Genomic DNA, 69,161 nt, shown 5'->3' with positions numbered 1-69,161 from the left:
GACGAATCTGATGAGCCTAATTAATCCATAATTAGTTTATATGATGCTACAGTAAATATTTACTAATTATGGATTAATTAGGCTCAAAAAATTCATTTCGCAGATTAGCTCTCATTTATAAAATTATTTTTTTTATTAGTCTATGTTTAATACTTTAAATTAGTGTCCAAACATCCGATATGATATAGGGCTAAAAATTTAGTCCATCTAAACAGGGCCTTAGTATTGCAACTCAGATTAACACCCAGTTTCGGATTTGATGGACTGACAGAAGCACTGCACACTTTTATAATATTTTATAATAATAGTTGTAGATATATATTTACATATTACTACTTTGTGAACCCGGTAATTCCACACATTGGAATCGGTCGCACATTCTTCTCCTTCACAGTGTCCATCCACCATACACCATCTTTGAATTTAATCATATCACATGTATCCTGATCGTTACAGATCTCAACTCCTCTTGAGTTAAGTCCTAATCCACGGTCAAGCATGATTGACTTCGAACACCTGCACGCACAAATGAACCACCACAAAAGTACAAAAATATACACAATTCAACACATACACAACTGCCAATTTTCCATCACAATGAAACAAACCACACTTTGGTCCAGAAAATTGCTCCAGAATGATGCCACTTGTTGCTATAAAACTTAGTTGATATTGCAAAATGACGACTCATTCTGATCTTATTATCCGTAAATCAACTCAGACACTAGATAATGACATATAAACACATAATATTTGTTAGTGAGTTCCAATCAAAGCCAAACATCCCCCAGACACTGATTCAAGGAGCTCCTCTCCAAAATCAACGTAGCACACGTAGCCGCTACAAGTATGTGGCATTGTAGTCATCTTCTCCCCATGTGCCCGTGTCACATTGTCGTCACTCATCCCTCCATAATTAAAGGGTTGCAGGGTTACATAATCTGATGCTAATTCTACCGCTACCATCTAAATAAAACTCTAAGTCTACTCATAACCTACTAGGATTGATACGTTTAACACCTATTCTAACATTTGTAATCGGTGCTTTCTGTAGGATGTCAAACTAAATCTGAATCCAAATTTGCGGATAAAGAATGCCCTTATATCATCTCTACCTATTCTACGATTTGTTGAGTGTGTTTTCATGTGAAATTCGTGATAGATTAGAACTTAACCACCTAAGAGCTGGCGGGTGGGAATTTCACAATGCTTTTATACGAACCGATTCAATTCCCACAAATTTTAAATAAAACACCTTTTGTTTCAAAACGTTACTGTCGTCTGCTGAAGGATGGCGCTGACGTACCGTGATGTTCTTTTAGCGGCGTGAGTTAGTGCTCTGTTCCAACAGCAGCTAGCAAAGGTCTCCAGAGTCCAGACATGCATGCTGCGATATGGAGTGCAGCTCGTCGGCAGCAAGATTATTCGTTTCCCTCCCAACACTTCTCCGCGAGGGCTCCACATGTTGGATGGACACACAGGAGTATTAGTCTATAAACAAACTGATCGATCCGTCCTGTTCCCGAACTGGTCACCAGCCGGCCGGCCGGGGTCACCGTCGCGGGGACGCGCGCGCGCCGGCCGGTGCACGCCCCACCGAGATCGGCACGGCGACGACAGGGCGAACCCGCAGGCTAACTGGAGGGGGCCGGTCTACATCGTTGCGTGCAGCTGCAGCCGTGCGTGGCCCTCATGTTTTGTGTCCGGTGAGCAGAACGTGTCCATCTGGATCGGGATCAGTATACGTGGTTGGTTGGCCGGGGGATACGACGGCATCACGCCACCAAGGACGGGGGCACAGGCAGCCCCGCGCGCGCGCCGGGCGGGGGTACGTACTGCTGCGGCAACCCGTGTTGCAGAGAGGGCCCTGCCGGTGATGCGGCGGTGCGCCCGGGGGGGAGCAGGGCAGGGGGCCGTGAGCACGGTGCCCCCACGGAAGCCAACGGTAGGAGCTAGCCAATGGTTGGCACCGTGCTCCGTTTGCTAGCAAGCATTCGTTGCGCTTGCGCCGGACACCTGCATGCACTTGAAACTTTTTGTCCTGGCGGCATCTGGGTCAAGCACGGCCGGTGACTTCTCATCTCAGTGCCGTGCAGTGCAGCATCTCAATCTGCATGCATGAACCTGAGCTACCTCAGCTGGACAGCTGCCCAGGTCGGTACGCAGCGGACGGCAGGTCGCTGGCTTTCCGAGGTGGGGGTCGTCGTCCCTGAGTCTACATTATTTACATTCTGTCGAAAATAATGGTTTTTAGTCTCATTTCATGAATTGTTTCTGTATGCAATTAGCATATACGTCGGTGAGAAAAAATATTGAAAATAGAGCCATGTTAAACTTTGTGTGGTCGGTAGTGCCCCGATTGAATACAGAACGAACGACATGACCCTATTGGACTATAAGATATACCGGTGCGAGACCTGTCGAGCTCCCCCGTCCAATAGGCCCATATCCTGTCGAACTTATTTTTATGATTTTCCATTTAAACTATTGTTTCAAAAATAATCTGAATAGTTTGTACCTAGCTTACGGAGATAGCCACGCAATGAGTGGCTCATCTTCATGGAAGAGAAGTGACAACAACGGATATAAAGTCTTGAAGTTGTTGGGTTTTGCCACCCCACCTGTACAGTACAAACGTTTTTCCATACAATATTTTCCCATAACTTACCGCTGCAAGAATAAAATATACTTTCTTTATTTAAAATAACTTCATCTTCCTAATAGAATTTGAGAGAGGAAGTTAAAACTTATTATGTGAAACAATGCAAGTACCTAGCTGTTAACCCAAATACTACACAAACAAATGAAACAATGAAATCAATATATAGAATGGAAGCAATATAAAAATATAAGATAACAATAGAAATGATAGTGTGGATCAATGTTGACACTAGGACTTCAATGATAGCGTGGATTGGGTGACCAGACCTAAACACTTCAACCGCGTTCGATTGATATCAGTGACATTATGGATATATATCACCTATCTTTCTGGAGGCAATGCCTTCATGTCTCAGATAGACTTTCTAGGTGAAAATCTAATTTCGGATGTTTGGAATAACAACACAACATCACCATCATAAATATCATGATCTTCTTGGAGGAATCGTATTAGAGGTTCCTTATTGGCGCGACATCTCGGTTGATCGGCTTCAATGGTCATCCCGGTGGCAAGATATGATTAGAGAACATTATCTTCTAGTTTGGATTAACATCAATCATCAGCGAGAGTATGTGAGCAAAACTCAATTGGCTAGTGTATCACCGATTACAAAGATCATGTTTCCTGATTTGAGAAATACAAGGACTACATGTGATTGAAGCCACAGGAGAAACAACAACTATGCAATTTCTTATCAACTATAGATGACATTGTAATATGTCTTTATAGGCTATTATCTTAGCTGGCTTTCTTGTTTTAAAACGCTATGATTGTGTAATTCTCAACCGTTCGACTTGCGATCTTTGTAATAATTGATTACAGATTTTTATACAAAGACCAAAATAAACATCTACTATTAAAAAAGTTGTTAAGATTACCGAAGTCACCGCGTAGTCTCTTTGTTATGTGTACGTCGCATACCATGCATGTGGTATAGTGCATAAAAAATAATTAATCACAAATATGAACACCCGTGTTAAATACTAAATCCAAATAGACAGGTTTCACAGTAAGTAACGTAGCGATCCTAGTTATGTTTAGTTCACCTCGTGCCAAGTAGTTTCAGATGGGATAATTTCCGACCGAGTTTTATGTTTTGAGTCTCCATTGCCATCTTGGAGTCTGATCCTTTCACTAAATGGAGACATACGAATGCAGTTCAAAGGTTCTGCAACGATAGCAGGAGCGCTGGCATTCTCGAAAAAATAAAAACAAGCAGAAAATAAAGGTATGTCCACGAATTAAAGGTTGATAGTGCATTCCCAACCCATATCACTAGATGTAGTTTTTATAAACTCCACATTAGTACTAGACACTACTTTTCCAATGCAAACACCACTATTTCATACTTTAATTTAATGCTACTTATCTCACATAATATCTTAAATATTGTGTAGAAACCAAGTCTCATGCAAGACATGGTTTCATTCTCTTTCCTCATTTATTCACTTGCCACATCATCTTTTATCCTAGATGACAACTTATTTAATATTATGGATATCATCCTAGTCATTGGGTTGGGAATTTAATGTTATAGGTGCCAGATATTTACCTTTCTACTTTATTAGTGCTCCACCCAGCGAAAATTCCGCAACAAAATATGAGCGGTAACTTTTCGACCACAGAATGGTACTCTATAACATAAGATGTTTAACTTTTTTTCATATAATGTTTGATTATTTATCTTATTTAAAAAATTATGAAAATATTATTTATTTTGCTTGTGACTTAATTTATTATCAAAAGAATTTAAGCATGACTTATCATTTTTTATAATTGTACTAAATTTTTAATAAGACGAACAGTCAAACATTGCAACAAAAAAGTCAAACATCTTATATTATGAAACTGAGGTAGTATTTGTTTACTGTGTTTATGTCATAAGTATTTATATAAATATTAATCAATCTATCTGAACATATATATATAAAATAAACGTTTTATTATTTTTGAGAATTCTATATACCAAAAGTTATCCTTAAAATTTTAATAATTTAAGGTACAAGGTAAATAGAGATGCTACCTCTCAGTACTTTTTCGAGGATAATAAAAAATACTGATATAAAATATTTTAATGGTTTGTTGGTGATTTAGAAAGGATCAGACATCTATGTAATATAAAATAAAGGTAGTATGTAGTTAATAGATCACTTCCTATTTGCTAAACAGATAATCACTTTTCTGGATGAATCTAGTGCGAGGATTTAAAAACACAGATCAGGACGATTGATTGACTGATTGATGGATAGATGCACAAAGATGCTGTAGATTCTAACAATGATGATCGATCATGGTCATGGGTAGCAAATGTTTACGCACCCAATTAAGAGGTGCAGATTTCGATCATATCATTAAAAAGTGTCACTAGAACATGGTTAAAGTCATCGTTGAATTAATTACACCTGCCGACAAATAGTTCACCACTAACAAGTACTGATCAGGGTACTTTTAAGAATTAGCAAGATCGCGTGTCAATGTATCTACTCCGTATGATCTTTTGTTTGTTTTGTGTAGAACTCGTGTGACTTTGACGCACTACAAATCTACGATTAAAGAGTTAAATTACCTAATTAACCTGAGGCAGGATGATAATATCAAGCTAATTAATAATGCAGGTTGTAAACTTGAGTCGATGATTATGCACCTTTTTACTAATTTCAGATGGAGATTCTCAAATAGAATTAAGTAATTGAGGGTTTTTTATTATTTGTGTTGATGTCTTTTAAGTTTGGGTTTTTCTTTACCATTATATACGTGTGTACTAAGTTTGTTTATGTGTGGACTTTGTAATAATTAGTTATAGTCCATTAAGCAAAGGCTACAATGCTATTGCATTATCTCTAAAAACCTGAAGTATATGTATTGGACTCAACTCTTTTGCAGTACTGACCCAAAATTAGATATCATTTACATATAAGTTTTCTGTTGAATAGTCCCATATTAGTTGTGGAAGGCCAAATGACCTAAGATATAAGTGAGGGAGTCTCTCACCTTAATGGCTAGCTTTTAGGGTGGGAAAGACACATTATGATCCTACAATTGGTAACAGAGTCTGGCTAATTTAACATCTCTGGTCCGATGGACACAGTGTGTAAAGGCCTAATGGACCGTAGATGTCTGTGGGACCCGTATACCTGAGAGACCGTGGGCGTGTTGGGGACCGTGGGTGTGTTGGGGCCCGTATACGGTGAAGGGTTGAGAGACACCAATGTGTGAAGGAGGAGATTGTTAAATAGTCTCATATTGGTTGTGGAAGGATAAATGAACTAAGATATAAGTGGGGGAACCCCTCACCTTAATGGCTAGCTTTTGGGGTGGGAAAGATTCTTATGATCCTACAACTATTATATGAATTGGAGCCAGTAGTTGGCTATAGTGTTAGAACTCGCTCTAGCTCTAATGCGCCTGAGATTCCATGCACGCAAACACAATTTACCAAGAACACATATTGTCGAGCGTTCTGCCTCTCTTCCTACCTGTCCCCCGCTTTAGCGAGCACGAGAGGTCCAAAAAAAATCAACGCGCGCAACGGGCTCCGGATACGCCCTCTGCCTTTTCTTTTTTCCTCGTGCCGGCCGGTTGACACGAGCGGATTCGATCGGTCCACGACACTTGTGCGTCCCTTTCTTACAGGTACTAGAGGAGAGACGGAGGTCTGGCTGAACCCAGACCGATCGCGTGAACCATCACCACCATCACAGGAGCTAGATATAATATATAGCACCAACACCGCCGCATATATAATTGTGTCACCCCGCCTCGATATATCAGGCGGCGTCAGAGCTCCTGCGATGAACAAGATGGCGAAGATAATATGCGGGGCCCGGCAGTTGGCTGGAGGAGTCGCAACTTTTTGCAAGCATGATACAACTGCCGGCCCAGGAAAAGAAATGGGTGGGTGTTTGGAAAAAAAAAACTAAACAATATATTTGCAAAAAAAAATATGAATAAAACTTTTACATATGTATTCTTAGTGATCTAAAAGTTAAGATAAAAAATAAACTACAATGAAAAAGCCCCAGAATCAGCTCCAAGTTTAAGGTTAAAAATAAAATTTTAGCTTATAAGCATAAGCAGAAGCGAAAATGCGGGAGAGTGGAAAATGAATGAATTAATTCGGGCGGGCATGTATATATCTTATTTAATTATCAAATGCAACAGGTTAGGTGGGCTAGCCAGTTGTCTTGCAAACCGCAACCAAGCATTCCAACTGTAACCTATATAATGCAATTTCGTAATTAAGATAGTTTCAAATTATGGGTGCAATATAATCAAATGTGACATGCCTTGCTCAAGGTCTTCATGAATAATCGAGAAATATGCTCCCGAACATATTTCCAACAACTGATCCTATACACAAACATACCCAAAAAATCCTATTTAGGACCAATACTAGTTCCATTAAATATATCTCAATTTTAGAAAAATATTGAAGTTGTAACAAGGTCAATCGGAGTTATGGATAATTATATATGAATCTTCGAGGTGTGTTCCATGAATTTTTGGAGTAAAGGAAATGGTTAATTGGATTTACCATGAAAATTCTCAAGAATATTCCTTCAAGTCATTGATAGGTAGGGCCATCGTGTCAAAGAGAGAGAAGTAAGGTGTGTCTCATGTGAGTCAGGAACATTCCTAGGGATTAAAAATTCCGACTGCTAAGTTGGATATTCGGATGTAACTTTTATCGTTCGTCTCCCTAGGCAAGATGTATATATTTTCCTACATGTTAGGATCGGATATTCCAATGAACAAATATGAAACTAAATTAAAATAAGCAAGTTCAAATAGAGAGTCGAGTTGCACAGAATCTCAGACATTCTGACTATTTACAACAAATCTCAAACATATGCTCGAGTTCGGTACATTTTTCGATATTTTGACTGGGTGTTCGATATTCCGAATAAAACTATCCCTACAGTGAGACATCCTAAGCCTATAACATTATACTATTTTAGATTTGATGTTATTTTTTTCTTCGATTCAAAGTCGGATGTCGTTTGTCGTTCCTTGGAGTAAACTTCAAACAATCACTCAAAAACATTTTAGTCCGGATTATTTGTGTGAGCTACTTTCCGACTCCTGGACACTAGGTTTGAAATGGTGCTCATCTTACATATTGAGTCACATCTCAATATTAGGAAATTAATATTGTAATCTGAATACATTGTATATTGAAATTCGGATTATAAATAAACATATGTATTACGCAGATGGAGTGGCATGAGTAGGGCGGGTATGTGTAATCGGTGTGCATATCTCTGTACAAGAAATCTGCAGCCAGATGCCCAGATGATTCGACTGATGGTGAACGTACGGCCGTTTTTTGTTTCAGGAAAAAAGGAAAGAAACCGGACGAATCTTCTTCTTACGCGCATGGACAAGTACAGGCACGGCGGCACGTCGTTCATGGACCTTTTCAGTGGTAGTCTGGTCGAGGAACATGGCATGTCTGCAATGCGCACAATGAGAGACGCTTCCGGCTCCCTCGAGCCTGGCAGGGCTCGCAGCTGGCCTCCTGGCCCTCAAGAATAGTACTTCGTCGGTTTCAATGACAGCATCGTTTTATACCTTTTCCTACCACGACATTTTCAGAAAACTCTTATCACAAATAGACTAGTAGGAAAAACTTCAACAAACAATAAACTCATTAGCTCGGTGCTATAGTTATTGATGCTGAGATTCAACGTCTTACTGCCAAAGATGATGGCACTGACGCTCTCGACTCCAATAAGTCATTAATATAGAGAAGGTCAGTACTAAAAACATTGACACTAAGAAAATATTTAAAAAATAAAAAAAACTATACGTAAGAAAAGATATTTACAAATAGATTCTCAATGTCAATATGTTGACACTGAGAACCTATTTATAAATATTTTTCTTATGCATAGATTTTTTTCCAGATATTTTTTTATAAATAGGACCTTGGCATCAATATCCTTGACACTGACCTTCTCCATATCTAGGGGCAAGGGTATCGGCGCCAACCGAGACGTTGGACCTTGACGTCAAGATCATTGACGACGAAAAAAATGCTCATAATAAAGTTTTTTTAAGAATATTTATAAAATAAGTTTTCTAAAAAGAATAAAATATAAAAAATCCACTGTGCTTATCTTCTTAACCGAAGCCTCTCCTATCTGAAGAATATAAGAAATTTTAGAGTTTAAGCTTTGTTTCGCGGTATAAGTATTTAACGCTATTTATAGTACCGTTTGTTCGATCGATTACTTTACATTTTAATTTCTTCTCATCTTATTCACATGCTCTCTCACACTATTTATTCTACTTGTCATCTTAACCTTATTTTCGGCTAAATATTCCAAAAGTACACATATTTTGGAAACAATGAAGTATATATGTCAAGACATGATAGACAAACTTTCAAGTGTGAGTTGAATTGTAGGATTGGACCATCCTAAATATTGTAGTATATAGTGCAAAAAATATTACTCATTCCATTCAACAATTAAATATTTTAATTTTATAAAAACCATAAGCATTCATACACCAGTATTTTACTCGTAACTATCATTTGATCCATATTTACCCATTATTTATGCTTTTTCTCTTGCTTAAAAAGTTTAGAAATATCTATATTATTGGACAGGGTGAGGCCTCGTTCGGCTATGACCATAAGTTAACTAAGCCCCCCTTGTTTTTCACGTGCACGCTTCCTGTGTTGCTAAACGATGTATTTTTGGTAAAAAATTTCTATAGAAAAGTTTTCTAAAAATTATATTAATATATTTTATATTTTTTAATAATTAATAATTAATTAATCATGTACTAATCTATTACTATGTTTTTTTTTTGCGCCAGACATAAGGTAACTTATGTCCCTGTGCCGTTGAGTATAGACGAGAGCTAGACAAAACCTAAGAATGTAATAATGAGCGGAGCGCTTGCGACAAGAATATTTGTCTAGTCTGCGGGATGGGAAGGTGATTGTGTCCTACTACTGCCCACTCAATTTTGTTCTACGTAGATAGCCCCTGAAAAGGTTTGTTTTGACCTAGTGCTGGCAGCTCTTGGGCCAAGCACGAACTGATCGCTATAAGTATCATACCATATAAAAGATATAAATACAGACTAGCAGCAAAAAGGATTGAAAGATACATATGTGTTCTCGCTTTAGTCCCACGGTCGTATATGATATCCTAGCTGGATTGAATGAACTCCTCTTGTTAATGTGGCTCCGTGGTGTTGGCTTGTCAACTACAATGATCAAGGTACGTAAATTCACATTTTGTCAATTACTCCCTCCGTAAAATAAAACCAATTCTCCGGTTTTCATGTTCAACGTTTGACTATCCGTCTTATTTAAAAAAAATTCAGAAAATTAAAAAAAAATTAGTCACATGTAGAGTACTATTCATGATTTATCATCTAATAAAAACAAAAATATCAACCGCAAAAAAATTTGAATAAGACGAAGAGTCAAAAATTATAGATAAAAAGTAAAAAATTGGTTTATTTTGGGACGGAGGAAGTATGTTATCAACGTACAGATGGTCATGTCAGACATAAATGTTCTAATAACTCCATAGTCTATATTATTGCTCCTAATTAACAGACATGTGTGTCAAAATATAAGTATTCATAAGATATTTAAGTAGGGGTTATAGCAAGTTTATATAGTCAATAACTAGCTCTATGGGCCACATCATCTAAAAATATTTATACAGATCAATAAAACATATAATAGTGGATATCATCGTAATAAACAAGAGAGATATTTTAGTAATATATTTTCAACCATATGTCCTCGTGACCTATCAAATACATTAGTGATGAATCTTAACTATTTTTTTGGAGCTCATATGCAGCCAGATGATGTTTACTAGCCCAATCATCTTTCTCACTTTTCTCCTCGACTGGATATCAAATCCTACATGGTGTACTTATAGCTATAGCTAGTACACTCATCCTTATTATACTTGCTAAGAAAAAAAAAATCTAGAATTCCTCTGTAAGTGAGGAATGAATTGAGGTCCGAGGGTTGGTACGAATAAAATATGAAGAATTTAGAATTAGATGCAATTCATCAGATAAATACCATAGAAAGTAACGAAATGCTAAAACAAGCTTTTTATATCTTAGAAATACTTGTATTTTAGAACAGGAGTACTACAGTGGATGAGTCCTCCATCACTGCCTTATTGTGTGCATAACGCTGCTCGTTGTCTGATCTGAGAAGAAAAATCAGATGGCTTGCTAAATGCCTTTCTTCTATTACATCGTAGTATTTTTTTCAGTTAAGTATTTGAAACAAAATTTCAAGTGATTATATTCGGAAAAAGAAACATGTGCGTTTTACCCATTAAAATTTGATGTTTTATAAGTAAGAGCAAAATATTTTAATTAGGACTTACTACGTTTCATATTTCCTTTTAAATGTTTCAATAACTAAACCTTTTATTTCACAACATATAGTTTGATGTTTCACCGATAGCTAGCTGGAGCATTTGGACCACTCAATTTTTAGACAGAAATCGAGCACTCCAATTACCCTAGTCTTGTTCTTGTTGTTCCATTTTCCAATGTGCATCCTGGGTCCCTCTTTCTTTTCACTTTTACTTATACCAAATTAAATTTTTAGCCTTAAATTTAAAGTTGATTTTAGGGTTTTTTACCGAAGTTTATTTTTAAGTCTTACTTTATATATCGCTAACAATATGTATATAAAAGTTTTATTTAGAAATTATTTTTCGTTTGTAAATATGTCGTTTAACATTTTTTTAAATCACCCCTCGTCCTTATCTTACCTGCCCTACTGCATGTGTATTGGTGTTTTGTTCCTCTTTGTGAGGTCGGGGAGATGCCAAATCCCAGCTCTCCGACCAACCACTGTCGGCCTGCCTCACTGTCCCTAACAAACTGAACAGCAGGGAAACAAATAGCTCATGGCCTACCCTTTGTCCATCCTGGAGTACATAGCAAATAGCAAAGTACGGCACTGGAGCAAGTGTTTAGACTAAGAAAATTTTTGGGAGAAGTATTACGTCAAATGTTTGATCGGATGTCGAAAGGGGTTTTCGGACACGAATAAAAAAACAAATTTCACGGCTAGCCTAGAAACCGCGAGACGAATCTTTTGAGCCTAATTAATCCATCATTAGCACATGTTGGTTACTGTAGCACTTAAGGCTAATCATAGACTAATTAGATTCAAAAGATTCGTCTCAAGATTTCTTCTGTAACTGTGCAATTAGTTTTTTGGTTCATTTATATTTAATGCTTTATTTAGGTGTCCAAAGATTTGATGTGATGTTTTTGAAAAAAATTTTAGGGACTAAACAAGGCCTAAATTCAGACCATCCGGCTTAAAAACGGTGGTCACGGTGATCATTGTCTTTTGTCTGGTTACCGCTGCAAACAAGTTAAACTCGGTCCTTTTTTCAGAAAAAAAAAAAGTTAAAGTCCTTGTCGTTTGGTTTTTTCTTCAAAAAATTAAACGGCATATTTACCAACAAAATATTATTTATGGATAATTTTTTATATGTGTTCTTAACAATTTAAAAACAAATGCTAAAAAATAAACTATAATAAAAAAACTCCTAAAATCGACTTTAAATTTATAGTTGAAAATTCAAATTTTGGCTTAAATATAAGTAAAAGAAAAAAAATGATGCTATAAATTTTAGTTCGGCTTATAAACTTAACTGGTTCATTGATTAACCTCTTTGATTTGAGCAATTTTATAGCTTTGAAAAAGTACCGGGGTACTACTATATTGTATCTAGATGTACTTTTCCAAGAAGGGTAAAACTGCCTATTCGATTTATGTGTCTCCATAATGTCGATAATTGAGTGGTTATTTCTTCATTTTAACAAGTAGTTCACATTTTTTTATTTTGTAAAACTTCGGTACATATCTAGGTATGTATTAGGTATTTAGAGATGCTAATTTTTTTCTATCTAAAGATATTTTCTCAAGTATAAGAAAATCTCTCTCTTATAAGTTAGAATAGTTTAGATATCTACCCTAGCTAGCTTTGTGTCCAACTGGTGAGATAAATAAAATAAACTAATCAGATCATCAAACATACAGTAGAAAATAGCGCAATATTTCAACCACGACGAATTACAATGGTGCGCGGCCGGCGGCCATAGAAGTCAAAAAGAGGGAGTACAACTAATTACCTAGTATGGCTGTCACGCTATCAGAATTGAGTCTCATGAGTCATGAGATACATGGATACACACACAACACGTTAGCAGCGTACTTCTTCTGCATGATGGTCAAAACCAACAATATACTTTTGACGTCAGTGTGTCACCATTCATGCACCGAGAGGCTCCCCAACCTTTTGCTCCCTCCATAACCTTGTTTTTTATACTTCTCTGATTGAATTAACCAGGAATTGCACACAGCTACCCCTAAGATTACATTGAGGTGATTGTTTAATTTTTTTTCATAAAAAAACTTAATGGCATATTTGCAAATAAAAATTAATTCGTAAATAAAACTTTTACATGTGCATTCTTAGCGATCTAAAAGCTTATGCCGGAGAATGAACTTTGGTGAAAAATATCAAAATCGATTTTAAATTTAAAGTTAAAAATTTAAATTTTGTCATATAAGTATAAACAAAAGAAAAAAAACAAGGGTACATGTTATGCGAGATATAATTTCAATGAACTTCGCTATGAGGTATCCACAAATGGAGTTGCACATTTTTAAGGTAAGATATTTGTATCATCGTACTCCCTTCTGACCAAAATAATTGACCACTTTATATTCATAATATATTCCAAATAACACGAAAATATTTTCATGAATGACCCCTCATCGAATTCTATTCAGATCATTGGGTAGCTCGTTTGTGATATGGTTAATCATGAAAGAAGGATACAATTCATCTGTGAAACCTTATTAGTGTACGCAGACCAATAAGGTAGGGTACAAAGAGGCCGTATAGGAAAGCTTATTATTGCAGGCGGGCTCGCCTCTTAATGGCCCAGCTGCAATAATCCAAATTTTAATATAATACATATTTGCACATAACTTTTTTTACTAAGTCAGATAAAGATAAGCTTTATATGAAAATTATTGGTTTCAATGAGATCTAAAACTTTATATTGACATTTTCTTTCATTTGAGATTTTTCCTAGGCCCAAATATTCTCTATAATATCTCATATATTTTTATATAAAATATCATGTCTACATTTCAAATGACCTCAACTGAAGATATGATCTATATGAAAGTTATAGAGCCTGACCAAATCTACAACTTTGTAATTGATTATATATTCACTTAACATCATTGATGGATATTACAAGTTTAGTATATGTAAAGTCAAAATAATATGATCTTACTTTTAAGCAACCAGTGCTTTATAGTGTAGTGGTGAGGATTGCTATATGCAGATACAATGTCTTGAGTTCAAAAATAAATTTTGAATTTATGCAAAGATGTTGTCTGGAGTAGTGTAAGTTAACACACTGGAGTATTAATTCTCCCATCTGTGACTAGTAATTTAGTTGTATCTCCACCTTACCCCTAATCTCTCTCCCACTAATAACCGTATTTCATTTAATAAGGGGTATCTTAGTTATTTTTATCTTCTTCTCTCTCCTAAAATTGTTATTTATTTTGGGACGGAGTGAGTATTTTGATATGGTTCTCCAGGTTAAAGTTCATCTTATGGTAAATAATTAGAGCAATTTGTTTGTTGTACCTAGCAATAATTAATTGGTTTATATAGGTTGGTAGAAAATTTTGGGCAAAACGAGTCATGGATTTTTGTGTGGAAAAATCTATGGATGTCACACGACAATAAGCACTATGAGCAGATTATAACAACACATAGAAATACAACTAGTCTTCACACCCTTCATTTGCAACTTACAAAAGATATATAAGCAAGAAATTTAAGATCCTTAATAGAAAAAGATTAGAAATCTTAATAGTAAACTCTAAGAGTCGTGATAGGAAAAGTCTAGAAGTCATATTAGGAAGCTAATATCATACTATAAATATATTGCACATCCAAATTCAGACCATATATCTAGGATAAGCATATAGGAAATGCGGGAAGTACTTAGAGTGCAACTATTGGGTGTTTTCAAAAAGGGGTGCAACTACTAGTGGTTAGTTTAGTCGTACTTCTTTCTCTATGCACGTGGAGAAATAGACTCGATCTCGCTCTGACTCCCATATCACTCTATTAGGGACGCCCAGGGGATGACGCTCCAACTTCCCAATCCCCACATTACCAACCCCTTTATTGTTGTTGGTGGTGAAAGTGCATCTAACTCCCTATGTGGTTTTGGGCTAAGTGATCACAAGAGTTTAAGGGATCAATTCATTTGATGAGTGATAAATAAGCATTGGGTTCCTTGAAGTTGCAAAATGAGTACTGATAAGTTTCAAAGTAAAATTAAGTGTTGAAACGAAAACAATTGAGGCAAAGTTTGGAAGGTAGAAAATTATTTTTTTTGAAATTGAAAGGAGTAGGACAACCCATGTCGTAGCAAGACTATCCGAGCAAAGCGCAGACAAGGCAGTTCAGATGAAACATGATTGTCCTACCCATGTGAAGACAAGATAGTATGGGACTAGGCTAGACTATCAGACCCGTGTGGAGACAAGACATATTGGGTGAGGAAGCAAGTGTTCAAGAGTCAAGAAGATCGGCTGCCGTCCATGGCCACCTCGATGTCATCGCAGATCAGTCGCCGTCACTCTCCACAATCACCCCCGACATCTTGGTCTCCCCGACATGGGGGCTCGGCCATATCTGGGCCTCCCCACGCCGACATAATTGACATCGTCGCGCTCGTGTTGTTGTTGTGCCCCTTCGCATCCGAGCACCGTTAGCGTTGTCGCACACCTATCGTTGCGTTGGCGTAATCTCCTTTTGGGTTGCTCCAGTTCCCCTATCCGAAGCTGACTAGGAGAGCGCTGCCACTGCCGTCATTGCAGTTAGTCAACTTTGCCAACGGTTGGTTAGGCGATGGCGAGGCGAGGAGGAAAGGTGGAGCAGTGGAGGGGTTTTGGTCGTCACCCATGTCGCTCTAGGGTGGGAGAGAAACAGGCTCTCTTTCGCTCAGTCCTAACCTGGGTTTTGTATACTGTTATGTCTATGTCGGTTGATTCTTGATGTGTAGTTAGGATGGAGAGTGATTGTGCTAGTGGTGATGGCCATGCAGTGTCCGCGCGACAAGCTTAGCGAGCAACCGATGAACGTTTTCTAGCGAGATGATATATAGACCGTTATAACAAAGTTTGTTAATAAGATGAGTGATATGAATGGGTGTTGTTCTACAAGGTAAAGCAATGTTGAAGCAAGGACATATAGAAGAAGATTTAAAGCTCACTTTTGCTATTAATCAAATGTTTGATTTTTTGTTTTTCTGTCAAACACGCGCGCAATGCATAGGGCCTGGGGGGAGGGCGTGTATAAGTTTTTTGACTTGTATGCAGTCTTCATATTATCATCCAACAACAGTAACCATATTTGATCAATGGAATTAAAATTTTCAAACATTTTATCATTAGACGGACCTCTAAAGCTAGGTCTTTTAACATTAATTTGTTTTTTACTCTTTTAATCAGTTTTCTTTATTGTTTTTCTGTCACGGTTATGAGGTTCTGAGTGTACCTGGCCCCCTGCACCATGATCCCTTTCTAGCTTAGCAAAGGAACCGTGGTGACCTGGTCAAAGGCCCCATAAGCATAACGCATTACGCTACCCCACACACGACTCCTCCAAGTGTCGCGCGCACGTATCATCCCAGGAGCTAAGCCCTCGATCGCGCTCTATATATAGGCCTCGCATCCAAGTATCCAGCAGCACAGCATTCGTCGACGCGCGCTCTGCGATAACCAGAAGCTCGCGCTAGCTAGCGTGCACTCCGGCTGTGGAGAATCACAGAAACCTCGCATACGTAGCCGTCTTCCCGACCATGCCGGCCTTCGCCGAGATCGCCGTCGACCCGCCTCTGGCCGACAGCTACCGCGCGCTGCTTCGCAGCGAAGGCGGCGGCATTGCGCCGGCGGCGCCGTCCGAGATCAGCTCGGCCGTGCTGGAGCGCGTCGACCTGCCCACGATCGACCTGGGGCGGCTGACGAGCGGCGGCGCGAGGGAGAGGAAGGCGTGCGCGGACGCCATGGCGAGGGCGGCCTCGGAGTGGGGCTTCTTCCAGCTGACCAACCACGGCGTGAGCCGGGAGCTGCTGGAGGAGATGAGGAGGGAGCAGGCGAGGCTGTTCCGCCTGCCGTTCGAAACCAAGGAGAAGGCCGGCCTGCTTAACGGCTCCTACCGGTGGGGCAACCCCACCGCAACGTCGCTCCGCCACCTCTCGTGGTCGGAGGCGTTCCACGTCCCGCTCGCCAGCATCTCCGAGGAGGGCTGCGACTTCGGAGAGCTCAACTCCTTAAGGTACGCACCTTGTTAGCTTAATTACTACTACTAGTGTGTTGCTTATACAGCGTGTGCACGTACTGCAGTTCTTAATTTTAACTTGTTCGGAGGCCCGTTTTGTTATCTTTTTTTCATGGAAACAGGTGGGGTAATCATGGTATTTGCATATGCATGCATGCAACAAAGCTCATCTCTCTCTGGATACTACTAATAACAATTTTGGTTCATGTGTTCTCCATTTTTTTTACATGTGTACGGTGCAGCAGTAGTAGTAATAGCTAAGATCATCATTGTTTCTCTATGACTTTTTTAAATCTCTGTCACATCGAATGTTTGGACATTAATTAGAAATATTAAATATAGACTATTAATAAAACTTATCTCATACTTTGGACTATTTCGCGGAGACGAATCTATTGAGCCTAATTAGTCCATGATTAGTGAGTATGATGGTACAGTAAACATTTGCTAATTGTGGATTGATTAGGCTTAAAAATTTTATCTAATGAAATAGCCTTTATTTATGTAATTAGTTTTGTTATCAGGCTATATTTAATACTTATAATTAACGTCCAAACATCCAATATGACAAGGGAAAAAAAAGTCTCGGAATCTAAACATCCACTAAAACTATCTGGCATGAAGAAGCTGTCTAGACAACAGTTATAGCGTCAGCATCCCAAGAAGTACTAGCATAGTACTAAAAAAGCACTAATTGGGGTATCTGTTAACTGTGATCGATCATTCACGGGGATATTTCTCTTGTACACGTACTCACCCGGGACTCTTTGACACGTACGCGAGCGAGCGCGATCGCGCTATATTCGCGCGTGGCTGTCCTTACAAAAACCGAAGCCAAAAAAAAAAAAAAGGTCGATCTCTGCAGCGAGCGGCGTGCAAACTTGCCTGTCGTGCCGACTCCTATAAACTATTCCGCTTTCATGTGAGTCAGTGAGTGATGATATCATGTGTGCGGTGGCATATGCGCCCACGAAACGTTCCTGCCTTTTAGATACTAACCGAATTTAACGCCTTCGTGTCCATCTAACCAGCCTACCAACGCCGCCCCCCACGTTCCGATATAGTAGTACATGCTTTTTATATTGTGTGTTGTATACGATCCGCGGCGTCCAGCTTTCATGTGTACAGTGAGGGAGAAACGGGCCGGAGAAATATCTCAGGCACACACGTAGGCGTGTATCGGACGACGCACATATTATACATGGTATGGATTATCATATAAACCTTTTCCGCTTGCTAAATCAGGAAAATTGAACCACTAGCTACGTCGTCACTTAGCTCATCACATGGTTGGTAGCTAGTGACACCTAGGGCTAACCTGCGTACACGTTGAGTTCATAATTCGCGTTAGCTATATATGTTCCTCATCTTGATAGTTACGTGGTTGATCTGAAATAATGTAAATTAACAGGAGATCAAACAATAAAGGAATCTTGTAGTTATGACCTTGAAACCTGGTTTTCAATTTTCCAAAATAAAAATATAATCTTAAGTCTTAAATCTTAAATTCTAAATTCAAATTTGTATAGTTCCCCTGACCACCTAGTGTACCCTAAAACCTGTCTCCGTTGTACGTCTTATACAGGTTGACCGCTAATAGTAGTAGTAGCTTTTTAACCGGACTGATCAGTACTTTTACTGTTTTTACTGGCGGTGCGCGTGGACTCGGGTACCCACTAACAAGCGGAAGCTGTTGTGGTGGCAGGGGCGTGATGCAGGAGGTGGCCGAAGCGATGTCGCGGGTAGCGAACACGGTGGCAGCGACGCTGGCGGAGAAGCTGACCGGGCACGGCGACGGGGCACCGGCGTGGTTCCCGGCGGGGTGCGACGAGACGACGTGCTTCCTGCGGCTCAATAGGTACCCGGCGTGCCCGTTCGCGGCGGACACGTTCGGGCTGGTGCCGCACACGGACAGCGACTTCCTCACCGTCCTGTGCCAGGACCACGTCGGGGGCCTACACCTCATGAAGGACTCCCGCTGGGTGGCCGTGAGGCCACGCCCCGACGCCCTCATCGTCAACATCGGTGATCTGTTCCAGGTAACAACGCGTCGCTCGTCACGTTGCCGCGCGCGAGTGCTCATCACCGTGTGGTTTCGCCTTTGAGCACCCAGGCGATCGAGTAGCCAAAAAACCAAAAATTCTGTATCTAATTATGTATGCTTTTGTATAGGCGTGGAGCAACAACAGGTACAAGAGCGTGGAGCACAAAGTTGTGGCCAACGCCAAGACGGACCGGCTATCCGCCGCCTACTTCCTGTGCCCGTCCTACGACTCGCTCGTCGGGACGTGCGGCGAGCCGTCGCCATACAGGGCCTTCACCTTCGGAGAGTACAGGAGGAAGGTACAGGAGGACGTCAAGACAACAGGGAAAAAAATTGGCCTCCCAAACTTTCTCAAGCATCCTCTAGTGCAATAATGACTCCCTCTGTGATAGTAACGGCTTCGTTGTATACTATTTTTTACTTCGCGCTACCCAAAATATAGCTCTCTAATACTGAATATAATACTAACCGGTACTGTGAATCTCAATAATCATGTTTTAATTCACAGCACTAGGTAGTGTCATGTCCAAACTACGGCCTTCATCCTATAAATTGGTTTTTTAGATGGGGGAGTAGATAGCTATGTATTGGAATGGGTGGAGTGGTTAATGCTTGATGGAAACTCAATCATATCCATCTTACTGTATTAGTGTGTGTGTGTGCGCGCGCCGTGTAATGGGACCAGAGAAGGCTTCCGTGTCATTTTAGTTTCTTTTTTTTATTAAAATTTGTAATTGTCTAGTTACTTATACAATTAAACCAGAAGGTCTTATGCTATTTCTTCTTTCGTTTCTTAATAATTGATACCAGACACTCCCTCTTTGAACTTTGGCCGCTAATACTTTGTTCAACATTTAGAAACACCATAATTGATACCATGTTATTAAAATGGGGTATGCCCAAAATAAACAATAGTTTATTTCTTTACTTTAATCTAACAATTTAGGAGCAAATAATGGTTAAGGTTTTAATGAAAAAGTTGAAATTGTCAGTGATCGCTACTACTTAAGAGTGGAGTCGTCCATCTTCCTCCTCATCCCAAACACCGTGCAAAAACCATCATTTGAAAAAAAACCGAAAAGATGTTTATATAAGAAAATTGTTTCTTTTTTTTATAGATCTATGCATTCCATTATTAGTTATATGAATCGCCTCTTTTATGTATGGGCTTGTGCAACTCATCATGATTTGTATCAACTTACCACAATGCACGTGTATATTATTAGTTAATAAAGAGAGGAAGTATTAAGTTATCGTACCATGACAACTCCAGTCATAGTGAAATAACTTCATTTCAAACCTATATCTATGAGAAAGTTTATTTGACTCCCTTAACTCCAAAACTGTATATTTGACTAAGTTGAGTTACCTGTCATACTTTGCTAACATTTATCCACAAAAGTTCTTACGTTTGACTAAGTTGAGGTTCTCAAATTCTTTGTTACACCTTGACAACAACATTGATTAAAAAAAGACTGATGTACAATATTGATTATTTTTATCGGCACTAAAAAGTACCAAAGGATACATATTTCTAGTTTTAAGAAGGTATATAGTGAAAGGTCTGTGCATGCAATAGTGTTAGGCAGGGTTTGACAAGAGCAAAAAGAGAGAGAAGAAAACTCTTGTTGTTTTTCATGAGCACCTTTCTTAAATAGCTAAACATTGTGTTTTAGAAAACATGGAGAAAAGTTACTCTAAAAATCACATTAATCTATTTTTAAAATTTAAAATAATTAGTACTCACTTAATCATATGCTAATAGCTCATCACGTTTTGTGTCTCTAATTCTGTTGTTCTTCTTGTTTCTCCTTCTCTGAAAAATCATTTTTTTCGCTTCTGCTTATGCTTATAAGCTAAAAAATTAATTTTTAACCTTAGAATTTTTTTGTTGATTTTGGGTTTTTTATACCGAATTTTATTTTTCAACCTTGACTTTTAGATCGCTAATAATATGTATATAAAAGTTTTATTCATAAATTATTTTTATTTGCAAATATGTTGTTTGGCCTTTTTATTTTCCATGGAAAAGCTCAACGATCACACTCAATATGTGTATTCATGTACAAGTATTATGCCAATTGATAATCAACAAATATACTAACAGTTAAGGATTGGAAAAAGGCGTACAAAACAATGTAAAGTTGGAATCCCTGTTATCAATTTTGGTAACTTCTTTTTATAGAGATGTTCACATTGGATCATCCCAAAGATACGCCAGAGAAAACATCCTAATCGTGTGATGCGAAAAGTAGGCTCTATGGGTAATTAAGTGATAGCTCATATATTTCAAAAGCTAGATGATCTAACATTGAGTGTGTACGTCACGTTATCACTAGTTAACATCATGACATTTGGTAAGGTAACCATCAAACACCTTTGAAAAGTAACCAATTATAAGTGGCATCACTATATAAGGACTCGATCTTGTGTTATTTCAGGACGCATCCACTCGACCAAGGCTAGTTGTGAGCGTGACCCTGGTCACTAAAGCCAAGTTGTTTTGTATGCGGGCTGGAGGCAATATGGCCACAGGTCCTTTACGGCGACAATTCAAACCATCATGTTCGACGACAATTCTCTAGAATTTGACGAGATCAAAGCAAATTCTATCGAGGATTGTACCATGTGGATAAGAAAATGTTTTATGGTATTCGAGAGGGACTAGTTTTTTTTTACATGAGAAGTATTAAATATGTGTAAGATCAAAGAGTGATCTACAAGTTTTTGTGATGAATAAATTGGTGGTTTACGATGGCAAAATGTTTTTCTAATAATTGACCAGACGATCAAACCGTTGAAACACCTACGGTGACTGCAGGTATGTGGGCGGTCAGACCGTCAGGGCTGACTTGACAGTTTTAGATTTGGGTGACCTTTTCAATTTCGGATTTGTTCTTCGTGGATTTGACTTCTAGATGGTTTCTCTATGTATGGGTACTGTCGTTTTGCTAATAATTAGTTAAGTTAGAGATAGCTTGGTCTCGAAATATGGTTTCTTTTTTTTATTCATGTGTAGGTGTCTTGATGCCTTGGAAGAGTATTACCGGTGATGGATCGGGAGTCAACTTGAAGATAAGATGACGTCCGGATGGTCGAATACCACGCGGGATACTTAGGCTAAAGATCAATGCACGTGGTTGGTGAAGATTCCATATGACATACGATGGAGATATTGTGTGCGTATGGAATATGAAATTGAATTTGGATAAAGTCCGAATTTGAGACAATTTGATGTGTTAGAGATAAAGATATGTTGGTTACGGATAAGGAAAGGTTTCTCATGAGATTGGGAGTCCTAATTCGTGCTAGATACGTGGGCTTTGCATAGCCACGTCGAGGTTATAAATAGGTACCGAGGGGTATGCCCCCGGTGAGTTTTTTGAGTGCCTTTTGTGAGAGAAAATTAGGGTTTAGACTCGATTTCGATATTAGATCGAAAGTTTTTATTGGGAGTGCTTTTTGTGCACTTTGTAAGCACTAGTTGATCAATAAAAGTCAAGAGATTCAATCCACATCTTCAAGTGTTGTCGATCAGCGTTTTTTCAGGATCCCGACGGTCCAACCGCAGGCAGGCGGCCGGTCTGACCGGAGGTATGAGAGCGGTCTGACCGGTCACATAACGTCGGTCTAACCGGTAGTATAAACGCAATATGACCGGAGACTTCAGTAAAGTTTTTTTTAAAGGTAATATCTTATTTCCGCTAAAAGATTTTTGGTATACCTACCATTCACCCCCCCCCCCGATAGGTGTGTTTTAGTTTGTTTCATACTACAATATGTTTTACATCATAAGATGCACTCATGGATAAATTGCTATGTTATATATCTGTTTAGGTTCATTTGCATCTTACAATGAATATGCTTTAGACACACACGTGTGTGTATATATATATATATATATAACATATTTTTTTATTTATGGACGAATCTGGATATAGCAAAAACATCTAATAACATAGAACGGATTAAATAATTAATGTGTACTCTTCATGTCGTAAAATAACTTATTTTTCATTAGTTCCACACATAGTAATACAAAAACATAAAGATTAAAATAACTTTCACTTTATCAAATTCCACCACAATAGTCATCCATGTTATCTAGTTTCAATTAATTTGTTCTTCAATTTCACAAACTCTAACCCAATGCTTGCTTAAGAGCAAATACTATTAATCTCTTGGTACAAGCCCCAAGATTAGGTGTGGAAGGGAGGAGAGAGGAAAGGAACCACGCCTCATACAGGGACAACATTTACATAATTTCCAAGAGAAAAAAGAAAGAGAAAGATTATATTGACTAACCAATGATTGAAATCAGCGTATTAGAGGCAGTATAGAATTGTTGTGTTGAAAGTGTCATCTTTTACCTAATGAGTTATTTACCTTATCAAAATTAAATGTATCATCCATCTATATTATAAAACTTGCTCTAAAGATAAACACAAAGAAGAGGTAGTAAAGGAGATCATATTTTAAGATAGAGAGAGTATCAAGTTAATAAATTGTATTCCTAATACATCTTCAAAAACTATAAAATCACTCTTGAATAACAAAGTTGAATGAGTATAACCTCATCGACCATGAATTATATAGTGACATTTATGTTGTTAATGTAAATTCTACACTCGAGAACAACAGGACCCTTTTCAATGCGCATAGGTGAAATCCATCAAAAGATGGCCTTTTCGATGCGCATAGGTGGAATACATAAAAAGGTAGGAATCATGTATCTTTTGTTCTCTCATTTTCTAACCTTTTTCTACTCCCTTCGTCTTAGAGATACTTTATTTTTAGTTTACCTCGTACAAATCAATACCAAGCCATAGATAGTAGAATGACCTTCATTTTTTTCTCAAATCACAATATATTTTCCTCTTTTTTAAGAAACATTTATCCCATGTTTTTTATAAACATTAATGCAATAATAACTTAAAAATAAAGTTTCTATTAGACAGAGAAAAAAAAGCTAAAAACAAAGTCTTTGTGGAACACAATCACTGAGATAAAAAGATTCCTCGTTTTCTACTTTTCTACTTTTTGATAGAAAGGATTCCTCGTTTTCTACTTTCCGAGGCCCGTACATCGGTAATGCGCTAGAACCGGACAGATTATACTCCCTCTATTTTTTTATTTTATATCATTTACCGTTGGATATAAATTTGATCGTTACTCTTTATATTTTTGTGCAAATTTGTAAAATTATAGGTCATCCTTAAATTTTTAATAATAAATCATATCATAACCAAATAATGTATAATTATATTTTTTTAATAAAATAAATAATTAAACATAGACTAAAATGTCAATGAAATCAACTAAAAAGGAGCAGATGGTGTACTATCTGTTATATTACAGCCAAATGAGCATAGCCTCGTTAGAACAGGTACAATAGCAGACTATACACCAACTATAAACATATTTTAAAAGAGATAAGAAAAGAGATAAGAAATGAGAGAGAAGTCAGCTACTAATTTATAGCCAGCTATAACACGGGCTTTAAGACGCAGTGCATGTATGATATGTGACACCATATATTAATGTTTTATAGATATTTATTATATGAGCTAACTATTAGACTATAGCTGGCTATACTGTCGAACTTTTGAAATTGCTCTTAGGCACAAAACAAATTGACTTTATGCCGACAAATTTCACACTCGAAGGTAGGGCCCTTTTCACGTGTAGCGGATGAATCAATCGATTGTGGGGGACCGGGCCCGCGCTCTCCTCATTTCCAGAAAAGATGCTATCGATCCTGTTGCTAGTTGCTACAGACGGGCAGCCTATTTCCATTCAACTTCCAACGAATAACCAGAAAAGAATCGTGAGTGCGTGCGACACTTTGAGCGACGTGCACTTGGGAGCAACACCATCGATCCATGCCACAATTACATCGCCAGAGCTTAGACTTTTCCACGACGATACGTGTGGTATACGATTCACCAGCTGCTCCATTCATTCGACTGCCAAAGGGCTTCCCGTATTCTCTCTGTCCCATAATATAAATAGCAATTATTATTATTAATATAAAGATCGAGTCATAATTGTCTAGTTGTATATATGTATGTAATATATGTAATGTGGTCGAATGTTTTAATGATAAAAGATTTAAAATAAATCAAATTCAGAGAAAAGATATGTACTAATTAATGCATATTTGTATGCGCGTATTATGGGACATAGAAAAAATAGTTATGTTCTATATTATATTATGAGATGAATAGAGTAATATACCCCATTCACCATGTCTCACGAAACATATCTCGTGTTATGTTATGTTGTAGCGGAGAGGCACACGACGCGTACTTGGTCAGTCTGGGATGTCTTGTGAGTTGCAAGGGAAGCAAATTTGAGGGGGTCGAGGTGCATCTAAGGCCAATCTCAATAGAAGTCTTATGGACAATAAATAGGGTGTCATGTAGACATTTTTGATGATGTGATAAAATATTAATGAAGAGGGAGATAAAATGAGTTTCATGGAGATGAAACCTTTTGTGCACTATTACATAGACATCTTGTGTCTTACATGTAACCTAGAAAACAATAATAAATAAAACTATGCATTGAGAGAGAGGTGTTTTATCCTAGTTTCAAACTTTTTAGATGACATGTCACTCTAGGTAATCGTATACATAAAACTTACATTGAAAATGACCTAAGAGCAAGTTTTATAGTAAAGGTAAATGCCACCTCTAATTTGCCATTAATTAAGAGGTAATTCATACAACATATTTCTCTATACTATCTCTACTACACTAATTTTAACTATTGATTAGTCAGTCTACTTTTTCTATTTCACTTGGAGATTGTCTAGATATTGCCCCTTGCATGAGGGGTGCCTTATTTTCTCTCCGCTCTTCTCTCCTCCATCTTGTATTAAGAGGCTTATGATACTAGCCGTAAGGTGTTAGCACACGTAAAACGTAGCGATAGATAAAAATATAATTAATTAAGTATTGGTTAAAAAATTCAGTAGTGCTATAAGTACGTACCGGGCCCGACGCACTTGCTTTTCCATCCGCTGCATTTGCATGGTGGCTGGATGTTTGCTTGACGCCTGATTTCCGTCCATTGTGTCATTGTGTCTATCCCGGTTCTACATGGTTGGTCGAGACGTATGTATAGCATTTTGTTAAAAAAAATTATGAAAAATAGATCATTTGATTCTTAAAGTAATATTTTGTTGATTTGTTTAAATAAACATACTATTTAACGGTCTACAGAACATATGCACGGAAACGAAGTTTTATAAGTTTCATACATATGCTACCGAACATGGCCTTAGCCATCGGTTCAACTAACACTGTTTCGAGCTCTTCACTGTGGGTGGAAATTTTGGCTTCCATCATTTTGCTTATCAGAAGAAAAAGTGAAAAGTTTATTAGCAATCAAATAATTTGTAGCCATGTAAATAAAATTTTTATATATGCATTGTAAAAGCAAATGTTGTAAAATAACTATGATAAAAAAATCATAAAGTTAACTCTAAAGTTAAGTTTTAAATTTTAAATATTGGTTTATAAACAAAAGCGAAATGAGAGACTGTAGTAATAGGGCGTGTGTGTGTGGTGTTTGATATTTTCTAAACCATAAATGGTGTTTATAAAAATAGCTACGTGTATACTTAGTTGGTGTGTAGGGACAAAAGGTTATACTTTCTTTTCTTAAAAAAGCTAGACGTGGAAAAGATAAGCATGCTATTTGTATTTCGTTTTCTAATAAAAGAATCGGACGGTAGAAAAGATAAGCAAGCTAGTTTGATGATTTTTTCAGAATTAATATTATTTTAATGAAAAAGAGGCTATCCGGGAAAAATCGCAAATTTAGTGGTATATCGAACGGTGGGAGTTCAACTGGGACCTATCGAATGGCGGGAGTTCGACAGGGCCCACCACCCGTTCGACTGCTAAGCCAGTCGGGCCTGTCAAACTGCCGCAGTTCGATAGGGGGCAACGCTCGCGATCTAGTCTGATCTTCTCCCTAGTCGACTGTTGGTCATTCGATAGGGGTTCTATTGAACTACGGCAGTTCGACAGGACACTAAATTTACGATTTTTCACGGATGCCCTCTAATTTTGTAACTTTCTATTAAAATAATGTTAATTCTAAAAAAATCAGTTTAATGGTGAGGAAAGAATAAGAGAAAATCATAGAAAACGAGCTATCTCATTTGTGAATAATAAACGAAGTATTATTTATTTTAAGCTTGATAAATAAATAAATATATTTTGAAGTAAATTATATATATATATATTTAATAGAAAATACAGCGTTTCGTAGTTTAGAAAATACATTTAAAATACTAATTGAGTTTTCTCTGTTTTCATTGAAAGCGAACTGTGCCATAATGCTTTTCAGTTTTCAGACACGTTCTACTTCTATGAGGCCCATAAACGATTATTTGTGTCAGTAGGCCTACAGGCTGGTTCTTCTGGGCCTTTCATTTTAAGTTACTTTAAAGGACAAACCGGTGTCATAGATTGGATAATGCTCGATCGCGTACACGTTCCGTCGTTGAAACCCGCCCCACTGCTCTGCTTCCCCAAGATTAACACATATTAGCACAGATCACACATATGTGCACCCAGGCAACCCAGCCAATCAGAGCAACGACCAAAGCTTTTATTGTTCGAGGTAACTAAAAACACCTTACAAGACCAAGCAAATCGGCAGTAAGCGCGGTGCACGATGAACATCAAAACAAAATGGAAAAAGCAAGACACGAACTACACACGAGAGGTAAAGTAGGCGACGACATGGCAACTGGATCGGGGACGCCTGGCTTGGCATAATGGCTTTGGCAGGTGAATGAATCATCGATCGATCAGAGCTAGGGTTTTGGGTGGCCTGGCTTAGGCCTAGCAGCGCTTCTTGCAGAAGCACTTGCGCTCGACGCCGTGGAACCTGCACTCCCCCCACGGGAAGCCCTCGGTGATGCAGACGTGCTCGCAGTTGCTCTTCCTCATGCACGCGCCCACGAACCTGTGGCTCTGCGACACGCAGTGCCTCGCCTCCGCCACCCTCGCCGTCCCCGTCTCTGCATGCATTTGCGACAGTACATTAACCCGGCCGTGTCGCGACACATAATCTCACCGAGGCTCTACCGATTAACTGACGAGAGGAGAGGACGACCTGTGCGTGTATGTACACGAACCTGATGCGACGACGAGTAGGATCAGCAGGAAGAGGAGGACGGGCGCAACCATGCGGCGAGATGTGGGCACCATTTGCTTTGCTTCCGTGGGAAAAAGAACCTGCGGTTCACCGTGGCGATGGAATCCGCAAGGATGTTTGTGCACGAACGTGAGCTTAAGAGTAATGAGTGATGTGCAAGACGGTCTGTGGGGGGCGGTGAACTGTAGGGGTTTACATAGCGAACAATTTTACCATCCAACGGACAGAAATTCAAATTTACTATATCCATTCTAAAATATAATTATTTCTATATCTAAGAATGAGTATTAAGAAAATATGTACGAATGATTGGACATAAGTTACGATGGTTTAGAAGAGAACGTAGGTGAAAGAAATTAAATGATGAATGGTTATAATTGGTTCAAATGATAAACTAGTTAGAAATAACTTTATTTTAAAATAAAGTATAGGTGGTAGAAGTAGCTTTATTTTAGAACGGAAGTGCAGTTTTCCTTCGTAGGGATGAATCAACATTCAACGCAGTGGAGTACCTATGAGAACGGGGCATGGATTCTCGTGGGTTAAATTTTCAAATGCAGCCACTACCCGGCAATATCATTGGTACCGGTAAAATTCACAGCTCACCGATGCAGAAAAGTACTATTTGTGCGCTGGTTTAGAGGTGGCGGTGCGCGCATGCGCGAATGTCTCTTGGTTTTCGGGGTGTGGAGAGCTAGCAAGGCAGGGGTCATGCATGTCGACGCTGGACGGCAGTCACGGCACGCTGCAGGCAGCAGGCTTCGGATTTAATAGTGACAACCTAGGCTATAGGCTAATAATATTTTTCAAAATGGTAAAAGTTTTATTATTTTGAAGCACTTTTTGATAAAATAGATTTAAACACTAGGATAAGAAAATGACAACTTTGTATTTGGCATTTGACAGTCTAGAGTAGTAAATTTCACCAAAAAGTACATACGGACACGGACCACCTTTCACTTTTGCCAATAGCAACTTTTACATGTCTCTAAATACCAACTTGCAAAAATATAATGCCAAAACTTTTGCCACCAAAACTTTTGCCATTTGCCATTTGTCATTCCAAATGCCTCTAAACAGGGCCCTAGGCATCTGCACGGGTAGCGAGATCAATCTCCTCTGTTTTTGGCTTCGTAAGAGGAGCTACAGCTACCGACCTGAGTAGTATACTGGTGGTCGATGTACGAGTACATGAAATAAAACGCATAGATCATGTAAATATTTCATGTGAGCCTGATTAAAAATTTTCATATAGAAAATAGATTATATATTTATAGACAACTACACTATAGACTTAAAGGCCATATATATATACACGAATACATTGCCATATACGGATGCATCACTACTAGTAAATTGTAAAGACAAACTTTGCTATGAAATACTGTTATTCCGTGGTTTTAGTTATGGAACACCACAAAAGTGAACATTTTAGGAAGACATTGAAAATATGGTATTCAGTGGACACGACTCTTGTTTTAGTTGTTTTTTCCTTGACGTGTGAGAGAAAAGACACACGTGTGCATGATAATTTAGGAAATTTTCATTCATCTTCACCCAACCCTGGCACCACTATCCTCGACTCCACTTAAGGACATATGATAAAAAGGTCGTATGTTGAGGAAGTCGAGCAGGGGAGCACGACAGTGCTATAGTGGCACATTTCCAATCCGGTCATAATGACGTTGATGTCTAGGGCCAAATCCTCATGGCCTCTCTTCTCAATGGGCAACTTTCCCTTTTGCATTGTCCACTCCTAGACCACAACAGTACTAGAGTGGCACACTCCAATCTAGCCACAATGATATTGATGCCCAAGGACGACTAAGATCCTCCTCTTTGTCCTCACAACTCGCTCCCCATAGCATCCCCTACATACCGGGCATCTTTCTCTCTTGCGTTCTCTACCACGAGTAGGAGCAATGTAGAATAGAGGTACAAGTGTGGCAGTTGGGTGGTCCTATCCGGCAACGCCAAGTAAGGACCCCTTACTCACGTCCATCTACACTACCATCAAAGGGTCAATACCCCAGCACGATCCCTCGTGGATCCACCAACCTTAGTAATGTTGCCACTGTATCTTGAATCTCTGCTTGTTTTTGCCACCTTTCTCCTAGTACCAGCTGATATATAGTTCACCTCCTCCTAGTTTCCACATGGTTTAATGGTCATCAATAGTCCTTGCACCACTGCACGAGGGTTGATGGCTGCCTTAGGCAACCCTATGAACATCCATCATTGTATTATGCGACAGATCTAAATTTAGATAAGGTGAAGCCACTATTGTGATGGCCACTTTGACAGTACCCAATCTTCAACCATCCAATAAACAAGGGATTGTGTAGATTCATTGCTCAATTTTCCTCACTTTTTTACCTACTGTTTGCAGGAAAGAAGCATGTCTATGGTATGAAGAAAAAAGAGAACCATAAACAGGGATCAAAACAAAAAACAAATTGGATTGATTAACTGCAAAGAAAAAACAAAAAAAATGAAAATAGATTTGTAACCTGGTGTGTGGGTAGTTAAAGTGTGTGAACTATAGTATATCATGACACTTCTAAAAAGAAAAAGGTAAATCTGTTATGTAGCAGATGATGATCAACTTTTAGACCGTCAAAGTTTCTGTAATTGGATTACTCGAACAGTAGCTTAATTTGTTGGTTTTGATATATTTTGTGTATTACACCCAATGTCGGACAAAAAAGTTAAGCTAAACTCATTTTGTTAACTTTGTACATATATTATGAATAAGTATTTGTTTATTTTATTTTTGAACTATATTTTGTTTTCCCTAAAGTTCAAGAAAATTCAGATCAAAAGAAGAAAAACAAGCAGGTACATGTGGTAAATTCTAAATTTCAGTGACATACATAGAATTCTCTCTTAGATTTATCTCGCAATTTACACGTAATTTGTGTAATTGATTTCTTTTTCATACAAACATGACCTTAGTTTAGGATCACGCCGCTCGCGCATCTTATTTTGAGAACTTGTTTTGTCTGAAATAATTAAGCTGGGTGTTTGGTGTTTGGTAGGATCGGTCGGTCAATTTAGCTAGTAGATTAATTAACTGGGACAGATTAATTAGTGACCTTGGGCTGTGCTGAGCGGATGGCCTTTTTTTTCTCTTATAGTTGTCCGATTCAAAAACTATATCTTTTCTTTTTTTTATTAATCTTAAAATTTCTAATCAGATTTTTTTCCGTTACTTTTATATATATAATAGATTTGTTTCGAACCAACGGGGAGGTGAACTAACAGGAGAAATAGATAGCAGATCGCGTCGATACAGCTCCGTCATCAAACTGCGGGGCTGGGATCACAAACAACCCGCTTCGCCGAGCGATGCCCATGTTAATCTGGCCAACCACCAATCTAATCGATCACACCCTGATGGTGTGATCAATCTTAGTCTTCTGTGTATAAATACGTACGCACGAATCCTCATAGTTCGCATCAAGCAAAACGAGAACTAAGACAAAGAACCAATTCCTACGATCAGTCACGTTACAGTTCGTTAGGATCACTTACAGTTGCAGCTTCCTGTAATGGCCGGTACCATGAACAGTTTATTCGTCATGGCGCTTGCTATCGCTGGCGCCAACCTGAGCTACGCCGCTCGCCTCCTGGCAGATGCTACGGATCAGTCAGCTACTCCCACTGCGTCTCCTGCCGCCGAAGCCGCCCCTCCCCACCGCAATGCCACCAATGCCAGCCGTGCCGGCGGTCACCGTGGTCACCGTGCCGACCAGCATGCCGGCGGTGCCGCAGGTCAAATTGCCGCCCGTGCCGGCCGTCGTTGTGCCCAAGGTGACGATGCCCCCAATCCCTTCGATCGGTTCCAACCGGGATCCCCAAGGTGGCGTTGCCTCCGATTGCCTACAGTTCCGGTCGCGACCGTGCCGGTACCGTTCCTCGCGCCACCTCCTTCGGCATAGCGTAGGCGTGTCCCGCGCTCGTGCATGAACGAAGACCCACGCGTGCGTTACATTGTTCTGCCTGGGTCTCATCTCGTCAGGTTTGGTTCACTAGTAATTTGTTTGTGTATTGATGCTTCTGTTGAAACTGCATGTTCCAGTTCTGTTTTCGTTCGTCGGATGTTGTACAGTAATTATCAAGTAATATAATTTTCTTGTGTTTACTCGAGCATACCTGATTACAAAAACTGTCTTGCACCGGTGTACGACACGTGGGTCCATCTGTATCTATGAAATGTGGGTCTAGTGACAAATCTGCGAAACACCACGATTGAAGGCCTATTTTTCCAATTTTTTCCCTTGGAACCCAGTTAAAATTATATCTGGATTCTGGAAGCATGATTATTCTCTTGGATATTTATACACTCAGCATTGTTCAACACGAGAGTATCAATGCGAATGCAGGCTTCCGTCTTCACCTATTGAGGAGCGTTCAGTAAGATACATTTCTGCAAGGGCAGTATGAAGTGCAGCTCCAGTTGGAAGGACATCCTCATCAACGAAGAAATGTGGGTTGTGAGCAGTGTGAACAGAACCAACTTCCTCATTTCTAATACCAATGCCGAACATAACTCCAGGAACCAGCTGTTGGTAGAAAGCAAAGTCTTCGCCTGCCATAATCTTCTCTCCGGGCTTTACCTTGTCTGGACCAAGTAATCGTCTGCCCACAGTTTCTACGTGGAGATGCAGTTTCTCATCATTAAAGACTGCGGGATACATCGGGTAGTCATCATCTTTCATATGGACAGTTCCCTTGCATCTATGCACAGCTGCCTGCCCTTCGACCACCTGGGGAAAGGGACGCCGTTTATTCAGGATGTGATAGTTTGAATAATGATAGAACACAAATATGCATACAGTAGTGCACTGCTAATTTCGAGTGAATGCCACTCGCAAAGAAAAGGCATGAATCACCGACTACAAGAACAAGACCATAACCCAGTTGGTCTAGCTGTGAATTAATGATAGCATTTTTTGTATGTGCAATTGTATCTTGAATGTGTTGCTGAGAGATAAAACAATGTGGGGTTAATGATACTAAGTCCTTACCGACCAATGTGAAAGTACTACCAGGAGCACAGGATAATATAGTTATGCAACAATGTTATGTTTAGACTTTTAGAAAATATATAGAAGTATGCCACAGAAGTAGAGGACTAACCTCCTTGACCCTTTTCTGTAGACGATATAAGCCTTCAGTAGTGAGGCTCCTCAAAGTACCCCCAAATTCAATAACTGGAGGTGTGGCATCAATAGCATTACCACCTTTGACATAGGTAACTGAGAGCACCTGAAGGAAACAGATTAATAATATTTAGGAACATCTTCAGTTTCATGTTGTAGTTTGTGACAAATGGTTATATTAGAGGATTTAAAGGTATAGAAACACATTATCTCAACCAACTGAGAACTATTTATTGTACTATAAAAGAGAGTAGTGGTGATACCCACCACCCCAACAAGGCAACAAGTCCCCCAAATTCAAACAAGTGGGAGCACTCATCATTTTCCCCTAAAAAAACTTGACAACCAAAAATTTCTCTAAGCTATGAAATTTAAAATAGATTATCTATGTGCCAATGTGATGGTTTTAATTTCGCAACAACATACATGAATTTACTAGTACATCAAAATGAGTATCATGGCATTATGCATGTGTGGGTTCCAATGAAATATCATCCCTTCTATGACATCTTAGTGCCAACTGAAAATGTACAAGACCTTAACTTTTATCTCATAGTTAATATATTCATGCATCAATGACTAATGATCTACAATAGAACAACTACATGGATACAACATAAGACCTTGTATTACATGATCTAAAGTTGGCCTTATAGAAGCTAGCACATCAGAACGCCAGAGCTTGTTTTTAATAATTTACACTCTACCTTGGACAAAAATAGTTATCACTGGACACTGTTCTAAAGAGACGCCCAGTCACTAGCCCTAATAACATGTCTGTGAGAAGAGATTTTTGTTCATTAACCTGATTCCATTACCTCTCTTTCATTTCTGCCAATCTGGCTTAGTGGCTTATGTGCAATACTTGTCTATAACATACTACATAAAAACTAGCAAAGTAATATTACTAAAATATAGTGTCATACTTGGCTGTGAAGAGGATCATCTTCTCTTGAAATAAGCTGCTGCAGGGATAGGATGACAAATGATGCAGCAACAATAGGATCCACATTTAAGTGCGGAGTTTCAGCTTTCCCTGTTTTACCTTCTATTTTTGCTTCATAAAAACATACAGCAGCTTGTGTAGGTCCTGCATGAGCTGCTATTACACCTGTTGGCATCCGATAGTCAACATGCATTCCGAATATAGCTTCAACCCCATCAAGAACACCATCTTTTATCATATAAGATGCACCCGCACCACCTTCCTCGGCAGGTTGGAAAAGGAGTCTTACGGTACCCTTGATCATAAAATATTTTTTAGAAAAAAGATTAAAACCCAACCTCTACATCCAACGTGGATCTATATGGCCAAAATGAAAAGATAGATGTGACAAAAAAATGAATCTGTTAATCCCTGTAATATTTGAAAAGGTGTATAATGTATTCACCAATATGTGCACTAAAAGAGATTTGGAAATCTGTAGCTAACGTAGGGTTTCAGATGGCTAGTCTAGTTTGTTGAGTTGCATAGGGGGATCATTTAAATGAGGAATTTAATGGTATTCGTTACCATCATGCTATGACACTATACAATAAATATTTTCCTATAGGGAGTTGTAATCTCTTTAAAACGTGTGGGTTGGCAAATGCCATGTGCACGAAAAATTGAACTTGGAAAAGATCAGTTGTTTTACTTTACCACATTAAGACTGTCTGGTATCAGAAAAATATGAAAGAACTCACCTTGATGTGCTCCTTACGCTCATTAAGCAGCTTGGCAGCTCCCAGGAGCATCGCAGTGTGCACATCATGTCCGCAAGCGTGCATCACACCATCCACTTTGCTCTTGTGTTCCCACTCCACTAATTCCTTTATCATCACAACCAACCGAATGAAGTCAATTCAAGAAAAAGAAACTCCGTTCTGTAATACTAATCAATCCCTCATAAAGTCGAAATAATCAATTTTAAAGTGGAACTACGAACTGAAATTAAAAATCAAAGCATGCGCGATCAGAAGCTGCTCCGCAACCTTCAATTCTTACCACGGATGGACAGAGACGCGGAGATGCAGATTTCGGCATCCCTACAAGCTACAACCATTCATCGCACAAATCATGAAAGGGTCCAAAGGGAGGGAGGTGGGTGGGACCTGCACGGGGAGGGCGTCCATGTCGGCGCGGAGGGCGACGACAGGTGGCAGGCCGGAGCCAACTTCGGCGACGACGCCGGTGCCTGCGACCGCGCGGGCGTTGAGGCCAAGCCGCTCCAGCTCCTCTCGGACGAGGGCGCTGGTGCGGTGCTCCCGGAATGCGAGCTCCGGATGGGCGTGGATGCGGCGCCGCACGCCCACCACCCACTCCCGCTCCTCCTCCGCGCGCCGCAGAAGCTCCTCGTAACCCGCGGAGGCGGAGGAGACGAGGAGGAGGAGGAAGAGAGGGGCGGCCATGGTGAAGTGGAAGTAGTTGGAACTTGGAAGCTTGACGACGCAATATTATACTGGTTTGTTGACTTGTTTGTTCTTGAGCGGGCGTCAAATGTTTGATTAAATATAGAAAAGTGTTTTTATATGAATGAAAAAATAAATTTTACGGCTAGCCTAACAACCGTGAGACGAATCTTTTGAGCTTAATTAATCTATCATTAGCACATATTAGTTATTGTAGCACGTATAACTAATCATGGACTAATTAGACTTAAAAGATTCGTCCAACATTTCTTCCGTAACTGTGTAATTAGTTTTTTTTATCTATGTTTAATGTTTTATTTAGATGTCCAAATATTCGATGTGATGTTTTTGGAAAAAAATTTAGGAACTAAACATGACCTGAGCACGCCCAAAAATAAAATCATAAACTGACCAATTACGATGCGTACTTACCTAAATTATTTCTTTATACGTGCATAATAGTTAGATAGTGTATTTTTATAAATAATATATATATATACAAGTTAATCGTCTTTTTTCAATAGATTTTAAATTTATACCCAGTTAATTTTATTGTTTATATCATAAATAACTACAAAAATCAAATAATCTATGAAGCCAGCCTTTGCATCCCAACTTTTTCTACCGATGTATCCTTTTCGAAAAGTTCTTTGAAAAATAGCCTCTACCAAAACATCTAACAAAAATGGATTAAAATGTCAGCACCATGGTTGCAAGCGTTGAGGTGAACATCTTAGCGCCAAGCAATTTGGCAATGACCTTGGTACTAGCTTGGACGCATAGCCCCTAGCTTACCTACGTGGCAATGGGTCAGCACCAACCTAGAGTCTTAGATATGGCTTATGGTATCTGGCGCCCATGGGCTACAATGTTAGCGACAATCCAAATGCATGGGCAAGCAATTTGTTAGTGCCATATTACTTGGTGCTAATGTAAAGGCCTTGAGCGTGAAAGACAGATAACCTAAGCTACCAGTTCATTTTTAAATAAGTTTCAATATGGATCAATATGGGTCATTGTTTAAATAAGTTTCCAAAATAGTTAACTTTTCAAGAAAAAAAATCCAAAGCCTCTCACGGTTCTACATCAACTCTACTTAGAGCAGGTATAATAGTAGACTATATGTTGACTATAAGATGATGCGGAGAAAAGAGATAATAAAAAAGAAGTGGAGTTGACTCTCATGCAAAAGACATCAACTTAAAAAAATGCATTAAATACAAAGGTAAGAGAAAGAGATAAGAGATAAAAATTATAGCCAACCTTATAGCCAATCTATTATATATGTTGACTCTAATATAAGCTTATGGCTAATAAGTTGGCTTTACTATTAAACTTGCTCTTATGGCTCCACCGTTTCTGTAACACCCCAACTACAAGCCTCTCACCTGCGGCGCGTACTCACTCGCAACTCAGAGCAAGTACAAGAGCAGGTACAATAGCAGGCTATAAGCTGGCTGTAAACATATTTTTATGAGATAAGAGAGGAGAGAGAAGAGCGGTGGGCTACATATTTATAGCCAGCTGCAACACGAACTCCAAGACACAGTGTGTGTATGATAGGTGGGACATAGTAATATATGTTTTGTAGGTAACTATTGTATGAATTGACTATAGATAAATTGAAGCTAGTAGTTGGCTATACTATTGAACTTGCTCTAAGCCAACTACAAATATATTTTAAAGAGATAAAGAGGGGAGAGAGAAGAGTGTGGACTACTAATGTGTAGCGCTACAGCACGGGCTCGAAGACACCATGTGGGACCTTGTATTATTGTTTTGTAGATAACTATTACATGAATTGACTATTAAATTGACTACAGAAAAATTAAAGCTAGTAGTTGGCTATACTCTTTGAACTTTGCTCTCATACCACCACTTGTCCACCCACCATCCTTAGCAATAACCGATTAATCAGTAGCCACTACGATTATAGCCTGTGATATGCCACCATACAACACAGGCTGGTTAGCGACACGAGGTGCGTGTTTCTGAAGTCTGATCATGGTACGCCGCCTCTAGAAGCTGGTGGGGAAGGGATTTGTGGAATGACACTCGCACACATCGTTCAACTGGGTGGCTGGGTTATGTGTCCTTGTCTTGTTCATCTTCCTACACATGGACATAACCGACATTGTAACCGGCACATACCGATCAATCCAAGGCAATCACCCACGTGACCAAGCAGCCCAAATAGAAACAGGCACATGCCGACACATAGGATAATACATGGCCGACTCAACAAGATGAACTAAACTTTACTTTTAAGATCTTAAAATTATATTCACTTAAACTAATGCCAATCACGGATTATCCGCATGTTGAAGCATGCCCATGATACCCATCCCTAAGCCCAAGCCTTGAACACGAAGCTTAAGTCTATTAAGAGAAAAATATAAGTGATTATGGATAAGCATTAAATTTCTATAAAAAAATCCTTTGGAATGTAATTTTTTTGGCCAAATTTTGTTGGTCTCAGTATAACTAGCATGATGGCCCACACGGATTACGTGGCTAGTATTATTATAAAATTTTCTCACAAAATAACATATATGCTTTCTCATTTTATGTTAGAATAGTAAAAATAATAATATAATTTTTAAACTTGATATTTTGACTAACATAATAATTCATATGTATATAAAGCAAAAGTAATAGATCATTTACTATTAAAATAAATGAATGATATTTAACCACTCTCGTATATCTGTTTCTCTTCATTTTTCGTCTTTATCTCCAGAATATTAGTGATATCTTCTTAGTATCTCTAATGATACTAAAGAAAAGAAATGCGCATCATTATCAATAAATATTTATTATCGGCTTTCTTATATTTTATATTGTTGTTGTTACTCATGTTTTGGACCATATGAACTCTTCTATTACGTTGGTATAGGTCTGAGGATTAAATCCCATTTCTATGGACATAAAAAATAAAGCTATTTTGTTTTTCTTCGATTAACATATGAAAAATTTTAATTAACTTGAAAAATGTATTTCTACACGGACTTGCGTTTTAATTTTCTCACTTTTTTATTCTAAATACAATTTCATCACTTTTATTTTTCTCTTGATTAATATTGAGATAAGAGTCCATTTAGAAATATATCTCTCAACTGTGATTAATTTTAGTTTTCAGTCCAAATTTTAGATTTTCCGTACATTGTATTTCTATATGGAGTCTTATCTCGATATTAATTTTTATATTTTGTAATTTGTATTTCTGCCTGGACTCGTTTTTTAATTGTCTTGCTTTTTATTCATAATATCATATGTTTTAAATCATCAATTATTTTGAAATTGCCCACCTCTCATCTCTTGCAGTCTCGTTTTCTATAGAACTAAGCAGTTGTTTCCACGTTGTTATCCAAGCGAGGCTGGCCAGATAAGTTTAATCGGTTTCGAAAGTAGCAGCTCATAAACAGAGACATAATAGATTTGTATATCTGTTGTCCGATTGACTCTTCCCATTTACTAATCTATTATCCAATTAACTTTTCTATTTTATCCGATTGGTTTTTTATTGCTATCTGATTGGTTTTTTCCCTTTCCTTTTGATTATTTTTTCTTTTTTCTCCTTTTTTCTTCTATTAATCTCAGAATTTCTAGCCCGTGAGGTATAACGTGGAGTCTCTTTTTTTATTACTTTATTTATATATATAATAGATATGATTGTCAGGAAATATATATTCCTATTTTTTCTAAGTAAAATATCACGGATACCACCACAATGACCTGATGATTGGTCCATCTTTGTGCTATTTCAAAAATATCTAAAAGTTAATCTGATCGAAAATTAAACTGATATCGAAATATTCCGTACAACATTCGTACATCCTACTAAACTTTCATTCTTCACATTTCTGCGCCAAACCACCAAAGCTCTCACCTTTCATCCTACTACCCATGGAACTGCAGCAAGAGATCCATCGCAGCACGCCGCCGCCCTTCCACGTCCAGAGCAGCCGGCGCGGCATCCGTCTCCACGCAAGCGCCGCTCGAGCGGCGCCCTAGCGGCAACGACGGCGGCACGGGCCGCTTACGCCGCTTGCTCCCCTGCAGGGCGCACTCCCGGAGACCCTCCTCCACCTCCTCCACCATCTGCTGCTCCCCCTCCCCATCCTCCTCCTCGCATCCGTCCGCCATCGGCTGATCGTCGCTGGGCGAAGCAGGGGCAGCGGCCTCCAGGCGAGAGAGGAAGCAGCCTATAGCGGCGTGGGCCTCGCGGAGGGCGGCCACCGCGGCGGCGGCCTGGGATGAGGAAGAGGCCGCGGAGAGCGCGGCGGCGGCCTCGGCTGCCCGGTGGGTGGCGACGGCGAGCTCGGCGAGCGGCGGGGCCTGTTGCTTCGGTGGGAGGTCGAGCTCCATGGTTGCCCGGGCCGAGTGAGGCCGGGACGGCTAGTTTTCCTTCCCTTGCAAAGACGCGGATGGCTGGTTAACCACTGGAAACTTCGAGAAGTATCAGGAACGACCACACTCGCCGGCTCACTGCCATGGCCACGCGGCAGACAAGATTACCAGACCAAAACCAATTGGGTTTAATAGATCGCCATTGATTAGTTTTAGCCCAGCTGATATGGCGAGTAGGAATCCTGTTCCGGGGGCCCAACTAACGATCCAGATGAGTAAGGCTTAGTCCACGTAGAAACATTATCATATTTCCTTCGAAAAAAAAGTCCGTATTTCCATCAGTAGATGATTGGCCAGTGCTAATTTAAAATATAAACTTGCTGAAAGCCAAAGAAAAATGCACGCACCTGAGTTGATCTGGGTGGATGAAGAGTTTGGCGTATTATTACGCTTATAAGTCAACGTTTAAAACTTAAATTTAGAGGTGATTTTATGAATTTCTCATCACAATTTATTTTACAACATTTGTGTTTGAACCGTTGTGAATGTGCCTATAGAAGTTTCACCCACAAATAAATCTTTATTGCATAAGCATAGGGCAATTCCCACGTTTCACTGATCAACGGACTGATATGAACAACACTGTACTAAACCTGATGCCTCACGGCTAGCTCCTCGCCAAGCAGCCTCAGCGTCTCCCTTATCTGGAAAGGCGTAAATGGCAAATCAAGTCAGTTTCAGCATCTCCCTGTCTGAGAAGGTAAATGAACAACTCAACAACCATTTCAGGTACAATCATACTCAGAACACGAAATGGTGGGTGTAGTAAATTCTATAGCATTGCTGTATAAATCTATCTCGTGATGGCATGAAATCGTAATATTACCCCGAGATAGTGTTCTAGAACCGGTGAATAGCGATCCAATGATTTATATGTCTTCCTGAGAAGTCCAAGTAGCAGTTCAACCTCATCACCAAGCAGATCCACCTATCATTCAGAGCAAACAAAGATAAAGCACCTTCGTCTTGCCCTGAATCCTTTTGGCATTGAAAATCAGTACCAAGCCGTTTTTCCCCTGAGATGGAAAGGTACAGAGTTCATTGGACAGGCACAGAGAGTGCCATTGTGTCTAACCTCTGCTTCTGCAGTTTGGAGATCGTGGCATCGCCTGGTGAAAGCCCTCTGGTAAATTTGTTCGCTCGTTTTCAGAGAGCTCCTCTGTTCAACCAGATTTTCCTGCTGTTTTTTCAGATCTTTCAATCTGTACAATCATCGTAGGTGAATAGTAAATTGCGCCACTGAAGTTTTCATGCCTACACAGCCTCACTTCTAAAGCAATTTTCACATTGTCCTCCAACAATGTTATTAGTATGAGAAGTTACCGAAAAGAGACGTACAAACCTCAGCATAACTGCTTCTATTTTTTCGCAGGCAACAGTTTCAAAATTCATGGACACTTCCTGGAAACTAGTGAATAGAGCTAGTACATTTTGCAGTTCAAACTGGTCCTGTTCAGCAAGAATGGAGTTTGAATCTGTCGAGTGAATCGCATCACGTTTCTCATTAAGAATCAAAATCATGCCACCATTTTCCATATTCGCTTCTTCAGGAGGTATGCTCAAATTTAAATCTGCACCTCTCGCATGCAGCTTCTCCTTGCTATCCTTTTCCTGCAAAGGTTGCTCTACACTGCCAATCAGTGCGTCAGAAATACCATAATTGTCAGCTGATATTTCAATTTCCACATCATTTTCTTCTGGATCTTGCCTGTCACAATTATCAGAGCTACTTAGAATCTCTTTCTCCAGAGGTGTCTGATAAGTATCTGTATATTTATCTTCACAAGCTCCACTAGTTCGCATCTTCATAATATACATTTGTTCAATATTGTTAATTATGCTGAATCTTTCCAAATTATTGCTGCGTGTATTTTCAGCTGGGCATCTGAGCACATTCAAATCAGTATCTTGTTCTAAATATTTTTTTATTTCCCCAGGAGAATTGCAATAGTTATCTTCCTTGCTATGCTTCTCACTGTGAACCATTTCAATCACACCTTCCAATTTATTTAAAGTCTGGACAATAACAACTGCTTCAACTTCATCTTGGATGAAGGACCTGATAAGATGCTCAGAAGATTCAGCACCCAGTTTACTCACCAAGTCTTTAAATACTGTAGAACATATATCACATAGTAGCTCAACTCCAATGTTCATTTCATCATTCTCTTCTGTTAGCTTCTGCGCATCCAGAACAGCCAATTTCCTCACCAAGTCTCTGAACATGCCTGTATGTAACACATGTTGCAGTTCACATCTGATCTCCAAACCAATATTTTCTTCTATAAGCCTCTCAACCTCCTCATGACATACGTTAGGCTCTCCTGAATAACAACACTGCTTGCTATCTGAAGTCGCAGGCCTTGGTGACATCAGACATTCAGAACTGGATATCCCGCATTGATCTTCCTTTAGGCTCTTCTGAATATGTTTGTTTTTTTCCTTCAGAGATTCAGCTTCCTCCCAAATATTCTCAGTAGTTGGCTGCTTTTCTCCCAGAGAAGAACAATCATTCAGAACAGGAAATCCGGCATTGATCTCCATGAGAAAACCATTGATGGTCGCTACGTACATCTCCTTCTCGACGTGAGCCAGCCACTGCCGCTCGTCCATGGCCTCCTTCAACGAGGACACGGACCACTCCATGAATTCGAACGAGGATGTGACGCTATCCCTCACGGCGCCAGCGTCAAGGACCATCTCCTGGAACTCCATGAGCAGCTGCGCCATGCTGTAGAATCCTGACAGGCCCTTCACCCCGTCGCCCTCGTGCCCGGCCTCCTGCAGCCTCGCCATTGGCGACGCCTCGCCGCTGACCTTCTGCATGAGCGCCGTGAGCGTGGAGCGCGCGTCCTCGAGCCTGAACCTCATCCTCGCCATCTGCCGATCTACCGAACCCTTCAGCTCCCCGAACACGCGGCCTTCCTCGGCTTCCCGGCGGCACGGGCTGGCACGCCCGGAGACGACGTCGGGCACTGCCTCGCGGCGCGACGGCGAGGCAGCCTCCTCGTGCTTCCGGCGCATGTAGTCGCGGTCCTTGTCTGCGACGGCGAGCTCGGCCTCGGCCTCGGCCTCGTCGAGGCGGGCCTGGATCCTGTCGCGCGTCTCGAGGAGGTCGTCGAGCAGCTGCTCGTGGCAGTCGTCGTGGCCGCCGCCGGCCTCCATCTCGCCGCGCACGAAGCGGAGGCACCACTCGAGCTGCACGATGGCGAGCTCGGCGAAGCGGAGCTTCTGGAAGAGCCGCTCCAGGTCGCCGTCCTTCCAGAGGCTCTTCTTGTACGCGTCCTCCATCGCGGCGTTCACGAGCCCCATCATGATGGAGTCCGCCACCTTCACCGAGCACCGCAGCCGGGAGTCCAGCCCGCTGAAGAAGTCCTCCATGCTTGACCGCCGCTCAGCTCGCTCGCTGCCGCCGTGATCTTCCGCGGCGAAACCACCACCTCACTCGCTCGATGGCGATTCTCTCTAGCGAGCGCGCGCGGCAAGGTGAGTTGGCTCGTACTTCGTGGAGAGGAAGGCGATCGAACTGCGAGACCTGGTCATGGCATCCGGAGGGGTTTGCGTTTGTTCGACGACGCGACGTGCGTTCTGGAGCGGGTGGACCGGAGGCTCGGAGCAAGTCGCTCGTGTGTCCCTCCGAGGGACTCCCAAACTTCAACCACGTGGCCGCCCGCATTCGCCACTGAATCGACCAAAATAGCCCGCCACGCGCACGCACGGAGAAGCACGGGCACGCCGCGACGTCGGCTGCCACGCCACCTCCTTGCTCGCCGAGGCCGGATGATTCTTCGCCTCTCGCTCTCGGATCGTTCCTTCTACTTGTGCATGCATCATCCTTCGAAACCCTCGTACTCGATCGATTGTTCATTTGGCACCAACTAGTATCATTCACGTTTCAACAATAGCTGCGCTGGCGAGGTTGAGTGTGCGCCGGGGAGTCACAGGAAATTGAGTTGTACTTTTTCTTTGGCGCCCGGTATCTTAGACAGCTGCGCTGGTGAGGTTGAGCGCGTGGAGGCACACGAAACAGAGGCGGCTTCTCCAGCGCAAGGTGATAGAAACGGGGCGCGTGCGGAGGCAGGAATGCGACAACATGAACATAACTTCTCCCGACGAGGGTGGGCAGAAAAACCGTTAACCGAAGACCGAACCCAAAACAACTGAGACCGAAACCAAACTACCCGAAATATCAGTCATCGTTCTGTACTTGGTCATAGTTCTAAAAAGACCAAACTTTTCATCGGTGTTTTAGTCATCTTCCTCGGTCACCCGATATAACTAAAGTGCTTTAAAGAACAGTGTTTGTACGACCCAACTTAATTCTCAAGCCAGCCTAGCCCACTATCCACACAGTCGACGTTTGCTCAATCTTCAATTCCTCATTCCCATCGGGCGTTCGGCAATAACTTCTGTTCAATATTCAATTCCTTATTCTCATAGTGCTTGTGTGTTTATGTGGCAAAATCTGTACTGAAATGCTATTGAAATTTTTCCAAATCCTTGCTGAAATGTTGCATTCTAGTTTGCTGTTCAATATGTGCTGAAATGGTGTTTAAAATGTAACAAAAGTTCTGTTGAAAATGTAGCTAAATGGATGCTTTGCCTAAGAAAGTATATTGGGCAGTTGCCTTGCTGGCTAGCTGCATTATCTGCATACACGCATGGAGATAGTTTGGTCTCTACGGTTAGACCGAAGACCGAAACCGAAGTTTTGGTTGCCCAAAGTATCGGCCTGCAGATTTGGTAGCGTTTGTTCGGTCTTCAGTTTTAAAAAACCAAAATTTATAAAGAGCGAGTAAACCGGACTGAAATTTCGGTTAGAACCGAACGCCCACCCCTTGACTCCCGTTTATAGGGAATCTCGTGGTATAGTCGGGCTGGTTTTTTTTGGCACATTGTGTAGTAGCATACATATGTGTGCATATGATCTAAATGGTGTAGAAAATTCTGGAAAAAAAATGATATCAATAATTAGGATGATTGAATTGCATACACACATGCAAGCCTAAATTCGATCTACAACTACAGAAACAAGAAAATAATAAACACCAAATAGCGAACGTACATGTGTGGAATGCACATAAGTTTCCTTTATGGGTAAATTGGAGGCTTATAGCTCATAAAACTAATGATTTTTTAATAACTATTTAGGTCTGCGTGCATATAATAACACCTATGAAAAAAAATATTTTATGCTCTACTTAGACCTTATTTGGCCCAAAAAATTGTGCCTTGGCTCATTTCTGACCACGAAAATGTATGGCCCTCCTTGATATGGATCAACATCAAATATATCGAGCAAATTGGATTTCACTGAGTCAGTAGATACATAAAATATCACGATATGATAACAAACTTTTAGGATCATTGCCTTAGTTGGTACCTAAATCTAATACCTATATGGCATCGAGTGGATCGAGACCCTCTGACTTAAAGTCAAAGGAACATAAATAATATGTGGATATAGTGATAATGATCTACGTGCTAGTAACCACGTCAGCGGTAATAGCACCGATGTCGATCATGATGGCACATATATATCAACTAGTACCGTTATACTCGTAAAAGGTTCATGTAGCACTTCACCTCTAGTTTGATGTATTGTACGTATATTTTTATTCAAAGAAGACGGTAAAAACTTAAACTAAATCTTATTTTGTTTAAACTCCTGAAGTATTATAAATACCAGTAACAAGATATAGATCAAATACAAAATTAGTAGATTATGTTTCACGTATATACTTTAGAATCCAAAAGGAAAATGAAAAAAAGAAAATAATGTTGACCAAAAATTAGGATAAATTTATAATTAGAGTCTTATGTGCAAAGACACTATTGCAGTATTGATGATTTACTAACCTTTACGAGAAACACGGACATGAATAAAACAGGAACAGTTCGGTAGTATATAAAGATTACCTATGGGAGGGTTTTAGGGTTTTATTGAAAGCATTCGGAAACAGTAGGTATTTTTTGGTTTCAACTTTTTGACTAAAAAATTTATACTAACCACAGGTACGGGTAAAATCTGATAAAGAAAAGAATGTATAACACGGATGACATAAAAAGATTAACACATCTGGACCATACAGATGTAAGTATAGATGCGCCGGGAGAAACAAAGTACCCTGAATGTAAATACAACTATCTAGAGCAGACAGTTCATTCTGAAGTCTAACTACAATAATTTTCTACATAAAGGTACTTGTATGTACCTATGCTAGTGGCGTCTTTGAGCCACATCAGCTAACAACCAAAAATCAATATATGATATATACAGATAAGTTATTGTCCATTGTATTTTCTGGTTTCCTTCAAGAAGCTCTTCTGAAGGTTATACTCAGCGAGGATGATCTTCCTCGTCACCACAAGCTGGTACAAAATAGATGGTTTGGTTATATATGAGTTCGAAAAAAAATAGCTAGATCAAATTTAGGCAAGAAACCAGAGAGCATTTTAGCCGTTTCCTTTCAGTTCTGCAAACGAACATGATAGTCATGGAACAAAATGTTCATCAGAAAAACCTGAGTTACCAAATATATATGACAAAGGTCTCCAACTTATTCATCAGAACGACAAACTGTAATTTTGAAGACAGGAAAGGTGCATGTGACTACCAAAATCAGCAGTAGCCACTATATTTTTGCTTATGCTTATAAGTCAAAATTGTTAAAACTTAAATTTGTAGTTGATTTTAAGGTTTTTCATCGTAGTTTATTTCCAGTCTTTGCTTTTAGATCGCAAAGAACACATATATAAAAGTTCTACCCATAAATTATTTTATAACCACCAGTAAGCTATTTTGCTTATGCTTCTAAACAGTAAACAGACAAAAGATGAGGCTGCAATGCGGCATGTGCACCATAGGTCCATAGCAGCCTGTGATTTTGCTAGGCACCAACAGTATCCATTTTCCTTGTGAAAATTCACTTGTTCAGTCCAGGAATCGAGTTCTGAAAAGAAAAATCCGTCCAGGAGCAATTTTTACAGGCACAAAAGCATGCCTTAGATTGTGGTCCTAAATGAGTTTTTAACCTAGTATTGATATGTCAAATAAACATGCATGATATCTTCAGGTGTTGTTTGACTATAACCAGTTTCCACAAAAACATATATAACCAGCAATAACAATTCAAACAGCCTGAGTCAAAAACACTTGGCCACATTTCATAATTCGAAGAAATCAAGTAATTTTCAAATGTACTGACTTGGCAGAGTTCATTCAAATATTGATCTTGCAAAGAAATAAAATGGAATCGGGATAGCCCACAAGAACACATAAAGGAAGGACCATCAAACTGCTAATTCAGGACACAAAGGAAGAGCAGATAACCAGGTGCGTCCAACAGCAAACCTTTACTTTCACAATTTCGCTTCCATCATAAATTCATCAAGTAATGCTGAACTACAACCATGCTCTGACTATGTCCTCAATGTACCACTACATCACTACCAGATTGCACCACAATTATTATAAGCATTTGTGAACACATCATGTTGCATAATCACAATCATTTGAGATTGCTAACAATGACAGTGATGCGAGTTACAGCCTCCTATAGCTACTATTCCCTTGTTGACTCTGTGTTTCCGGTGAATTTTCATGATTGCAAAGTCGGCCTACCAGATTCAATTCAAGGGAATGATGAAGGCAGTCTCAGCAAAACTGATTTGGAGGCCATGGACTCCATCAAAATGTAAGTTCTTCATTTGGCTCCTGCTAAAAATCATGTCTAGACGGCTGACAGACTGCAGCAAAAAGGCTGGCCAAATAACTATTCTGCCAACTATGTGTAAGGAACCTAGAAACGGTTCAGCATCTCATGCTGTAATGCCCCTACTCAAAGAAGATCTGGCAGTGTGTTCTTCATAGGCAGTGGCAAAATCAACCAAGCTTCACTGATCAGACGCTCAAGATTGTTGACTCTAAAACGTGAAAAGGCTCAAGCCGTGCCATAAGCAAAGGCAGGGAATTGGTCTTCATAATGATTGCTAGGGAAATTTGGAAACGAAGGAATAGGAGGGTGTTCCGGGGAGAAGAAACATCGCCACAACGAATCCTCAGAAACATTATTGATGAACATAGATGTTGGCAACTGGCGGGAGCAAGGGACATAGCACAATGGTTGCCTGACTAATCAATCTGAACGGCAAGTTTCTTCTTGCCAGTGTACAGCTCTTTTCTTGTGTTTTCGTTTTCTTTTGCTAAGGGTGCGGGCCTTTGTACTTTGCTCCTACTACCATCAATGTACCGCCAACCAATCTAGTCTGGTCTTGCGAACTTACCAAAAAAGGTTGAGTGCTCTTGTAAGAGATGATTTCTTATGTATCTGTTTAAGTTAAGTGGTTAGTTTAAGCATAAGAAACTAACTCCAAGGCCCCAATGTTAAGGAGACCGATTCAACTCTAATCGATCAGGAAACCAATCCATAAACTACACAACCAGCACATTAATCCCAATACGTAGAAATGAGGTTATTTTCAAGAGCCTCCCACCCAACCTCAGCCGGACAGCAGCTTATGGAATTTCGGAGGCTAAGCTCTAGAGCGAACGGCTACCACCTCAGGACTCCTCGCTACTAGCCTTTTGGAAGCACTTCTTTCTCCAAGCTGTTTAAGCCTTTCTGTGCTCTTTGCTGTTTTGGCCGCCACTGTGCCGGGGCTTTCTTGCTTCTGATGTTGAGGGTTTCTCTCTCTCTCTTACAGTTTAGTTTCTTGGTTTTTTTTCGTTAGTTGGACTTGTTTCTGTTCTGTACTTTCTCTCGTTTAATCTTATGCAGGTGGGGAAGCTCTCACCCCCGGTGATTTCTCAAAAAAAAAAAAATCCCAATACCATCTCAATCAATTGAACCTATGGCTCTACAAGACTACGAGCTATCTTCATCTATCAAAGGAATCTCTTTCATCTGATTCAAGTAGAAGTACAACTGATTTTTTAAGGGTGTTTAGGAAAACTGAAATTTAGTTTTAATAGATAATGTTGTTGACATTTTAGTATACGTATGAACATTCATGTTATCAAAGAAATCTACATAATTATCATATAGTATTTTGTTATGATTGGATTTATTACCTAATTATTTTCAGAATAGCTTAAAATTTCAGATATGTAATCACAATTTTAATTAAAACGAATTATCAATTACAAAAATCGACGACGATCCTCTACTAAAATACGGATGAAGTATTAAATATTTCGTCCACTCAATTAATGCGTATTTTATCATCAAACGATGAATGATAAACGAAATCCGTGCAAAAAAAATAAATGGAATTGATAGCAAACATGATTCAATTTCTTCGATCCAAAAAATAGAAATGGAGATTGCATCAGAATTCAGTATGTATCACATACCGCCACAGCAGAAGCAACAGCAGCAGCAGGTGAGGAGCATGGCGGCGTCCATGGCGAGTTCGAGCGCGCCGGCCACGAACGAGCTCCTCTTCGCCGGGAGGGACTCGAGCAGCGGCGCCTTCCCGTCGCCGGGCGGCTCCTCCTGGTCCTGGTCCTCGCCCTGCTGCCCCTGCCCCTGCCGCCGCGCGTGCTTCATGCGGGCGAGGTTGAACTCCAGCTTATCCAGGTAGGCGTGCTTGAAGGAGTCGCGGATCCGGAGCGAAGGCCACAGGTGCATCTTCGCCGGGAGATTCCGGGGATCGCGGCGCGGCGGAGAGCCGGAGAGGAGAGAAGCCGCGAGAGGCGAGTTTTGGGGATCGTCTCGTGGTGGGGCCATGGAAGGAGGCTGGACGGCGGCGGCTGACACGGGCCTGAGTGGGCCGTAGGCCGATGTGGGTTCAGGTGTGGCCGTGTGGGTCATGTCTCGCTTCGTATCAATAAGTTTAACTGAGGTCACTTAACTTAACGACGAATTTGTGTAAGGTCCACTGTAGGATTGGCTCATACGTGACATATAGGTAGGCCAATGTGATTTTTTTTCTCTTTCCTTCTTTTCTTCCTTCTCTCGGGCTATTGGGTATAGGTGCGCGCGGCAAGTCAGAGCGAGCCACATGAACAGAAGCATTAGGTAGTCTAGACCCACCACTGGGAAGGGTATTAAATAACACATAATCATACCCAATTATACCTGTATCCACTTTTAAGAAAATTACACATACCTAAATTAAATGGATATGGGTAACGAATGTATAAGGAAAGAGACATATGTTGCTCTTATAAATAGTAAATCAAACTACCAAATTTCAATTAAAATTGATAGTTTTTTATAGTATAAATATGAGTTTAAAAATTTTAGGTCCAAGTTTATATATACTAAATGGGTATGAATAAAATAAGTAAAATAGGTAATATCCTTTCCATACCCAAAATTTCAATGAGTAATTATTTTTTATCCATGCTCTACTAAAATAGCGTGGGTATAAGTATGGAGGTGAATAATGAATAACATGGGTATGTTTGGCTGAGCTCAGCGCTGCTGATGCCTGATCCTGATCTGTATCGTGTTCTTTTTTTTTTTTTTGTCGGGAAGGCCCAGGAATAGGCTCCCAAATTTCATTAAGAGGGAGAATTTACAGGGAAAACAAAAGCAAGCTTTTAGCCAAAAACTGTAAGTACAGTCAAGCAAAGGGCCAAAGGTCTGGAAAGGAAGAGAAAGGGAGAAAACAGCTAAATTTGCCAAATTAGTCTATTCCTGCCGGTTCTCTGAAGAACTCTGCCTGCTTCCAGATCGATAGCTCTTCTCTGAAGTCTTGGAACCACGGCGTCACCGATTTGCTTGAGTGATTAAAAATCCTTGCGTTGCTTTCCTTTCCAGAGTAGCCAGCAAACCAGGACCACTAGCGAATCAAAGTTCCTCCTATAACTCTTCCAACAGTACTTCCTGGTCCTGTGCCACCAATCCACAAAGGAGTTTTCAGAATCGCCAGGCCGTTGGAAACCCAGCTGCATCCAACCTCTCACCATTCTCCACGCTGTATTGCTGTAGGTGCAGCAAACCGCCAAGTGTTTGCAATCTTCATTCAGTTCCTGACAGAGTGGGCAAGCGCCCTGGTTTGGCCATCCTCTCTTCTCCAAGTTATCCGCTGTTAGACACTTCCCTTTTAGAAGAAGCCACATAAAGAAGCGCACTTTAGTCGGCGCCCTCGTCCGCCATATCAAGCGTGCAGATTTCGCTAACACATTAGTTTTGAAGAACCAATTGTAGGTGCTACTCACAGAAAAATTTCCATCTTCTGATATCTTCCATATTCTTTTGTCATCTTGCCCTTGCGTCGTGTTAAAAGTCGCGATAAGATCCCAAACTTGCAAGAATTCACACAGGGCCTGAGCTGAGAGGGCGCCCTTAATATCTCTAACCCAACGATTGTTAACCAGTGCCCGGCTGACCGGGGTAGTTGATTTGTCAATGTGGGTAAAGAGCAGCTTCTTCTGCAGGCACAGTATCGTGTTTCTTTCGTTTGCCACAACATTTTAGCGCATCGAACGGATTCCAAGAAATGGCAGATCGCGAAAACTCGAGGTACAGGAAGAAACACATGCAGGTACTTTTTTTTAATAGAAGTTGCATACAATTTTTGTTACCATATGCACACATGCAGAGCTTGCATACGTACACGCTGACACGCACACACACATATTGACATATACAAAGTTGACATCAAAGCACACCTGGAAGAAACATTGAGCAAATGATTAACGCGGCCTATCTCAGAAAAATACAGTGCTCAGACCAATGCTGGTTACCAGCACAATCCACGGACAGGACCTGAAAGAGATGAAGCAGCTAGCTGGCTGATCGACACAGAAAGCCATAAACCAACCGAGCATAAGCTAGCTTTGCCAGGCGGCAATCGAACAGCTAGCCGGTGATATATCTACACTTCAGTGCCCCTCCGGTCATCCCGCGGCCGCGGGAGGCGGCCGGCGGTCTAGCCGCGGAAGGAGGAGGAAGAACCGAGCTTCGCGGCGCTTGCCCTCAGGACGTACTGGTGGTAGGCGGCGGCGATGGCGGCGCCGATCAGTGGCCCCACCCAGAAGATCCACTGCAATAGCATGACCACGCCAAGCTATGTAAGTTTCAGCGCTTCAAGTATATATCATCTCAGTTTGGTATAAAGAGTGAGCTAAATTGCTCCTGATTGTTGTTAATTCTGGCCAGAAGTTGCATTGTATTAATTGTTGATTCAGCTTGTGAAGGTGCGTCTGGCTTTCGAGGGTGGGTGGGAAGAGATTACTAGGATGTGGGTTGCTTTCTGAATTCTGAAGTTGCTCTGCAGATGGGGTTTGCGCTAAATTTTAAGAGCTTTCATGACTCAATTTGCCAGTTGGTGATGACATCTGCTTTCTGAGTTTAATTAAAGCCTTATCCCGAGACTTTCGGTATAATAGTATATCTACCCTGTCTATCTGATATACATGTGTGGACTTAAGGCTAAGAAGCGGCACAATTTTCTGCTTAATTTAAGCTTGTGATTTCTAATGATTGTCAGGAAAGTAGCCTGAAAAAAAAAATGGGGAAACAGGAGGCAAGTACTGTGATGTGGCACGTACGTGGTCATGCCATGCCTTGTGCTGGTTGTAGATAACAGCAGCTCCCAAACTCCTTGCCGGGTTGATGCCGGTGCCGGTGATCGGGATGGTGGCCAAGTGAACCATGAACACCGCGAACCCAATTGGAAGAGGAGCAAGCACCTGAACAAAGCCAATTTGCATCATGTTATATGGATACATACTAGAAACTGGTCTTCGTATATGTTCTGAAATTAATTTCAGATCAGCTGATTAGAAATTTTGAACCATGGGGAAGCAGACGTACGCAATCAGTTTGATGCTAAATTTCTAATCACTTGCTAACTGCCACATCACAATCGATATCCACAGTAAATTGACTGAGACGAGTTTAGTGTTGAGGAGGCATGCATCCACTTACGGGGACGTGGGAGTCGCGGGCGTTGCGCTTGGGATCGGTGGCGGAGAAGACGGTGTAGACGAGCACGAAGGTGCCGATGATCTCGGCGGCGAGGCCGGTGCCCTTGGAGTACCCGTCGCTGAGCTCGTTGGCGCCGCCGCCGTAGCGCACGTAGTAGGCGCTCTGGAACCCCTTGACGAGCCCCACGCCGCAGATGGCGCCCAGGCTCTGCGCGACGATGTACAGCACCGCGCGCACCAGCGACACCTTGCGCGCCAGGAACAGCCCGAACGTCACGGCCGGGTTGATGTGGCCGCCCGACACGCCGGCGGTGCAGTAGACGAGGATGAAGATCATGCCGCCGAACGCCCACGCGATGCCGAGGATGCCGACGCCGCTGCAGGCGGCGTCGGCGGTGTTGACGGTGGCGTCCGACTGGTGCTTGTACCCGATGACGGTGGCCACCGTGACGTAGAGGAAGAGGAGCGTGGCCACGAACTCGGCGATCGCCGCGCGGTACAGGGACCACTTGGTCAGCTCCTCCGCGTCGATGAGCGGCGCCGGGGGCGGGTCGGCGTAGTCCTTCGCCGTGTACTCCCCGCCCTCTGCCGCCGCCGCCGCTTCAATGTCCTTCGCCATCTCCGACCGCGCACGAGGCAAAACCAAGCTAACGCGGCTGTGTGCTTTGCTCGCTGCTCGCTGTGGTGTGAGCTGACGAGCTCCGCGAGCTCAGGTATTTATGAGCAGCGTCTAGTGAACACTCCAGCTAGTAGCTAGTTAGCTACTGGCTCGTGACTGGACAAGGACAACAAGTGATTGGTTTGTTTAGCGATTTTGTTAGTCAGAGATAAGCCTGGGGTTTATGGCGAGGGAGATTTCTGGGTTATAATTTTGCCGCCCTCAACCGACTAAAGCCCTCATCATTAGGTCACTCCGGAGACAAACTGGTGGCTGTGGTTTATACGAGGGCTTACTTTTAATAATCAGAGGCCAAGTTTAATTCAGTGATAATGTGTGGATCACTTATGTGTTAAAACATTTTGATTAGCTCCCTGAAAGACGTCACACTTCCAGAGTTTGCCGTTCTTCACCAAAACAGAGCTCTCCGTACCCATTAAGTAGGGGTGATTATTAAAAAGCAAAAGTTATATTCACAAATAAAAAATAATTTAGAAATAATTTTTTTATGTATGTTTTGTTGGCGGTCTAAAATACAAGGTTAAAAAATAAACTATAATAAAAAAACTTCAAAATCAACTTCAGATTTAAGATTGAAAAGATAAAATATAGTACAACAATTATATACAGGTTTCGCTTGCACATCCCCGAATTCTGGGAATCCAATTACTGCCCATTAGCAGCTTGTGTTTTTCACACTGCTGCCAAATCATTAGACACTACGAATATTAGGCTCGCGGAAATTTTCTTTTGTACTATTGCCATTTTTCTGGCAGCGCAAACCATTAGTCATTGCTTGATCAGCAGTTTGGCTGCAAATAATAACAAGGACAACGAATCATGTATCGTCCTGCATGCGTACATCGCAAGAATCACTCGCTAATTAAGATTGTTATCAGAAGCTTGATTAGTTGCAACCTAAATGTCTCATGATGTGCCTGCATTGGCTGTATCCCTCCAATCTCTGAATTATCAAATGCAAAAGTACACAAATTTGTAGCCTGGCTAAATTAATTATGTACGTCTTGCCATGAGGCCAGGCGAGCTTGTCTGAACCATACGGCCGGATAAAATTTGTGGTGCAAAAGCGGTTCGTTGCAACGGCGTTGCATCACCATTGCTCAATGAGGGAACTTTACCTTTCCTTTCCTTTCCTTTCCTTTCCTTCCTAAAATTCATCCATGCGAATTCGAACAGCAACGAGAAATGTACCTCGAACCGCAATTTGAGGCTAGAACATTCTGCAGTTTGCTATACTTTCACATGAAAGCAATTGCAATGGGACTTTTACAACTCTCTTTCCTGGACCATGCAGCCATTCTCATGAAAGCAGTTGAAGCCGCTTTTCGTCCATGAAGACACAGCACAAAACAGAAAGCGAAGATCCGTCGATCTTAGTCCCATCTTCACAAGATGCCATCAGTGGACGCTTCCTGAGCCATCGTTTCTCCTGAAATGGGCGATCCATGTTGACACATGCAGCACGACTCCTGGATCGACAAGTGGATGCACTGCAGCCACTGGATTAAGAAATGGCACAAAAGAACAGGACCTACCAGGCTAACGGTGACGCCGGAGCCCTATAATTTACGCCTTTATGGTTGAAACGAGCTGGACGGTTCAAGTCCTATTCACGCCAAATAATTTGATGGATTTCTACAACTGCGTTGGCAACTGGCAATGCAGGATATGGAGTTTTTTTTATTTCACTTTTTGTCAAAACAAAACATGGGATCCATTTTTCGCATATACAAACAAAGAGATGACTCTGGCCTCTATCCATCAGGTGGGTCTGTGCCCACTATTCAACAAATTCGTAGCAATCAGAACCAGGGCTGAATATGAACAAACTATCAAACATGTCGCAACAGGTTGACAACGTAGCATAAAATGGAGAAAATTTCAAAAAAGAAAGAGGTTGAGTGAAAAATGTGTAATAATAAGATGAATTGCTTATATGATTATGTATAATCTGCGTCTGGAAGGTCCAGATGTGAAGGGGTACTTAAAACCTGGGGAAAGGAGTACGCATTTTAGAAAAAAAAATCATAAACAAGCTGGATGTTGGAGCTCTATGTAAATATGTTTTCTATTAGGCTATATGTGTAATAAAATGGCGCTTTATGAAAGAAAAGGTATGTTAAGCGGATCCCAACTGAAGAATGTGTGGGAAACTATCACCTTGGCCAGTTGATCACGAAGCAATCATAGATTCATAGGCCAAAACTGATTCAACAAAGCCTATCCCCTTTGAAGAATGCCGATTTGATCTTAGCGTAAAAAAATCTACAAGAAAAGCCAACACAATTTCCAGTAAAAATGCAACTTCTTGGATTAAAACAGTCAGCGCACAACCAAAGCCTAGCACAAAATGGGTAAATGATGGTCTGCTGGTAATGATAATGGATTTCAGAATTGGCATTGAAGCACTTGGGTGACTTCAAATTAAACGCAATATAAACCAAAAATATTTCAGTAGTACGACATTGAAATGGAGTAGCTCTGTGGGATGCCCTTCCCTTGAAAATCACTTTCAAATAGCTAAGTTGAATAATAACAACAGAAGCAAAATTATAGAAGGAACAACAAATTATGGGAAATCAATCCTTTTTTTCCCCAAGGTCATCTATTGCTTGCCCCATAGTTGAGTGGATCTGATCATTCTCAAAATGCTGATTAGAAACTAGATTCACATCCATCATTCTATTATATATCCTACAGAGCTAAATAAAATGGACCGCTTTTTTGTACATGGATATCCCGTTCAGCCCCAACTATGATGAAACGCACCTGAAAATCACCATCCTGTTTTGGCACCTGCAAATCATGGCAGCGGGTAGGCCAAATATGAGGTCAAATCAGCAACTCACCATGGTCTAACCCATGCAGCTCAGAACTTCGTCTCAGACCTAAAAACAACATCAACATCCTCTTACCAAAACTGTATCAGCATTCCAAAGGCTTGCAGATCCAAAAATAAAGGCACATAGTGACATCTTAATGACTGAATTCTTGAAATAACTATATCTAAACCCCTAAGGCACTCTAGTGCCATGTGAACGACAAGTTAATAGCGCAGAAACTATGGTATCGTCCTAATAAACTGTTCAATCTGCCCTTCTCCATTTAATGTCCCTTAAATTGTTGGACTTGGATCCACATATCAGCATGTACTCTCAATAAGTTCAGAGAGTGACCACTTGATTTGATCCTTTCCAACATACTACTGTGTTTCGCAGAATAGCCGGTTCATACCAGTCGGTACTAAGCCTGTCAGATATTTTGAAAGGGTAAATTCACATAATTGTAGAACATGACAAATTAGATCACAAACCAAGGTACTACTGCGTTAGTTTCGGAGAATAGTCAGTTCATACCAATCAGTACTATAGCATTTCATTTGATTGGATACATTCCTCATTCTGAAATTTTGCCCAACCCCTTTTCTTCCTTGTGTATGACCAAGGTGACCAGCCAACTAAAGTAAAACACTGTCTTTTAGGAAGATTACTCAAGTCACGCCCGTCTCCATGCTGGGGATTTTGCCACATCAGTCCAACACATGGTAAGACAGACATGACCAAGTGGCAGAACCGATGCCTACTTGGGGCGATACTGCGATAGGGCACCAGGAAGGGCACATAACTCTCACAACCATGCCCAGATGGAGGCAACTATGAAAAGATGTGGCAATATCGTTCTAAGTTGGCGCCAACAAGGAGACAAGCTAGAGTTGGGAATGCTTGTCTTAGACAAGGAAAGGTTTAAACCATGAGTTTAGTCAAAAGGTCAAGTTTTAGTCTGAATATGTGCATAGAAATATAAAACATGTCAATTTTGTTAGCTGCATGAGCTGGAGGAAGAAGATGTGCACAACAATGTCCATGCCAACGTTGAGGAGCTACTGATGTCCAATCATGGTGAGTGGAACCAAGGATTGAGCTGCAGGGAAGCTTTGGTGTGGATAGGAATGGCAACGCAGCAGTATAGAGGTAAATCAGGATGGCACAACAACAACACAGCAAAGTTGGGTGGAAAGTTTGAACAAATGTCTTACAGTGGACAGAGGTCAGCATCTTGTTTAGACCACAATAGCCTTGCTGGATAGGGGAGATGAGACACAGAAAAATAGCCTTGCCCAGGAGATGAGTCAGTTAGTTCTCCCTCTAAGGGTCAAACAGGTACATTTTCATACAGATCACTATGAGTTCTCCTGTAAAGAAAGATGGTATCACAGATTTCCAAGGTCTGACCAAGGGGCAAGGCAAGTTATCAAAATACATCAAAGGAAGGCATGGTCATAGTTAGTGGAATAGCCATTTTTTGGAGGCCTCTTGATATGTTGTCAAGACAATATACTCCAATATTATCAAAACAAGGAGAGTAAGACAACCAAGAGAAACAAGGTATTGGTCGTGAAAGAAGATAGGGCACCGAACTATCAGTCTATGGTAAATCCTCAGGTAGCTCAATAGTGAGTCATAGGGACTAGTTAGTGAATGGCATAAGGTCAAGATTGTTGGTGATTTACACTCACTGACACGAACAAAAACACCCATATGAAGCAAGGCATACCTATTATGACAAAATTAGTGATGTGTGGCTAACGTCGCTTTAGCCTCCTCACAATGTGGTCATATGTATGTCGCTCGCCAGCCTTATCAAATATTCGCTTCATATTATCAATGGTCGACCGAGGCAACTCAATTCCCATGCCGAACATTTCATCAGAATATTTCTCCACCTCAGAAAACCTGCCAAAGTCAAGCAGCCCAACTATTAGTTCTCGGGCCGACTCATCAGCCGGAGTAATCTGGTGCTCCACAATGCAGTGCCACACGTCAATTGCTGCTGACGGGTTAAACTCCTTAGAGAACATGTTGATAGCAGCAGCACAATTGGTTGCAGAGGGCAGCTGCTCATTCTTGCTCATCTCTTCAAGGAAAGCCTCAGCCTCACGAGCCTTGCGCTGCTTGATGAGCCCTTCGAGCATGGCATTGTATGTGATAGAATCTGCAAAGACGCCATTGAAGGGCATTTCGTCAAGCATGCGGAGGGCGTAGTCAGTGTTACCAGCATTGCAACAAAGGTCGATGATGGCGTTGTACATGGGGAGGTTTGGTATAAGGCCAGCATCCGAGATCATCATTTCCCAAATGGCCAAAGAGTTGGCATAGTCGCGCTTGCGGACAGCAAGGTCGATTGCCCTGGCGAAGAACTTGATCCCCGGGAAGCAGCCCTTGGTCCGCATCACCTGGAGGAACTTGAGCGCCTCACCCAATTGGTCCCCGCGCACGAGCGTGGAGAGGAAGGCGTCGTACGCGGGCATGTTGCTGGCGTCCCAGCCGACGCGGACAACCATCTCGCCGAAGGTGCTCTTGGCGCGCTGGGCGTTCCCCTCCTTCTCCCACGCCTCGAGGAGTATCCCGAAGGTGTCCGCGTCGGGCGCGATGGAGGCCTTGGCGCGCTCGAACAGGTCCTGCGCGGCCTGCGCGCGGCCCTCCCCGCGGCACATGGCGGAGAGGAGGGAGTTGAGGGCCACGGCGTCCGGCTTCACGCCGTAGCGCTCCATGACGTCGAAGGCCTTGACGGCCTCCTTGAGGTTGCCGACGGCGCAGTAGGAGGAGAAGATGGAGGCGAAGGTGGCGACGGTGATGAGCCCCCCGCCCTCCTGCTTCATGGAGCGGACGGCGTCCCACATGGGCTCGTACATGCCGGCCTTGCCGAGAATGTCGACGAGGAGGTTCCAGGAGTAGCCGGTGTGCTTCACCGACCGTCCCGCCCAGACGAAGAAGCGGACGGCGGATTTGGGGCGGGAGTAGCAGACGCGGGACCTGAGCACCTGCTCCGCGACCTCCGCCGTCGGGCCGATGCCGCAGGAGGAGAGCTCCGCCTCCGCATCCCCCGGCTGGACCCGCCCGAGGATCTCCAGGAACGCCTCCGCGCGCGGGGACGCCTCGCCGTCCGCCCCCTCCTCCGTCGCGCTCATCGGACGACGGCGTTGGGCTACTTAGATCCTAACAAGGAGTAACAACCAATTGGATTCGAGCTTCTTCGTTCCGATGACTGAAACGAAGGGGATGAGGAACAGCAGAAATTGCTTCGGGATTGAACTGCTTCTGATTCTCTGAATCGGTCGAACTGCGTTGGCGATGAGTTTCCGAGGTATCCGCAACCATCGTCGTCGTCGTCGTGTGTATGGGCCTACAAAACCTCGCGGCTGGGATTTCAGAAAGAAAAGTTTGGATTGACTTAGCCCAACAGGGAAGAGGCCGGGGCACCAACGTAGGCTGCTCCAGAACACTTGGGCCGATCAAAATTTTGGTGGGTCGGTTAAGTCGTGGGTACCGGAGTAGAGATGGCAACGGGACTCGTGGGTCGAGACCCGATGGGTTTTACTCTATTAGGGTATAGGTATGAGCTAAATATATTTTCCGTGGGTAAGTAATTGGGCAAATATTTTCACCCGATGTATACGCGGGTATAGACGTTCTTATGATCCCCATACTCATTTACCCATGAGTAATAAATACCCGCAAGTTTCATGTCATGGTCTAATATCATATTAGCCTAGTCTAATTAACCAAAATCATAGGTATTTAAAGCATCCATACATTTTTCACCACACTATATGAATGTGTGATGCTCTAAGTATCTAGCGTCTATGCATATACTATATGGAAAATGTGATATTTAGATTGTTTTAAACTTTTGCGGGTATATGGGTAACCCGATGGGTAAGGTTTACCTAAGCGGGTATAGGCGTGGGGAAATTTTCTTACACATGATGGGTATGGGTATTTTAATAGTACGAAATTTTACTAGTGGGTATGGGTATGGGATAGCAATACCTGATGGGTATTTATCCATTGTCTCCCTATACTGGAGGAGTATATAATAAGTAATTTTAAAGTTTTTATAAAGTAGATAAAAAATAGTTAATAATTATTTTTTAATAAAATAAATAGTTAAACGTATAGTTAAAGTCAACCGTATCCAATAAAAAAAAGTGCAGAGAGTATTAAAAGATGGCACGACTCAGGATTAGCTCTTCTTAAGAACAGAATAGTAATCCATACGAACAGTATTACAGTTGGGAGTTTGGTTTATTTGATTTTTTTTCTGCTCAAAAATCCTAAGCTGTAAGCAGGAACAGCATTTTTCTACAGTGGTGCGTATGCTACACCCGTATTTGAAAGGCAGCTATATGTACCTTTCATTCTTTTGATTGAAAATTCAGTCTGGTCTACGCACTACACACTGCTCTGAATAGGAGACACGGACGATGTCATCAGTCGTCTGTCGAGCAGTCCAGTACGCATACGGTATTGACCCGGGGCTGGGGGCATTAACGTTAACTCTCTTATTGTCGTTTCTGTTTATACTTATAATTAATGTTTAAATTTTTAATCTTGAATTAAAATTTATTTTTCACCTTATCTTTTAGGCACTAATAATACGTATATAAATTTATTTTTATAAATTATTTTTTATTTATAAATATGTTGTTTGTTTTTCATAAAAAACAAATAATCACCCCTATCTAGCCATCGCTTTTTATCTAGAACAACGAGATGATGGCGAATTGGAAGGAGACCCTGCACTGCAAGCAAAACCAGTAGGCCAACTGGCCAAATATCACCTCAATATTTTTGCTTTTACTGGTACTTATAAGCCAAATTAAAAATTTCAACCTTAAATCTGTAATTGATTTTGAAGTTTTTGTTATAGTTTATTTTTCAGTCTTAATTTTTATATCGCTAAGAATATGTATATCATAATTTTTTTTATAAATATGTCATTTAGTGAAAAAGCCATACAATTGCTTCTTATATATCACTGAACTGCATATCTGACCATCTCCTCCGCCTCTTGACGCCAAATGATACCGTCTTCGCCTATGAGAGCAACCGCAATATATCAGCTCAAACCAGTCTATATGAGTGGGACGGTAAGTGGCATTAGGTAAATTACAAGTCACGATATATATGGACAAAGCAGTCTATAGGGGTGGGTCTCAAGGTAAAAAAAAAAAATCTTATCCACAATGGGTATTTACTGTGATATGTGATATGTTAGATGTACAGTGTAAATAACATTTTATTTTTGTCTTGTGGGCTATCCATAGGCTATAGGTAACTTTTGTCATTTGTTTCATATTAACTACTTTCACAATGATTTTTAGTCACCTAGTACTGTACTACAGAATATTTAATTTACTGCAGACTGCCTTTTGCTAATATCGTGGTTGCTCTAAAAAAGAAGGTAAGGTGTAATATGAACACATGACAGTTCGTCGTATAATGGGAGTATATAACCTACACGCCAGAACCAGGAGCATACACCGGCACAAGTCATATCCTTTCACATTAAAGACAAAATTAAGTATGAACATTTCTAAAGAGAAAAGAAACATAATCCCTCCTATACATACTATAAGAATTTATGGGTTTATCTAGATTTACTTATATATATCAATGTATATGTTTTGACAGTTTTATATATGTGTCTAGATTTATTAGCATACAAATAAATCTAGATAAGACTAGAAAATCTTATAACGTGAAACAAAGAGAATATATAATTAAGAAAGACCAACTTGGATAATCCTCTCATAGTTCCAGACCATGCATGGCACAAAATTCACAGCCGCTTCAATCCTTTGCAGCAATCGATCGATCAATCTACGCATCATCGATCGACACCGCAACTCACCACGCCAGTATTTCTTTTTCCCCGTCTGTCCACTCCTAACATCGATCATTGGCGAGAGTGACATTGCGTGTCTACACAGTCGGATGCTGGTAGAGACGTGTCGTGACTTGTGGAGACAGTTTGGCTCGGTCTGCGTGCATGGGTGGTGGTCTGGTGGAGCTATTAGCCGGGGCGCGACACCGACGTGTTTTCACTTTGGATGGAGTTACAGATCGATGCGCCCTGCCTTACGTGCGTCCGTCCAGGCCAGCGCCCGCGTGGACCGGGCCGTTGCCCACACGCCACGTACGTACCCGCGCGACTGGCCTGGCCCCGCCCGTGGGTGGCAGTAGGGCTCAGCAAAGCCTGCGCCGCGACAGCGATGGACAATAACGACGGGGGGAGAGGATGAGGGAGGCGCCGGAGTAGTGTGGTACAGCGGGCGATCGACGACGTCCAGGCCTCCAGGGGATCACACCGGGCACGTACCGGCTGTGCACTGTCCACGACGACCGTGGTCACTGCTAGGACCGCCATTTGCCGCGGGCCTCCGATCATTATTGCCAGATGCATTTTACGCTGCAAATGAGTTGATAAAACACTTAGTAATTTATGAATAAAATTTTTATGTACGTATATTTAATAACTATCTGAAATTAATGTTGGAAAATAAACATAGTAAAAAAACTCCAAAGATCAACTTAAATTTAAGGTTGAATATATAAATTTTTGTATATAAGAAAAACAAAAGCAAAAAGATAGCGGTAAAAGTTGCATGGTGCGACGATTTAATGAAAATGCACTCATATGAGGTGTCGATTATTTTCAACTGCACTCTCCATCCTTAAATATGAAGTATATCTCTAACACTTATAAAAAATTAATAGAAGAGGCATATAAAGTATTTATGTATCCCTTACTAAAGGATGGTTGGTTGAAAGTGAGAGGGTGACTAGGGATATAATATAACGAAATTTGAATGTGTAGTTAAGAAGGAAAAATAGTATGGTTCTAATGCACTTATGTGGACAAAATCTAAACATGAAAAAAAATACACTTATCATAGAAAATAGGCAGTGCTATGTATTTAACACGGACATTGTGTATTTGTGTTGACGAATCCAGCAACTTGGTTTTTTCTTCTTGCATTACAGACTGAAATATATTTTTAAATTTGGCTGTCATGGTTGGGCATTCAATTAGGCCAAACATATCAGTCTTGGTCTCTGGTCTTGAGGGGAATTTTGATCATCAAAATCTCAAGACTGAATTACGGTGAAGGAAACTTAAAAACCGACCATTTCAGTTTCAGCCACAACCAAATCACGTGCTAATTCCATGATATGAAAAAGAATTACAAAAGAACTTTGGAAAGATGGAAAATCACAACAAATTGATATGTGGAACCGTGCAGGATGGCAGGAGGGGGCAACGACGAGAGGGAAGGAGGTGGCATCTGTAACTAGCAACGATATAGACGAGGTGCGTCACCGTGTCAGGATTCACCACCCACCATTGTTAGGGTGGAGGTCTAGAGGAAGAGTCATAAGCCAGCACCGGCGTTGGGTGAAGTCTAGCACCTCCTGCTTGATCTCCTCACACTGGCGAGGAGGAAGGCTTGGCAAGAGGAATCAGGGTCTAGGTGGAGGAGGTTGGAATGCTTCCGAATGTATCAATGCCTAGCATGGTTGAGTGATAAGTGGACAGCTAGGAAACAAGGATGGCAATCATGCCCAATTACTCATATACTTATGGTAAAAATCTATTAGGGTTGTGTATGTTTTTTTATTTTATACTCATGAGTATGTTATTGGGTCAAAACCTATATATGCTTGATTAGTAAATGGGTACGGGTATGGGTAGACACTACACGTGTCCGGTTCACACATTTACCGTAAATATTTTAACGCGCAGTTAAGGTAACTTTAATCTATATCAAGCACTACTCTCTTTCTCGGATTTGTTTGGGGTTAGTAGGTGGTGGCTGTTGAGTGGAGTAAGGGATGATGAGTTAGTGCGTTGCCAATGTACATGTCCACTTGGGTATTTCCTAATTAGGTATATAATTGAATTGACGAAACAAAATTCGTTCTTTTATCCCTACGACAGAATTAATGACCAAATTTCTCATTTCCTGTTCTTTTGGTTAGATCTTATTTTCGTCCACCTCTATGGCTACGCGTTTACATCATTATTTTACTTTTGGTTTGTTTGGCCATCACAGTCCACTATCCTATAGCTCACAGTGAGCTCTCATCTACGATGTACCAATATCGCTAGGCTTTGCACTGTGGACTGAAAATGATATTTGTTCTATGTAAGTAAAAAGGTAAATAAATAGCTATGATATTTTCCTATAAGAACTATGTAAAAGCAACTATTACGTGGTCCTTAAGTAATGGTAATAAAGTATTTTTCTAACGTGTATGAAAGAACATTGAGCCACTGGCCCTTGGTGAAGAGACGAGTCAAATGACCCATGGCACAAGATAGGACAATAACTTATATTTATCCATTCGTATTTATTATCTGTTATCTCTTCCTAACACACGTTAAACTCCCGTCATTTCGTTTATATTTATATTTACAAGATTTAAACTATAATTTAATTTTAAAGTTTATTTTGGAGTCTTTTATTATAGTTTATTTTATATATTTAATTTGTTCACTAAATTACATATAAAAGTTTTACCCATGAATTATCTTTCTTTACCGATAACTTACGTGAATAAGGATAATGGGCGGAACTATATAGCACAATGGTTGGATTCAGCCGATCCTGATGAACTCTAACAAAATTCATGATTAAATTATTTTGGCAATAAATATAGCACTAGAAATTAAGCAAGTTTAACATATTCTCGTAGACTAGTACAGATGACACATGTGAATTAATTTTTCAGCTCCACCCATAGTGTTGTTACTAGATGATACTCCCTCCAGTTTTGATAATTCTCGTCATTTTGAACATCGACTCAGTCTTCTAAACATATTTTTGATTATGATCTTATATTAAAATATATACACCGAATAAATAAAGTTTGTTTTTATGAAAGTACACTTTATTATTCATCTATACATGTTATCCATGTTATCCCAGAAATTCCAAACTATATATTGTAAAATTTGTTAAGAGTCAAAGTTTTAAAAAGTTAGTCATAATCTTGTCTAAAATGGTAAGAATTATGTAACCGTTTGTGTTTAAGCATGCAAGTCATCGAGAGAAGTAATAGGACTACCTTTACTGCAGGTCAAATGGATAAGATTAGCCCTTATTTAGTTGCCAAAAGTTTTTGCAAAAGAGTCACGTCGAATGTTTGACTGTATGTCAGAAGAGGTTTTGAACATGAATAAAAAAACAAATTTTTTGAGCCTAATTAATCTGTCATTAGCACATGTTGGTTACTGTAGAACTTTTAGCTGATCATGCACTAATTAGGCTTAAAAGATTGATCTCACGATTTACTTCATAACTGTACAATTAGTTTTAATTTTCAAAATATATAATGCTTTATTTAAGTGTCTAAATATTCGATGGGATGTTTTTGGGAAAATATTTTAAGAACTAAACATAGATTTGTTCCAATGAAGCTTGCCCGTGGCCCTGATCAGCCACTTCAACCGATCAAGCTGTAACCTATGAGCCTGTGACCTGGAGCGGGACTGACCGGGACACGACCACCGTATACACACACAGCCACACTACCACTAGTCGAATTGCACTATTTGAATGGCTTTCAAGTTTCAACCGGACCGGTCTCCTCTACGCTACAACGGTCGGGCCCACAGCTGGCCCCCTTCGCCAGTAGGCTGCAATTCACGCAGGGCCGGGGCCACCGGCAGCGAACGTGGTGCGACAGCCAAGCGCGAGACCACGTGTCGCCTTCGTGGACCCGTCGACCCAGCGGGGAGGGGGCCATGTTGCCATCGTGTGTGCAGCGACGGCGTCCCGGGCCCTTTCCTCCCACGAAATTCCGGCGATGCCCTTCCCCCAATTATTAATCCTGTCATCGAACTTGACTCGTTTTCAGCGTGAATCTGGTCGCGGCTCACCTGTCCAATACTCCCATTTTTTTCACTCTGCACAGTGCACAGGACTGACGTGTCCCATGTCACCCATGGCCACACAAGCGCCCACGGTGTGCACCGGTGCACAGCTGTAAGCCTACAAAGCCGTGGCAGCGCGAACTACCGGAGGGCAGAATGGTCAGTCCAAAAACAGCCTTATCCACCTCTGTGCAACTCTCGTCGCTGCTCCACTTCACCCCCGCGAAGGCAAGGAGAAGTGCTCTGTATTCAAGCTCCTATAAAATCCAACGTGGACAACCAAACGTCCAAACCCACACACAAACTCCAAACCCATTACTCTCCTCACGACATTCTCGCGCGCTCCTGTAAAAAAGATTGGTGGTTGCGAGCGGCGTCACGCGGTAAAGCGAACCAAATTACGTACCGATCGATCGACCGGCCGGGCGGCGGGATGGCTGCGGGGAGCGCGAGGTCGGCGGCCGCGAAGCACGCGTACCGGATGTTCGCGCCGTCCAGGGGCGCGGCGGCCAGGTGCCCCGGCAGCCCGGGGGCGGACGAGTTCGACGAGTCGGACGTCTGGGGCTCGTTCACCGTGGACTCCAGCCCCGCCGAGCTGGGTGCCAGGGGCCGCCCGATCCCGTCCGCTCGTGCCGGCCGGAAGGCGACGTTGGACCGGTCCGCCGGCGCCGCGGCCGGCTCGCTGCCGGTGAACATACCGGACTGGCAGAAGATTCTTGGGGTAGAGTACAGGGATCACCAGGCCGCTGCCGAGTGGGAGCTCCACGGCGACGGCGACGATGACTACGAGTACGGCAAGGTAGCCGGCGTCGGCGGGGTGGTGATACCGCCGCACGAGCTGGCGTGGCGCGGTCGCGCGGCGTCGCTGTCGGTGCACGAGGGGATCGGGAGGACGCTCAAGGGGCGCGACCTCAGCCGTGTCCGGGACGCGGTCTGGAAGAAGACCGGCTTCGAGGACTGACCGGCCGGCGAGCTAGCTGATCACTTCCCGGCGGTTGGCCTCGCGTGCAGACGTGCAGTAGGATAAAAATGAGTACTACTCCTTAGTACTAATTACCTTATTATTCTCTTTCGTTCTTCTTTTACCCTTGCGCCATGGACAAGAAATTGGGTAATAGAAAGCTACTAGATGCAACTATGCAAGAGAGAACAGGAAGAGTGGGTGGTTTGTTCATTCAAGGTGTGACAATTTTGAGGGCACCTGGAGATGGTTGGAGTTGGTTGATCAGCTGATCGATCCTATTTTTTCTTTTCTTTTTCTGTCTTTCGAGTATGGGAGTTTCCACACTACTGCGCAGTGCCGCAGTGTATGTATGACCACTGTTGTATGCAAAACTGTGCATGCCGTTTTGTGCGAAATTGCAGAAAGGAAGAAGAAATTCAGAAGGAATCTTGTGTTGGCATGCATGCATACTGCCACTCTCCACCACTTATACTAGTTAGTAGTTTTTTTTTTAATAAATACGGGCAAAGAAAATATCTTTCATACTCCCAAACCACACATTTCCTGTAAATTTGTACTACTACTATATCTTGATGTTATTCAACAGGAGTGAAAATGGTAAAGGAACATATTCTGCCTCTCCTGCAATAACTAAAATGGTGAATTGTTCTTTTGGATGAGCGGGACACCTAAGTACTGTACAACGCTAGCTAGCAACATCATTGCCAATGATGCAGCGGCAAACCGACCCTACTGAACAGTTAGCAGACACTGATAGGTATCATATCAGTGATTAGAGAATTATGGTATATATATATAGACTCTATGCACAGACTTTAGTAGGGTCCCAGATCAGAATTTAAAGTTGATGCTAAAACAGATTAGGAGACACATGAGGCTCAGAGTCTCCGCATCTCCGCAAAACCGTAGGGCATCAATAATTGATGCATTATTTGTTAACATGGCTATACATGGATAACAGATAATACGGCATACGGCAAGCTAGGCGTCGTTTTCCCAACGTTGTAGCTGGATAAGATCATGTAGGGCCCTATCTCGTCTCACCCATGCTGCTGCTGCTGCAGTCTTCGAAAAAGAAAAGAAAAATGCTGCTGCTGTTGCTGCATGCACACAGGAAACACATCGAAACGACGTCCCCCAGCGCCTGACCCATGCATCGCTTCCCCCCCCCCCCCCCCCATGGCCCCCATCTGCTTATGTCACGGGTGCAGTTTCAAACCCGTACGAAACGACAAGGGCACGATCGAATTTTAATCAAAATGGAGGAGGGGTGCGGCTGCGATTACTTAAAAAAAAATTCTCTGTTTTCCGTGTCCAACGTTTCACCCTCCGTCTTATTTGAAAATTTTTCAGAAAATTAGAAAAAAATTAGTCACACGTAAAGTATTATTTATGATTTATCATCTAATAAAAATAAAAATATCAATCATAAAAAAAATTGAATAAGACGAAGAGTCAAAAATTATAGATAAAAAGTGAAAAATTGATTTATTTTGGTACGGAGGGAGTAGCTTTGGCCAAGTGTTCACGACGTGGATTGATGGGACGTCCTCGGACGCACGACGACGCCGATCGACGATTAGCAGGTTGGACGTACGTACGCATCGGACATTGGCGCGCGCTGATCCGAGGCAGGCGGGCATGCGGGTGCACGTGAAGGCGCCGCC

At 41.1% G+C, this 69,161-nt stretch overlaps 9 protein-coding genes and 1 pseudogene across 16 annotated transcripts; 3 read left to right on the top strand and 7 right to left on the bottom strand.

The window, feature by feature from the left end:
• The first annotated feature begins 16,461 nt into the window (after positions 1-16,461).
• On the top strand, positions 16,462-19,866 carry LOC102711612 (gibberellin 2-beta-dioxygenase 6). The gene is made up of 3 exons (XM_006652467.3): positions 16,462-17,058; positions 18,767-19,100; positions 19,234-19,866. The coding sequence occupies exons 1-3, from the start codon at positions 16,583-16,585 to the stop codon at positions 19,477-19,479; spliced, it is 1,056 nt and encodes a 351-aa protein (XP_006652530.2). The 5' UTR covers positions 16,462-16,582; the 3' UTR covers positions 19,480-19,866.
• Positions 19,867-27,966: 8,100 nt separating this feature from the next.
• On the bottom strand, positions 27,967-28,335 carry LOC107304115 (defensin-like protein CAL1). The gene is made up of 2 exons (XM_015836489.1): positions 28,263-28,335; positions 27,967-28,145 (listed from the first exon to the last, which is right to left on the bottom strand). The coding sequence occupies exons 1-2, from the start codon at positions 28,333-28,335 to the stop codon at positions 27,967-27,969; spliced, it is 252 nt and encodes an 83-aa protein (XP_015691975.1).
• Positions 28,336-31,826: 3,491 nt separating this feature from the next.
• LOC102711616 lies at positions 31,827-32,454 on the top strand (annotated as a pseudogene).
• A 12-nt stretch (positions 32,455-32,466) lies between these two features.
• LOC102711339 (IAA-amino acid hydrolase ILR1-like 5) lies at positions 32,467-35,869 on the bottom strand. Its single transcript, XM_006652466.3, has 5 exons — positions 35,542-35,869; positions 35,134-35,259; positions 34,374-34,688; positions 33,425-33,553; positions 32,467-33,051 (listed from the first exon to the last, which is right to left on the bottom strand). Exons 1-5 carry the CDS (start codon positions 35,836-35,838, stop codon positions 32,653-32,655), a joined length of 1,266 nt encoding a protein of 421 aa, XP_006652529.1. The 5' UTR covers positions 35,839-35,869; the 3' UTR covers positions 32,467-32,652.
• A 3,570-nt stretch (positions 35,870-39,439) lies between these two features.
• On the bottom strand, positions 39,440-40,603 carry LOC121054237. Its single transcript, XM_040523421.1, has one exon. The coding sequence runs from the start codon at positions 40,204-40,206 to the stop codon at positions 39,739-39,741; it is 468 nt and encodes a 155-aa protein (XP_040379355.1). The 5' UTR covers positions 40,207-40,603; the 3' UTR covers positions 39,440-39,738.
• Positions 40,604-40,652: 49 nt separating this feature from the next.
• Positions 40,653-43,629, bottom strand: LOC102711059 (WPP domain-associated protein-like). Its single transcript, XM_006652465.2, has 4 exons — positions 41,591-43,629; positions 41,324-41,450; positions 41,075-41,176; positions 40,653-40,892 (listed from the first exon to the last, which is right to left on the bottom strand). The coding sequence occupies exons 1-4, from the start codon at positions 43,627-43,629 to the stop codon at positions 40,836-40,838; spliced, it is 2,325 nt and encodes a 774-aa protein (XP_006652528.1). The 3' UTR covers positions 40,653-40,835.
• A 2,640-nt stretch (positions 43,630-46,269) lies between these two features.
• Positions 46,270-49,994, bottom strand: LOC102710777. The gene is made up of 2 exons (XM_006652464.3): positions 49,604-49,994; positions 46,270-46,620 (listed from the first exon to the last, which is right to left on the bottom strand). The coding sequence occupies exons 1-2, from the start codon at positions 49,977-49,979 to the stop codon at positions 46,589-46,591; spliced, it is 408 nt and encodes a 135-aa protein (XP_006652527.2). The 5' UTR covers positions 49,980-49,994; the 3' UTR covers positions 46,270-46,588.
• Positions 49,995-51,723: 1,729 nt separating this feature from the next.
• Positions 51,724-53,804, bottom strand: LOC102710486 (probable aquaporin PIP2-3). The gene is made up of 3 exons (XM_040523681.1): positions 53,133-53,804; positions 52,754-52,894; positions 51,724-52,245 (listed from the first exon to the last, which is right to left on the bottom strand). The coding sequence occupies exons 1-3, from the start codon at positions 53,748-53,750 to the stop codon at positions 52,132-52,134; spliced, it is 873 nt and encodes a 290-aa protein (XP_040379615.1). The 5' UTR covers positions 53,751-53,804; the 3' UTR covers positions 51,724-52,131.
• Positions 53,805-54,555: 751 nt separating this feature from the next.
• LOC102710294 (pentatricopeptide repeat-containing protein At1g77360, mitochondrial-like) lies at positions 54,556-60,064 on the bottom strand. 8 transcript variants are annotated; one of them, XR_005811607.1, is made up of 4 exons: positions 58,365-60,064; positions 56,580-56,698; positions 55,346-56,075; positions 54,556-55,239 (listed from the first exon to the last, which is right to left on the bottom strand). XR_005811607.1 is itself a non-coding variant. In XM_006653543.3 (2 exons), the coding sequence occupies exon 1, from the start codon at positions 59,776-59,778 to the stop codon at positions 58,393-58,395; it is 1,386 nt and encodes a 461-aa protein (XP_006653606.1). In that variant the 5' UTR covers positions 59,779-60,064; the 3' UTR covers positions 56,158-56,698; positions 58,365-58,392. The 8 variants fall into 8 exon arrangements, 2 of the variants coding, with proteins under 2 accessions (XP_006653606.1, XP_015692282.1); XR_423431.3 differs by having other exon boundaries at positions 54,556-55,801; positions 55,971-56,075; XR_001550183.2 differs by having other exon boundaries at positions 54,556-55,463; positions 55,971-56,075.
• Positions 60,065-66,806: 6,742 nt separating this feature from the next.
• On the top strand, positions 66,807-68,047 carry LOC102711064. Its single transcript, XM_040523428.1, has one exon. The coding sequence runs from the start codon at positions 66,964-66,966 to the stop codon at positions 67,489-67,491; it is 528 nt and encodes a 175-aa protein (XP_040379362.1). The 5' UTR covers positions 66,807-66,963; the 3' UTR covers positions 67,492-68,047.
• Positions 68,048-69,161: the final 1,114 nt, after the last annotated feature.

The sequence above is a fragment of the Oryza brachyantha genome, chromosome 4 (genome assembly GCF_000231095.2).
Source record: "Oryza brachyantha chromosome 4, ObraRS2, whole genome shotgun sequence".
NCBI classification, from domain to species: Eukaryota; Viridiplantae; Streptophyta; class Magnoliopsida; order Poales; family Poaceae; genus Oryza; species Oryza brachyantha.
This window is presented reverse-complemented; position numbering and strand designations above follow the sequence as displayed.

Coding starts and splice junctions, on each gene's coding strand:
- LOC102711612 (XM_006652467.3), top strand. CDS start 16,583: ATGCCGGCCTTCGCCGAGATCGCCGTCGACCCGCCTCTGGCCGACAGC. Junction 17,059..18,766: donor GGAGAGCTCAACTCCTTAAG/GTACGCACCTTG, acceptor TTGTGGTGGCAG/GGGCGTGATGCAGGAGGTGG. Junction 19,101..19,233: donor ACATCGGTGATCTGTTCCAG/GTAACAACGCGT, acceptor GCTTTTGTATAG/GCGTGGAGCAACAACAGGTA.
- LOC107304115 (XM_015836489.1), bottom strand. CDS start 28,335: ATGGTGCCCACATCTCGCCGCATGGTTGCGCCCGTCCTCCTCTTCCTG. Junction 28,146..28,262: donor CCTACTCGTCGTCGCATCAG/GTTCGTGTACAT, acceptor AAATGCATGCAG/AGACGGGGACGGCGAGGGTG.
- LOC102711339 (XM_006652466.3), bottom strand. CDS start 35,838: ATGGCCGCCCCTCTCTTCCTCCTCCTCCTCGTCTCCTCCGCCTCCGCG. Junction 33,554..34,373: donor ATGATCCTCTTCACAGCCAA/GTATGACACTAT, acceptor TGTTTCCTTCAG/GTGCTCTCAGTTACCTATGT. Junction 33,052..33,424: donor TACAGAAAAGGGTCAAGGAG/GTTAGTCCTCTA, acceptor CCCTTTCCCCAG/GTGGTCGAAGGGCAGGCAGC.
- LOC121054237 (XM_040523421.1), bottom strand. CDS start 40,206: ATGGAGCTCGACCTCCCACCGAAGCAACAGGCCCCGCCGCTCGCCGAG.
- LOC102711059 (XM_006652465.2), bottom strand. CDS start 43,629: ATGGAGGACTTCTTCAGCGGGCTGGACTCCCGGCTGCGGTGCTCGGTG. Junction 41,177..41,323: donor TCCAAACTGCAGAAGCAGAG/GTTAGACACAAT, acceptor TCTGAATGATAG/GTGGATCTGCTTGGTGATGA. Junction 40,893..41,074: donor TTCTAGAACACTATCTCGGG/GTAATATTACGA, acceptor ACGCCTTTCCAG/ATAAGGGAGACGCTGAGGCT.
- LOC102710777 (XM_006652464.3), bottom strand. CDS start 49,979: ATGGCCCCACCACGAGACGATCCCCAAAACTCGCCTCTCGCGGCTTCT. Junction 46,621..49,603: donor CTGTTGCTTCTGCTGTGGCG/GTATGTGATACA, acceptor ATTTTGTACCAG/CTTGTGGTGACGAGGAAGAT.
- LOC102710486 (XM_040523681.1), bottom strand. CDS start 53,750: ATGGCGAAGGACATTGAAGCGGCGGCGGCGGCAGAGGGCGGGGAGTAC. Junction 52,895..53,132: donor CCCGCGACTCCCACGTCCCC/GTAAGTGGATGC, acceptor GGCTTTGTTCAG/GTGCTTGCTCCTCTTCCAAT. Junction 52,246..52,753: donor ACAAGGCATGGCATGACCAC/GTACGTGCCACA, acceptor ATGCTATTGCAG/TGGATCTTCTGGGTGGGGCC.
- LOC102710294 (XM_006653543.3), bottom strand. CDS start 59,778: ATGAGCGCGACGGAGGAGGGGGCGGACGGCGAGGCGTCCCCGCGCGCG.
- LOC102711064 (XM_040523428.1), top strand. CDS start 66,964: ATGGCTGCGGGGAGCGCGAGGTCGGCGGCCGCGAAGCACGCGTACCGG.